The sequence below is a fragment of the Camelus ferus genome, chromosome X (assembly GCF_009834535.1).
Source record: "Camelus ferus isolate YT-003-E chromosome X, BCGSAC_Cfer_1.0, whole genome shotgun sequence".
Lineage (NCBI taxonomy): Eukaryota > Metazoa > Chordata > Mammalia > Artiodactyla > Camelidae > Camelus > Camelus ferus.
This window is the reverse complement of record NC_045732.1, coordinates 66,162,970-66,235,058: the sequence shown is the minus strand read 5'-3', so window position 1 is coordinate 66,235,058 and position 72,089 is coordinate 66,162,970. Positions and strand designations below refer to the sequence as shown.

General features: G+C 38.3%; 1 protein-coding gene and 1 long non-coding RNA gene across 5 annotated transcripts; one reads left to right on the top strand and one right to left on the bottom strand.

The window, feature by feature from the left end:
- Positions 1-7,681: 7,681 nt before the first annotated feature.
- Positions 7,682-11,153, bottom strand: TCEAL2 (transcription elongation factor A like 2). 3 transcript variants are annotated; one of them, XM_032476084.1, is made up of 3 exons: positions 11,037-11,153; positions 10,065-10,137; positions 7,682-9,744 (listed from the first exon to the last, which is right to left on the bottom strand). In XM_032476084.1, the coding sequence occupies exons 1-3, from the start codon at positions 11,063-11,065 to the stop codon at positions 9,085-9,087; spliced, it is 762 nt and encodes a 253-aa protein (XP_032331975.1). In that variant the 5' UTR covers positions 11,066-11,153; the 3' UTR covers positions 7,682-9,084. The 3 variants fall into 3 exon arrangements, with proteins under 3 accessions (XP_032331975.1, XP_032331977.1, XP_032331976.1); XM_032476085.1 differs by lacking the exon at positions 11,037-11,153 and adding an exon at positions 10,681-10,839 and having other exon boundaries at positions 7,683-9,744; XM_032476086.1 differs by lacking the exons at positions 10,065-10,137; positions 11,037-11,153 and adding an exon at positions 10,681-10,839.
- Positions 11,154-17,480: 6,327 nt separating this feature from the next.
- On the top strand, positions 17,481-45,531 carry LOC106730836. Of its 2 annotated transcripts, none has more exons than XR_004318300.1 (4): positions 17,481-17,628; positions 18,750-18,889; positions 26,680-26,825; positions 43,407-45,531. It is a non-coding gene; the product is annotated as an uncharacterized LOC106730836 (long non-coding RNA). The 2 variants fall into 2 exon arrangements; XR_004318299.1 differs by having other exon boundaries at positions 17,481-17,726.
- Positions 45,532-72,089: the final 26,558 nt, after the last annotated feature.

The window sequence follows — 72,089 nt, the reverse complement described above, 5'->3', positions numbered from 1 at the left end:
TTTCTTGGTATGTTGACTTTAGATGCAAGTGGATGTCTGCTGCACTGTAGCCCTGCTCAGGAATGACTCAGAAAGCAGCGGAAGATAAACGACACCAGTGGGTACAATTTTGTTTGGTCCTTTTTGTATGAACACATCATGGCTGTAGATATGGATCTACTCTGGCTCATGTGCAATGATTAAAAGATTGGTCAGGGAATTGGAGAGAATTAAATTGGAAAATTAATGATGTGGAAGTCTGAGGAATAGGTTTATAGATAGCCACTCATAAAGGGCACAGATGGTACAGATATTTATGTCTCAAGATAAAATCATTTACTATTGTACAACCAATTACTACACACTTAACAGCTTAACAAAACATTTATTAGCTCACATTTATGTAGGTCAGAAGTCTGGCACAGCATGGTTGTGTTCTCCGCTCAGGGTCTCACGAGGTTAACATCAAGATGTCAGACTGAGTTCTCATCTGGAAACTCTGGGGGAAAATCTACTTCCAAGATCATTTAGGTTGTTTTCAGAATTTAGTTCCTTGCAGCCTTAGGATTGTGGTCGTACACTTTTTCCTGGCTGCCAACTAGGCTATTTTCAGTTTGGAGAGGCTACTTGCATTCTTTACCATGAGGCTCACTCCATCTGCAAGTCATCGATAGCACATTGACCCTTTCTCATACTTCTACTCTCTGAATTCTCTGTCTCTGACTTGAGACCCCTCATTTAAAGGGGTGGTGTTATTAGGTAAGGCCCACCTGGATAATCTTCCCATGTTAAGGTCAATTGATTAGAGAACCTAATTACATTTGCAAGATGACTTCACAGAAATACGTGGATTGGTGCCTGACTGAATAACTGGAAGAAGGTATGTATACACCATCAGCTGGTAATTTGGTAGGCCATCTTTAGATTCTGCCTACCACACTCTGCCTTCTGGTCCCCAAAGATTCATGTCCTTCCCAAACGCAAAACATATTCACCTTCTCCCAAGGTTCCCAAGGATCGCATCCCATTACATTGTTAGCTGAAAAGTCATCTCATCATTGAAATCTTTTAAACCAGATATGGATGAGGATCTTGGACATAACCATTAAGTGCAGTTCCTGAGGATATTCCTGTCCTGTGTGGACCTATGAAACTAAAGACACAAATTTTCTGCCCACAAAACTCCCAACATATGATGATGGAATAGACACAGGATAACAGTTACAGACAAACAGGGGGTAAATGGAAGCTAAAAAGGAGTCACTAGTCCAAAACAGCTCAACTTCCATTATTAGGTTTCAAGACCTGAGAATAATTCTCTGTAGCTCTCAGTTTCACCCTCTGTGCTCATGGCTTTGTCTTCTGGACTCTTAGCTCTGTATTCTGAGCTCTTGATTCTGTCCTCTGATTCAGCCTTCCTTTTTCATTAAAGGTAGCTTATGTTCCCAGTTAAGTAGTTTTATCAGGCTGCTCCCCACCAGGAGAGTTTTGGGGGTCTAATGTTCTCCTTTCATTTTGTACTGTTCTGTCACTTTCATTCCAAGCTGACAATGTTTCTGTTGATATAATTTTCTTAAGAACCTTGTTAGTCTTGAATAAATTGCACTGGGTTTTACTCCATTGGACAAAATCTACACACACAGTTATTTATGAGATCATTTTTATCTATCTTTGGCTCCTGCTGAGAGGGCTGAGTGTGGATGCACTTGGCCCGTAAAGGATGTGCATATTCCTTGCTGCATGGTGTCCTCCATCACCAAGCCAGTAGTGGCACAGTAAATCCTTCTCATACTTCATATCTCTGACTTCGTTGTCTCTGACCTCTAAGCCCTTAAGTATCCTAGAAACTGTTGGGTTTTGTTGAATGCACAAGTCATAATTTTTTGTCTCTCAAAAATGAGCTTTATGGGACTGAGTACTCTGACTTTATGTTTTGGAGGTTTCAGCAAAACATCATACTAGCCACATCCTCAGCTATTTCTTTATGTCATACTTTCAGGAGGCATTTCTTAATTTTAGTGTATTTTGCCATTTGAGTAGGGTGGAAATCATCAAGCCCTATTTCCTTTTTAACAGATATTCCCTCAATTTGTCTCTCTCCTGCCACATTTTGATATAAATAATAAGAAAAAACCAGGCCATACCTCAGCACTTTTCTTAGAAATCTCCTCAGCCAAGTATCTGAGTTTATCACTTACAAGTTCTGCTTTCCACTGAACTATATGAGATAACTTCACTCATCATTCTGCTACTACATATGAGGATCTTCCTCCTGCAGTTTCCAATAACATGTTCCTCACATCGTTCTGGACCTGTGCTAGCAGGGTCTTTGAGGTGTATATGCTTACTTACAGTTGGTTCAAAGCAATAATGTTCCTCAAAATTTCCCCAGCCTCCACCTACTGCCCAGTTCCCAAGCCACTTGCACATTTTTAGGTATTTGGTTCTTTCAATGCCAAAATCTGTGTTAGTTTTCTATTACTAGATAACAAATTACTTCAAATTTAGTGGCTGAAAACAACACTCATTTATTACCTGACAGTGTCTGACAGCTGGGATGGGGGAGAAAGGGAGCCCTGTATTTTGGCCACAGAAGCCTGGAATCCATCTCACTGAGCTTGGAAAGTGGGGAGGAAGTAATCTTGGTTCAAATATTACAGATTTCAGCTTTCTTACTATTTGTAGATTTTCTTGAAAGGATGTTTCTTCATGCTGTTTGTTCTTAGGACCATTTCCAAAGATCTTTAATGGCTGATTTTGATTTTTAAAATATAATTTTTACCACTTTCATTGGGGACCAGGTCAGTGGGGCTCTTCATGCTGCCATGCCAGAAGTCAATATTCCATTTTTTCTTCATAGTGTTTCATTCCCACTTTCTCTCTCCTCTTCTTTCGGGACTTTGATTATACAGTTGACCCTTGAACAATGCAGTGGTTAGCGGCACCAACCCCCTGCACAGTTGGAAAAATCCATGGATACCTTCTGACTCCCCAAAACTTAACTACTAATAACTACTATTAATGGGAGCCTTAATGATAACATAAACAGTCAATTAAAACATATTTTTTGTGTTATATGTGTTATATACTGTACTCTTGCAATAAAGTAAGCTAGAGAAAAGAAAACGTTATTAAGAAAATCATAAGTAAAAGAAAACACATTTACAGTACTGTATTGTATTTATTGATACAGTAAGATTACATAGTCTGTCAATGCCTACATCAATATTGCCTTATATGTACAAAACACTGTCACTGTTATATGTATTATTAACACTAGACATCAAAAACGAAAAGATTGTGTGAAAAAGAAATTCATACTTATTTACAGGTATAGCGATTCATGAACTGATAACGAGGTAGCAATATGACTGCTTTACGGCAGCCTAGTATAGTCAATACCATTGCGTCACTAATGAATGAATCGTTATGAAATTGTTATAGCATACAGTATTACAGTTATACTCATAATACAGCACTGGAAACATTGTTACACACACACACACACACACACACAGACACACACACACACAAACTACTTACCTGTGATGATGATGGCCTGATGTGCAGTTTCTCCAATTATGAGAGAGAGAGAGAGAGAGAGAGGCATACTGTATGGTAATGTAATTCTTTGAAAGCAAAGTTACAAAACAGTAAGAAAACTAACACATTATTAATTTATATTAAATATCACTCACTTTATGCCTATGTAAGAATAAGTTACCCACTTTAATACAAGTCTTGCACACGATGTTCTACACCTATATTTTTGTATATTTATTGAAAAAAAATCTGTATATAAGTGGACCCATGCTGTTCAAACCGTGTTACATGTTCATGGATCAACTGTACATACATTAGATTTTTTCCCACCATATCCCATTAGTTTCTCACAATCTTTTCTGTATAGTCTATCCTTTTGCCTCTCTCTGCCTCAGTCTAGAGATTAGCACCAGTTCAGAGCCTTTAGGTAATAACTCCCAGAAGGTCTTGCTATTTCTATTTCTCTTTCTCTTGTGCACAGTCACTCTGAAAAGTGTCTGCACTGGAAAAGATTTCAAGGAAGATTCATAGTATACACCAGTGACTGCAGGGTCCTACCTTAGAGGTACCCTGCCTTCCCCTCAGCTGGGTAAGAAGCTGAAAACCTCCACTACAGCAACCTGAATTAGGAAAAAGCAGATCTAGACTTTTTTTTTCTGCCTGAATATGTCAGACAGCATCCTACAGGCTGCACAATTAGTTCATTTTCAGGAATGCTCTGATTAGCTATCACCACAGGTCCTGTGGGTCAAACATGCTCTAATTACCATTTCATCCCTGTGGCTCTGTGGTAGTTGCATGCACCTTATCTCATATGATTAAGCACTGTCACCCGACCTCCACCACTCTGGAATCCCTTCATTCACATTAAGATCAAGAAGCCCAATTCCACTGCAGAATTCTCCACCATCATCTTCAGCCTACAGAGCACAGGCCCACAGAAATCTTCAAGGGTGCTGGTGACCTTCTCCCCAATGCCTTTGAACATGTCTGCACAAATGCCCATATCCCATATATCAGGGGTCCACTCCTTCCCTATTAGTGTCCTTACCTTATTGTAAAACCCATAGCAGGTAGAGCATTTAATTGGCAGTGGAACTCAGTGACACTATGAGGAAACAAGCTTGGTCATCAGCTTTATCTGTTCTAAGATGAGGGACTCCTTTAAATACACCATGCAGGATTTCTGGTGCTCTACATGCATTTTCTGTTGTTTTTTCATAGCTTTCAATTTCGTTTTTCCTATGCATACTTTTTAGGAACCTCAGATGAACATGGGAAACTCCACAACCCTCTGGACAATTATTTTGGACACAGTGCTATTAAATGACACAACAGCTTGATTCCCCAAACTTTGGTTTCCACCTGTACTTCATTCCATGCCACCAGTGGTGTTAATCTGAGTTAGTGTGATACTACTACATGCATGCTATGTACCAGGGAACCTCTCCCAACACCTTCTCCCCACTCTCCTGACCTCCACGGTAAAGAGGTAATTATTTTCCCTCCTCAAATTAGCAACACAGTTCTTGGGATAACTTCTGGTATCTATTACTGTATCTGAGAAGTACATGACAGGAAATAGGGAGCTTATTTGCATTAGAAAATTTGAGAGGAGTTTTGTTTAAAGGACAGTACACAAAGATGTGGGGAAAGCACTGGAGAATCACAAAGGATAGTGCAATACTCCATGGTTAGTGTAGGTAGGATTATCTAGGCCTGAGGGACAAAGGGAAAGAGGGGTTACTGTAAGCTGGAGATACAGAGCCTAAATGGAAAGGGCAACCTTCTAGGAAACTCTGGAGAAATGACTCACTCAGAATCTGGTGACACTACAGGGAACAAGCTGGGAAGGAAATTTCCTGACCACATTGTCCTTTATTGACTCTCAAAGGACAAGGGAGCCCTTTGATGTAGTTGATACAGGTTAGATTCCCTGGAATACAGAGCAGGGTGGAAGAGGATAGAAAGTGAATCCAGATGGGGAGATGGAGAGATATCTAGCAAATGGATGAGGGCCATGTTAATAGTAATCACTGGGAATTGTGCCTGAAGCGGGCAAGGGTACCCCTATTCAACTTTTTTCATATTGTAAGGAGGAGCATAAAAGGCCTATTGTTCCTAGAGGGTTAATTCTAGCAGGACCAGGATTTGCCTAAGCTATTCTACTAAAATAAGAAATGCACCTGTGAGTCACTGAACCATGGTAAAGGCATGAAATATATGAGTGTTGTTTTAGGACTATGGGTCTGAGGAGTTTGGGGTGCTTTGTACCAGCTTGTCAGCTTCGTTTATTAGTAACAGAAAGGTTGATCATTTGAACCTGGTCTTGGTGAACCTCCCCACCAAGAGCTGTGCTGTTATAGCCAGCAACATAGTAAGAATATGCCTATGTAACCATCACTGTACGAGAATCCTGGGCTTTCCGGTCCTAAGGTATTCTGTGCACACATCAGTGGTTCCTGCTCCAAAAGAAGCAGCATATGTTTCCGGAGCTCTTATAGAGAAGGAGGACAACTGAAGCTTGCGCTTGGCCACTCCAGATCCTGAGCTATGAGACAGCTCTTAGCTGTGAGGCATATTCTCAATGTTGTTGCTATATTGCATCCCTTTTACCCCCTGCACCAAACTATGAATTTGCAAGCATTGACATTTGGGGTTCCATGAGTCTTATTTAGCAAAGGAACTGTTTAGCTGTCATAGTTATCACAGCATCTGGAGAAGGAAATACACCATACTATGAGATGCCTTCCATTTGCCTTTGTTTATAGTCATGTTCTGCTCTATAAGCACTTTCAGGTTCTCCTCAGTAGATATATTAATCCTTGCCTTTATGGATTCTTACTCCCAAACTTTATACCTTACAAAGGCCTTCAACTCCCCCTGCCCCCACCAAATAGACATTGCAACTCTTTTCTTCTGCTTATCTTATGGTGGTTTACATTTAATACAACTGTAATCAGAATGAATTCATAAGTCAGTGGACATTAGCCTTTACTGTGAATCAGAATCACCCAGGAAGCTAGTTAAAAACAGAGTTCTAGCGCTCCACTCAGAGGATCCGTGGTGGGGGTCAGGAGTTCACATTTTCAACAAAATCCTCTGGTGATTTTAACATGTGTCAGATTTGTACACTTTAAAAATATGCATGCATTAATAAAATGAGATAAGGTTGAACCTGTGGTACAAACCACTCTACATGGTGTTTCATTTGGAACTACAAGTAAACCATGCTAGAGAAGTAGAGTCTACAGTTATTTATGTAGACCAGGAATGATCTGGGGCAAGAACGCCTAACTCAGTTATTATTATTACCAATTTATTAAGAACCTATTACTTTACAGGCATTGTGCTAGGTGTTAGTGGTACCAGGATAAAAAGGACAGATTGTGCTTTGAGAAGCAGAGTCCAAAGCAGTGTTTCTCAATTTTTAAAAAATTTAGCTCACAATCAGAAATTTATTTTTCATCACAACTCGGGGTGTACAGACATACATAGATACATAGCAGAAATACAAACTTCAGAAAACAATACTCACTCTACCCACCTGCAATACAATCTGATATTTACTGTTTGGCTCTAACCAATGCTATTCTACCCTACATCATTAAAAAGTTGTAGGCATTGACTCACTGAATTTGTTTCAGGTTCTGCTAATGTCAAGGATGTGGAATTGCAGTTTGACAAACACAGGACTATTTAATAATCTATGGGGTGTATCTTATGCAGCATATATACTTATCCTTCTAGGCACGTATTTCATGTGATGGTGGGGGTGGGAGGCTAAGGGGAGTCTCCTTATAAGCCAGTGCTTTGCAAACTTTAAAGTGCCCAGGAATCACCTGAAGATCTTGTTTAAATGAAGATTCTAATTCAGTAGGTCTGGATGGGGACCTGAGATTCTGCACTTCTATCTCTCAGATGATGCTGATGTCGCTGGCCCATGGACCACTGTTTGAGTAGCAATGATCTTAAGGGGGTGGAGGGATAAATTGGGAGTTTGGGATTAGCAGATACTAACTACTATATATAAAATAGATAAACTGCAAGGTCCCACTGTATAGTACAGGGAACTATATTTGATACCTATATTGTAGGTATACAGTAATAACCTATAATGAAAAAACATAAAAAGGAATATGTATATATGTATAAATAAATCACTACACTGTACACCAGAAATTAACACAACATTGTAAATCAACTATATGTCAATAAAAAATTTTTAAAAAGGTAGCTTAAAAAAACATAAGTGTAGGTAGATGTGCTAACCTTTTAATGCAGGACCTGGCAGGAGTCTCCTAGGACATAATTTCCTCTAAGGAAAGAGGAATCAAGCAGACAAGGCACTGACAGATGAGAAAAGCAGTTTGTGCCACTCAAATTTTATCCCAGATTTTCATATCTGAATCTGGTGGAAAGATGGCTGTATGCAAAAACATTTGGAAAGCAACAAACACAAAACGGATTGTTTTGCGAAAAAAATCTGAAATCCATTAGGGGCTGAAGTATCAATGAGGTGTTACTGAGTTGGGTAAGTATAACTCTAAAGTGAGGAAAAGGGCTTTATCCTCACTTCTATAGGTGTCATGGGGTGGGGCAGGTTTGGGGCACTGAGGACTTCAGGTAAATCAACTGGGCTTTGTCACTTTGAGGAAATCAGTCCACCAGCAGCAGTGAGGGCCTGGATAGGGTGCAGGACTCATAAGTAGGGGCACAGTGCCCAGCAGACAGGGAAATACCTAGGGGAGGGTGGTACCCACCTTTTGGCTTCCTGGACTTATTCCTGGGCACAGGTGAGATGTACCTCAACCCTCTTCCAAGTGTCTGATAGAGTCCTGGTCCTGCTAGTACAAGGAAAAAGGTAGAAGCCAGCCAAACACAGCTGACATACTCAGTAACTCATCTAATCCACTCGGCAACCCTATGAAACAATTATTATCCCCATTTCACAGATGACAAGACTGTCCTTTACGGCAATGGATCTGTTATAACTGCCAGGATGATTCCTCCAGATACGAGTTCCAGAAGTAATGTGAATTTTACATAACATTTTAAGTTCTGACAACAAGAATCATAAGTGTTGCCATTGCCTCCATAAACTCAGTAAACAATTCTTTGTATTGCTTTTTATATATTGTTTTCCTTTTTTATATTTTAGTATTTCTTTATAAGAAACGTAATCTGTGCTCTTTAGGGAAAAAAATAAACAGATGAGTAGAAAGAAAACAAAGAAAGTAAATCGCCCACAATCTCACAACTCAGAAAACCACTGTTAACCATTTAGTGAACAACATTTTCTATTTTTCCTGTGCACGGATGTACTATATAAATTTGTTGTTGTTTTTTTTACAAAAGTGGGCCAGTTCTGCAGGTAATATTATAAGCTGCTTTATTTTTCCAAGATTCATAACGTCTTTGCAAAGCATAAGGCTGAAAATCCCCTACTGATAGAGCACTCTAGTTGGGTCAAAGGTTGTTGTTGTTAACAAGAGTGACACCTAAATCAAAGTATCTGAAAAACGTGAAAGCACAGGGCCTGGCAAATGCCTGCCAAGGGCACTACACAAAAGGAATGTCTTCAAAGCCCCTTTGTGGGGCCCTGCAGCCACCCCTGAGTTCCCTTGGGCCCCGGGGGTAGAAAGGGTCCTGTAAACTTTTTTGCATCCACATAAACCCCCCCAATTTTTGTCTGGTTTTCTTCACCTCATCCTCCACCCTCGCCATCTCATCGAATTCTCTTATCATCTCCTCATTGCTCAAATGCATATCGTGTATGGCTTCCTTGTATTCCTTGAGACACTGAGCCAGCCCCTTGTTGGTTTTCCTTTTGGCCTTCCTGGGTACATCGTCCCCTGGTGGGCGCTTTCCTGCAGCCCTTGGTTCGCTGGCTGGCTTTCCTTCTTTTGCCTTTCCCTCGCTCTCTAGCTTTCCTTCTTTTGGTTTTCCCTCATTCTCTGGCTTTCCCTGGCTCACTGGCTTTCCTTCTCTTGGCTTTGCCTCACTCTCTGGCTTTTCCTTATCCTTTAGTACGTCCTTATCTTCTATCTTTCCCTTGTGATCAATCCTTCCTTTGTTTTCTAACTTTTCCTTGTCTTCCACAGTACAAGCTAGTCCTGGCTTTCCCGCATCCAGTGGTTGTTCTCTGTTTTCCATCTTTCCTGGGTTCTCATTTTCACTGCAGAGTTTTTCCATGTTGAGATGTCCCCTCCTTTTCATGTCCTGGGGGGGGGGGATGAGGGGAAGAGAAGACAAAAAGGAGACAAGGAAGACTGAAGGCTTGGGGGGTGGAATGCAGGTCGGAATAGCAGTTGCTTCTCGCTGCTTGTCAGGGCTCCCCTGACCTGGCCCGGCCCTCCTAGTGTGACTTCTGCCACCTTTTACCCCACCAGTCCTCCTGCACGTGAGCCAACCATCTCTCTGGCCGGCCCTGCTATTTTTCCTTACTTTTGTTCAGAGTGTGAGTACACTTCTGCCCAGGCCTGACCTTCATACTCCTTACCCCTCTGAGTCCCTGTCCAGTGCCCCCCTCTTTCACTGACCTGCGGGGATTCTGGACAGGTTCCTCCTTTTTTCGTAACCCAGCAGAGTACCTGGAACAACAGCCTCGCAGACCTGCAGACAGACAAGGGAAGAGGCTGGGGAGCTCAGTGGTTGCAATCTGGGCCCGCCTCATCAGACGTCCCCTCCCCCACCTCCCTTGACCCCGCACCTCAGTCGCCATATCTTTTCTCAGGCATCAGGCATCTGACCAGGATGCTTTCTAAACTGTTTTGGGTCTCTGTAGCCCCCTCACCTGCAGGCAACCCGCCCCAGTCCCACCCCTTTACACAGAAGTCATTATTTTCTCATAGGCACTGAGTGTGACAGGTGGGCTATTTTCAGAATTCGTCTGTTTCACTGTTGAACTACGGGGGCGCACCCCACCCCAGTTCAGGCTAGAAAATGGCTGTAGGGTGCAGGGGAGGGGCGTCCTAGGGGGCGGGACCGGTTGCTGGGTCCTCCCTCCCCACCTGCCCACGCCGCGCCCCGTGCCCCTCCTCACCCATCTCTGGACCCTTCCCTTCTCCCCGGGCCCCGCCCCGCTGCTTCTGGATCCTCCTCTCATCCTCCTCCCGCGCCGCCCGGGCCTCCAGCAGCGCCCACTTTCACACTGACCTGCGAGGCCCGGGCCAGGCCTGCGCCTCCTCGGGCTCGCCTAAGCCCGCTCGCCCCTCGCCCGCCACCCCGGGAGCTCGGGGAGCTGGTTCCACGCGGGCGATGCGAGCGGACGCGGCCGGGACCGGACCGCAGGGCTGGCGGGCGGGCGCGCGCGGGGGGCTGCTGCCCACGTCTGCGCCCGGCTGGTCACGTGAGCGCCACGTCACCCGAGCTCTGCTCCCCCCGCGCCGCCCCCTCACCCGCGTCCCCAAGGGATCGAACAGCTGCAGACAGACCTTGGGGGTCAGGGGTTGGAGAGGAGGGAGTTACTGACAGAGCAGGAGGGAGGAGGCTTCCTGATGCAGGTGCTTTACCTGGCACATCTCAGGTCCTTACGCAGCATCCCCCTGAGATGTCCATTATCACCGGTTGTGACAGCTGATCACAGCGGGGTACCCGACTTCGCCAAGAGCGCTCAGCAACCGAGCCCCACAACCCGCTTTCAAGACCAGCTCTGCCTGACTGCAGAGCCCAGGTGGTGATACCCTCCGGGAATTGAGCTACCACCTTGAGTAGTGGTGTTCTGGGCCTCCTGTTTTAGTCCACATGTTCTCTCTCCTTGCGTGATCTCTGTTCATTTCCCTCTAAACACAGATGATTCCCAAATCTACGTATCCAGGTTATTCCCTCCCCTGAGCCTCAGGCCCTTTTTGCCAAGTGTCTATTGGACACCACTTCCTGATTGATCCTCGAGGGACTTCAAAATCCATGTACCCCAACTGATTTCACCAACTTCCTTTTCGCTTTCTTTGTTCACTTCTCTCCACACCGGAAACTTGCATGCCAACATTTGACCTGTTCTCATCTAGGGAGAATGTCTGACAGCTAAAAAATAAAAATGGAAGAAAAAGGAAGCATTAGAATATATTTAAAAAGGAACCACAGATGCACAGATTCATCCCGTAACCCATGTTTCTCCCTCTTCCTTCTCTCCCCTTCCCTTCTCTGTCTTTTCTCTTTTCTCTCACATTTGTGAAACCATTAGCTGACCCAAGATTAGAAAACTATTAATATTGTAGCTTCTACAGTGTAGTCACACACACATTCACCCACAGGGTATATGTGTGTATGAGTGTTCATATGTGTTAATACAGGACACTATTTTGATTTGTAAAATACTACATCTTGTTTACACAATTATTAATTATGTGTGACACAACCAATTCTATTTCTGATGCATATGTTTCTTAATTTAGTAAAAAATTCATCTTTCTATGGTATTTTGTTCCACCAAAATATGTATTCTCATGAGCACATTAACACTACATAACAAGTAATTTTATCCTCAATGTTGAGTTTGTCAACTGAATTCACAATGCCATATATAACAAGGCTGGATGTGCCCGTTTCATCATTATGAACACCCAAAAATGTATTATTATTATTATTATTCCATGAATTTGATGAAAGTACTATCAAATCCCTGTTGGCATTAACTGATTTTCTGTTTTAATCATCTGATAGTGCTGATTTTAAACTATCATCAATAATTGCGAAGTTCTTTTCCTAACGGAACCAACATATTAAGAGCTATCACCCCTATTTTTGAACATGCACACAAAAACTTGGAATTCAAACTTTGAATAATTGAATTAGAAGAAAAGTAATTTGTTCTAAATTAGAAGTTCTATTCATAGAATGAGAAGTCAACACAAATTCTGCATCTGTCTGCATTTAACTGACATATTTTTCTTAAAATAACTACTACCTTCTGAAGTAGATGCAAATGTTTCTTCAGCAGGTTTGTAGATTTGGGTTTTCATGAGGTCAATAATATCACCACAGTCCCCTTGGTGCATAGTAAACATCAGCAAATGTTTTGTGTGAGTTAAATGTGTATCAGATACTTTCTTAAGCAAACACAGTTTGTTACCTAATTTTTAATACAATATGCACTTTTGTTTCTTGTTGAAAGATTGAAGAATCGTTTCCAACAGTAAAATATAGATATATGTTTACACTGTATAATACATGACAAAACCACTGTACCAAGGGTGGGCATGCTCCACAGCAGGACAGTTCAGCTTTTACTTCCCTCACATATTTCACATACACTTGCATGCATTTTGGCTGTCCTTGGCATGGTCATGGCCCAACTAGCTAATCACATATAACTAGCAGAGGTAGCAGCACCAAATGTTTTTTTCACCACCACTGAAGACAAAAACAAACTGGCTCTTTAGCTGCTCCTGCATGAGTTTACTTCATGTTAACAATGGGTACCTTGCATGTTGTCCTTGAAAGGGATGTGTTAATTATGTTGAATTAGGAAAGAGATTTTACAAATGTGATTAAGTTAAGAATTTTGAGATGAGAAGAATATCCTGGATTATCCGGGTGGGCCTTAAATATGATCACAGGTGTGTTTATGAGAGGGAGACAGGGAAATTCTACTACAGAAGAAGGCAACATGACAACTGAAGCAAGGTGCTAAGCTTCTGGTTTCAAAGATGGAGGCAGAAGCCATGAACCAAGGAATGCAGCTCTAGAAGCTGGAAAATGCAGGAAAATGGATTCTCCTGTAGAACTTCCAGAGGGAGCACAGCCCTGTCAATAAACTTTTTCTCAGCCCAGTAAAACTGATTTTGGGCTTTTGACTTCCACAGCTGTAAGAGAATACATGTGTATTGTTTTAAGTCTTCATATTTGTGGTTATTTGTTACTGCAGTATTAGGAAGCTAATACAAGAAAACAAAGTCTACTAAAATCATTCTGGCTTAATTTTGTAACAGGCAAGAACAACTCTGACTCCATATTGAACCTATTTTAGTTCTTACCTTTGTGTTGTTAGTTGCCTTTGCTTAGTCATGCTAGCTCAGCACATAAGCATGTTAATCATTGAAGGAATTTTGCTTGCAGCTTGGGGTGTAAGTGATATCCTCCTTTCAAAGAAACTCTACCTTCACAGAGGTGATAAGGAACAAGAACAAGAAAAATTAACATTTGTCTTATCTAGTTCTGCAGGAACATTGTGACCAGATCTGATTAACGTCAATGGGAGTCAACTGACCAAGAACAAAGAACTTTCCTAGCCTCCTTTGGACCATGGCCAGTGCCCAGCTACTTGTGGCTATTCCTCATCACCTGACCTCACCTCCTCCTGCTTGTCCCTTTCCTAGCATAAAACAAGCTTTAATTCTACCCCAAATTAAGATGAATTTTTAAAGAACATTAGTCCTCTGTCTTCTCACTTTGCTGGCTTTCTGAATAAAGTCACTTTTCCTTGCCCCAACACCTCGTCTCCTGACTTATTCACCTGTTGTGTGGCAAGTGGTATGAGCTATGAGCTTGGACTTGGTGACAATTTATTGCAAATATCAGTAACACTAATACGTTGTTTAAAAATGAAGATTTTTTTTTGACAGACCCTTCAGATAGTTAGATACATTCAGGAGAAAAATTTTATAAACTGAGCTTCTTGCATCTTCTCATACTTAGAAAAGCACTAAAATCATTAACTAAGATATCTGCTCCTTGCAAATAGCAGTAACCTTCTACCAAGATGTGTGTTTGACTGTATGTATCCCTTCTCTAAAATCACACATATACTGGTCTCCCCATTTACTTCTTTCTAAAAGATTGTCTCCCGGGTTGTAACTCAGGTTTAGTCAAATAAAATTTTCCGTTTCTTTCTTAGATTGCTTACTGATTAATTTTTTTGTTGACAGATATAATCCACTAACCTTATTCAGATTTTATATGCACTTTATATGCATTTTATATGCACTCATTTCTGTATGAGTGTGTGTATTTAGTTACATGACATTTTATTATATGTGCTTTCCCAGATGGTATTCCTTAAACTCTACATCTATCTGAGAGGTGTTATCCAAAAAAAGACCAGCACAGGAAAAACTAATTACCAAGACCCTATGGTATACCTGGTCCCCAATGTTCTATTGTAGCTTAAAATAACAAACATGTATTAAATCACCATTGTGGGGAGTCAGAAATCTGGATGTAGCTTAGCTGGGTGTCTCTGGCCCAGACTTTCACAGGGATGTAAATAAAATATATGCTGGACCCCAACGTACATAGCAGTACTATTTACAATAGCCAAGACATGAACATGGAAGCAACCTAAATGTCCATCCACAGATAATTGGATGAAGAAGATGTCTTACACACACACACACACACACACACACACACACAATGGAATACTACTCAGCCACAAGAAAGAATGAAACAATTCCATTTGCAGCAACATGGATGGACCTAGAGATAGTCATACTAAGTGAAGTAAGTCAGACAGAGAAAGACAAATATCATATGATATGACCTATATAGCATCTAAAAAATGACACAGGAGAACTTACAAAATAGAAACAGACTCAGAGACATACAGAAAGGAGAAGGGAGGGATAAATTAGGAGTTTGGGATTAGCATATACAAACTTCTTTATACAAAATAGATAAACAAGGTCCTACTATATAGCACAGGGAACTATATTCAATAGCTTGCAATAACCTATGATCAAAAATAATATGAAACATAATATGTATATATGTATAACTGAAAAAATAGAGTATAGGCTGGGGCTACAGTCTTCTTAAGGGTCAGTTGGGTGAGAACAAACTTCTAAGCTCACACTTCGGTCTGTTGGCAGACCTCACTGGTTGCTGGCCAGAGACATCAGATTCTTGACATGTGGGCAACACACAACATGGTGGCTAGCTTTCCTTAGGGTGAGCATAAGAGGGTACCTCAAATGAAGCCACAGCCTCTTTGTAACTAACCTCAGAAGTGACATCCCATTACGTCACAAGTATTCTATTCATTAGAAGCAACTATCCCCAGTCCACACTGAAGGATAAGTGATTACAAAAGGGCATGAATACAGAGTTGTGGATCATTGAGTGTCTTCTTGAAGGCTGCCTACCAAATCATTTGCCCATGTGTTATATATCACAGGAATTAGCCCCATATATGAAAATATTTACTCTAGCCTATTCAGACAAGCTTTGCTAATTTTTTTTACCATATACAACATTTTAAATTACAATACTATTTTAATTTAAAAATAAAACAATTCACTATAAAAATATAAGCAATATATTGGATAGTATCAATTTCTCAAGAAGATTGGAGCATTCAGAACACTATCAGCTACAGGACACAATGCAAAAAGCTTTACAGTAATTCCAGATTTAGCTACTGAGTAAGCATTTGCACAAAAGTTTCCCTGATTTACTTAACCATATTCTAACTTATGGTGGTCTGATCTGAATTATGGATTTAATAACATGTAACTTGAATAAATGATGAAACTAAAAAAGACACAATTTGGAGTTCCATTTACATTAGTTTTAAAAACATTAATATCTTACCCTTCAGATCATCTTTTCCAGAAGAAATACCTATTCTTCTGATTGAGCCCCTGCCTGCCATCTTAAAATTCAGTCAATTCACATGGTCTCCATACCCAGGTTTCTTGATCCCAGGGGCAGGATTTCATTTTCTCTATCATCATCATCATCATCATCATCATCATCATCATCATCATCATCACCACCACCACCACCACTAGGACTGGTTTTTGAGAATTGAGCATCCATGAGGGGGTGTAAAATGACCAGTCCATAAGTCCTGGTGGCCCATAATCTACATATATTAGGTCACTGAGTATATACAATGTTTCTCAAGCCTCTCATTATCATCCACTTCTTAGACACTTTTTCCCCCAATCATTGCCCCATCCACAGAATGTGAAATGTTTAATACAGAGATGTAGTGTATATCAGTTTATGTACCTTCATCTTTCTGAGGGCAACAAAACGTAGTACTATCTAAGATCTCTTCATCCCTAAGAATCAATTTTCAGTTCCTTGGCAGTGATGTTGCTTCTGTTAAGAATCCATGGTATATTGGCATATTGTGATAAGGGCAAAATCTGAACCCTCATTTTTGCCCCTAACTTCACGTGTGATGCTGGAATACTTGCTTAGCTTCTGTTAGGCTGCCCTTGGTCATCTGTAAAGGCGACCCATGATGCATTTCTTACAGAACTGTTGTGAGGTGCAAATGAGAAATCCTGTACAGGGTGTATAGCATGTAGTAGGACTTCAACAAATGTTAATCAAGGCACATCTTTCTCCTGTCTCCCAGAGAAATAACGGCTTTGACCTAAACCATATAGCATAACTGCCATAAAGACCACCAAAATGTAGCATCAGGAAGCAAAATGTGTAGAATGAAGTTTGGGGACCATTTCTATTTTGTAGGATGACTTTTATGCAGTATTTGTGGTAAGGGAAGATCATCAAACCATCTTTTGGTGCTCCTACATCATTCAGTTACATAATTATAGACCACGTCTTAATTTTCTGCCACTGATAACTAATTGCTTAGCATGGCCTGTGATTTGATATGTTCACGCTCTGAGGGCTAGCTTATCTGCAAGAATCCTAGGATACCTCCCTGAGTCTCTGGGTACTGATACTACTTCCCTACAGTCTCTTTAAAGCAAACAAAATTCCTGATAGCAGAGACACACTTTGTTTCACCAAACTAGGCAGAGTTCCGCCAGTTGCCAGGTCCCAGTCTAGATCTTCTAATTAGGATGCTTTCTCACGTAGTAGCCTGAAGACCGAAGATGTTTTGCTTTCAAGCGAAAAGCCAGAGGGTGGAGGGGTGTGCAGTAGTATTTCCGGTGGGTGGATGGGGGGACTAGTCTGCGCATCGCGGTTGCCATAGAAACCTTACGTCACTATGGCGACCGTGAAGACTTTTCTACCGAGACAGACGTGGTCTGACGAGAAGAGCAGGTCCCGCCTTCAGGTGTTTGGGACTCAACTGAGGGTGTAGGTTCCCGCCGTGGGGGCTGAACAGCCCTGAGGTGTGGGGAGACAAAGGGATCCAAGTCGTGTCTTTCCTGCTTTGGAAATCGGTGCCCCGGCTGTCTGGTGAGGCAGAGAGATGGGCCCTAGGGGACCCTCCCGGCCCCAGTGAGTGTGGTGTCTTGCTCCAGGGTGTCCTGGAGCTACTTTCCTTTTAAAAACAGGTGCGAGGGAGAATAAGGCAAAGTCTTGGGTAGTGACAGAGAGGGAGAGATCATGTGTGTATGTGTGTGTGCATGTCTGTTCTATTCAGTTCCTAGCACTGGTTAGGAGCCAAATTGTTTCTTTTTCGCAGCTTTTCTTGGCCAGCTTGGTTACCACGGTGGCTCAGTGACTGCTGTGGGATTTCGTGCAGATCATCCATTTTTGACTCCTGGCTGAGTCATTTGTTACTATGGTAGATATCAAATGTTGCTTTTCTAATTCCCTCATTCCTTCCAGATTTATTAGTTGGATTTGACTTCAGGGTAGAGCTTTCCCCTCTTTCTTATTTATGTATTTATTCATGTATATTTATATCAGTATGACTCACAGATTCCTACTTTGCTCAAAGGGTTATCTTTGCTACATCTGTTACTATCATTATGTATTTTGATGCTCAAATTGTCACAGAATTGGCCAATGTTAGCCCCTTCAATTTGGCTTCTATGTCCATTGACACCTCCCTAGAATTTTTTTTTTTATCATGTACTTTGCTCTCAGAGCCTGACAATCTCCCCATCTGTAGAAAGGAAGTAAATATACCCACCTCAGAGAACTGCTTTGAGGACTTGAAAAGAAAAAGTCCAAAAATTATAACCTACAATGCCTACAATATATGGCAACTAGTAGATCCTCATCAAATTGTATTTCTCCATTCCAGCTTTACCTCCTTAATTCTGTCAGTGTGATGCCTCTGATATTAACATAATAACATGACTTCCAGGGAGAACACTTGGACACGTGATGCAAGCAGGGATAAGCCCACATGTCCATGATGTGACAGCTTCGGTGTCACTGCAGTGTGTGGAGGGGGCGGTGTGATGGAGGTGGGAAAGGGGCAAAGCATCACTGCACAGCTTCCAGTGAACTGAGTGGGGACGGGCAGAACATCCTCACCCCTTCCCCTCTGTCTCATGTGCTTTCCCATCCTCTCACTTTTCTCTTTATCCCACGTGCTGTCTGATTCCCCTGTCTCTCCCTTTTAGTGGAACATCTGAGAAGGGTATAGACTCTGAGCCCCAGAAACAGGAGCTGATAGAGAAGAACCAAGTGTGATGTTGAGTCTGCTAGACAGGTTCCTGGAGCAGACGTGAAGAGCTCGGGCCCCATCATTGGGACACTTCAGGTAAGTCACTACCCTTTCCTCACCACCCAGGAGTATTGTGGAGTTTAAGTACAGTGTCATGTTGGAAAGCAGTTGGTGCTCTTAGGTCGGAGGGAAGGACCAGTGCACTTTGAAGCAATTACATTAACAAACACATCCCAGATATCATAGAAGTCTGCATGGCAGGCATGAAACTAATGCTAAGCAAATGTCAGCTGTTTAGGTCAGGAATTTTCTGACTATGGTCCATGGACTGCCTTATCAAAATCATCAGGTGATGCTTGTTAAGACTACAGATACCTAGGCTGACCCTAGGTTTTGCTGAATCAAAACCAGGGAGGTGGGATGGAAGGTGTCTACTTTTGAGTAATTTCTTCAGTTCATTATAGTACTCATCCAAGTTTGAAAAATACTGCTATAGATTTGCAACAATATATTCTTAAAATTTGGAATCCTTTGATGTCTAATTTTGTTGTCATTTGTTTCTGACAGCTTTAAATATGTGTCTGCTCCTGCGTGTCAAATAGGTTAACAATTCCTTGATTTAAGTAATATATATTCAGTGACATATATGTGAGGAGGCATTGAATGAGACACTGGGGACACAGCACAGAGAACAAGAAAGGCAGGGTCCCTGGAACTTTCATTCTAGCTTGGGAAGACTGGCAGTAAGGAGATAAATCAATAAATGGGGCAATTTCATATGGGGATTTGCACTTTGATGAAAATAAATACATAAAAAGAAAAGAAAATGATGGGGACAGGGATTATTATAGATGAGGCTGTCAGTGAAGCTCTTTCTCAGGAAGCAACATTAGAGCTGAATCCTGAACGACAAGAGGACACCTGGACTGGGCAGGCCTTTGGGTCATTCACCCTGTGATGTGCGTGACTCTGGTGGTTGCAGGAGTGGATGATGAGCTCGCCTGGGTGGGGCCTGGCAGATGAGGTGCAGGTGGCAGGAGATGAGGGTGGGCGGGGCAGACAGAAGCCACATGGTCCGGGCCGTGTCAGGAGTTTGGAGTTCATTCTGACGGCGGAGGATTAGTATGTGGGGATGACAGGCTCTGATTCACGTGCTCACAAGGTGACTCTGGCCGCTGTGTGGGGAGTGGACTGGACAGGGATGGGATAGCTGTGGGGATAACCCTTAGGAGAAGCTTGCAGAGTCCAGGGGAGGGACGAGAGTGGATTGGCCCTGAGCTGCAGCAGTGTGCAGAGGGCGGGGTGGCCTGGACAGCGGGTGTAGGAGGTAGGACAGGTGGGACCTGCAGTGGCTGTAGGGGGTGGGTGTGTGAGGATCAGACAGGATCTAGGATGACCCCTTGGCTTTATGTTTGGTCACGTGTAGAAATGGTGGTGTGTTTCTTGAAGTCAGTTGTTCCAAGTGCTTTTGAGAGGTTCTCAAGACTGTTAGGTCATTCAACAGTGGTTACAGTGAAAGTTAATGATTTAAAATATGTATCAGTTGATGAGAGTATTCAGTTTTTAGAGCATAAGCTTTATTAAAGAGATACGCAAACTGAAACTATCAAAATTATAAAAATATCTCAACTGATATTTCTTAAAAACATCTAACATTTATTGAGTTGTTACTGTATGTCTAGCAGTGTTCTAAGAGTTTTCATGTATTAATCAATTCTCAAAACAACAACCCATAAGGTATGTACGATTGTTTTTGCCATTTTACAGAAAAGGAAACTGAGGCACTGAGAGATTTTCACTCTTTCAAGATCACAGAGAGTGCAGTGTTCCAACATCTCCGCAGCTGAATTTTTAAAATAATGTGATTCTTGATCATTTATCATTGTAAAAACTAAAGCACAAGGCAATCTTTTTTAAAAACTTTTTTCTTTTAGGATTAGTACTATATAATCGTGGTTTTGCAGATGAGAAATTGAGTGACTGTAAGGTGAAGTAATAGTACTCAAATTCGCACAGTTTGTACATGGCAGGACTCTGTCTCCAGAGCCCTCACTTTGAACCAGTATACTTAGAAGAAGAGAAAGACATTTTTTTTTAACTTTCTCAGCCCATGGTAGTTGAGGTTAGGCTGAGGTCATATCCCTTCATGTAGAAATTATGCTTCAGGGGTCATTCTGTCATGTACTAGAGTTTTAAGAAAAGCAGAAAGAGATTAATTATAAAAACAATGCATTATGTGGATATTTCACAGTATCTTTATCTGTTATGGAGATTGGGGTATTTTCCAGTTTTTTTTGACTCATTGTTGAATAATAGAGTTATGAACTGTCTTGAGTGGACTTTTTTTTTCATTTCTTGGGCATATACCTAAGAGTGGCATTTCTGAGTTATAGGGTATGGGTATGTTCAGTTTAGTAGGTACTTCCAGTGAGTTTTTTCAAAGTTGTTCCAGTCTATTCCCCCACAGCAGTGTATGAGTCCCATTAGCTCCACATCCTTGCCAACACTTGGTATTTCCCTCCTTTTTCATTTTTATTCTCCTACTGCATGTGTGGCAGTTATCACATGTGATTTTAATTTTAATTTCCCTGAAGTGTCTTTTTTAATCTAAAGAATGTGTACCCTCTTTTTTTTTAACCTTCCCATTTATTTGCTTAAGAAACTATAACTTTGGTCCTGTGGAGTTTGCTTTCTGGATTTTGCTGATTGTATCCGTATTATGTTCCACCTGGCCCCCTCCTATTTCCTTTAAATTGTAAATAGATTTAGAGACTTGATCAGATTCAGGTTCTTTGGCAAGAGCACCTCACATGTGGTGGTGTACTTCCTGTAGTGTTTCACCTGGAGGCTCATCTTATCTGATTGTCTCTCCTTCTGTGTTGTTGAGATTGATCACTGGGTCTCAGGTATTGTCAGCCTGATCTATCTGTTTTCAATATTTCCATCTGCTTTTTACCTCATCTTTTTTGCAGCCTCTGAAAATCATTGCCTAGATCTGCATTTCATTAAAGGTTGCAGAAGGGAGATGTTTTAATTCTATACTTTCTTCTGAATTTAGTAGCCGGAATTCTTCTATGAAGAAACATTCCCTCATGAACTATGAGGTTACACTGAGGTATGGTACACACAGGAAGAGTAGAAGGAATATATGTATAATTCTTTAGCATTATTTCCACTTTTCAGAATAATGCATTCTTTCCCTGGGATCCACCAAAGGTGAGCAGTGAGTTTGTTTAAAGTGCCATAATGATCTCAAAGATGCTTATATGTTTGATGTGGTTTAACCTACCATAGTCATTAATCTTTTTGATATTCAGATTGTTCTCTTTGTCCAAAGGGAACCCCTTCAGGTTGGCTGGAGTCTTTTTGATGTGCTTTCTGATATGAGAGTTTGGTCGACTCACCTGGTACAATTCCTACTCAGACTTAAAATGAAGCCTGATTCCATGTAGTGGGAAGTGTTTTCAGAGGATTCAGTCTGAGGACTAGAGTTGAGCATTGCTACGGGACTGGTCATTGCTTCTTAACCTTTTCAGCACGTGGAGTCTGTAAATATGTATTATATTTTTGAGACAATGCACGTCATTGCATTGCATCATGGGCTGCTCCTCCATCTGCTTATAGGTAATTGTTTTTGTCCATTTTTGTTTTAACTTCCCATATTTTAAATATAAAAACAAATGTAATACATATATTAGTTTCCTTCCCCATTCATATGTAAAAGGTGGCACAGCCTTCACCAACACTGTCCAATAGAAATGTCTGCAGAGGTGAAAATGCTCTGTATCAACAAGTAGCTGTTGAGCACCCAAAATGTGGCCAGTATAAGTGAATAACTGAATTCTTAATTTCATTTAATTTTTAAAAATTAAATTTATATAGTTGCTTGCAGCTAGTGGCTACCATATTAGACAGGAGCAGCTCTGCATGTTTTTTTCTGCACCTTGCTTTTTTCACTTAATAATACATCCTGGTGATAACTCCACAACAATCTAGAGCGGGAGTCCTCATTGCTTTTTACGGCTGCATAGTACTCTCTGATGTCGCTGTACTTCAGATTACTCAACCAGCCCCCTACTGGTAGACATTTGACTTGTCGCTAATCTTCTGTTGTTACATATTGTTCTGCGAGGAATGGCCTTATGCTTATTATGCCTTTTTGTATTTTTGCATTGTTTTCTGGGGGATAAATTCTTAAAAGAGAAATTACTGGTTCTAATAGTAAATACTTATATAATTGTACTAGATAGTATCAAATCCCCCCTATAAGGCTAGTACCACCTTATATTACCACCAGCAATATATAAAAATGTCTGTGTCCTCACAGACTATCTAATTGGTGAGAAGAGGTATCTCATTATAGTTCTTTTTCTTTGCATTGCTTATCATGAGTTAGGTTGAGCATTTTTCTTGTGTTTAAAGACTGTTTTTTTACTCTGGCATTTACATCTTTTTGGTGAAATACCTGCTTGTATCTATTGTCCTCCTTTTTCCTCTCATGTTATTGGTTTTTACATTCACTTTTTCATAAGGTTTCTACACATGAGGGATATAACTCTTTGTGATCTAAATTATAAATATTTTCCCCAGTTTTTAGTTTTTCATTTTACTTTGCAGATGGATTTTTTTAGCCATTCAATTTTTTATGAAAAAATTCATATGTATTATTATTTTCCCTATTACTTCTGGATTTTGTCGTAGCTAAACACATTTTCACCACTACCAGGTTATAGAGAAATTTACCTAGGGGTGTACTTTAATAGGCAGGAGATAGAGGAGAGAATTATGGATCATACTGGGATGTTGGGCATAAGGGGAGTGCTGAGGAGAGCTGTCCATTCATGTGAGGAATCTACAAAAACTATTCCACTAAATCAGGAGAATTAGATGTTCAGATCAGGGTCCTGGTCCTGTGCTTGTATTTGAGAACATGATCTCTACTCTTTTCTGTCTCCTGTGGAACTGGGTTCAGGCCTGCTTACTTGTGGAGAAGATCCTACATGAAGCAGAAACTCCACGTCACCTCAGATGAACCACTCAGATGACTAAATGGTAGGGATCACCCTCCTAAGGATCCACCTCTGTGTCTGTCTAGACACAGAGCCAGTTCTGAAATCTTCCACGAGACCTAGCCAAGAAGTAAAGAGACAGTAAAACCTTAGTTCATGCTTATGAGAAGAACCCAGACTGAAATCACACAAGGGTTAGTGCATCCTTCACTCTCTATCTGAGAGTGAGATCCTGTCAGAAGGTAGTGGCTGGTTAGCAGTATGCAAAAGGACAGACATTTGGATTATAAGGTGTCTAAGTTTCCCAAGGTGACAAACCTTCCCTACTCAACTGCATCATTTCCTGTTTATACACTGGGTTTCCAGGACTTGGCGTGAAGCTTGGACTATACTTGCTTGGAATAGGTTCTGTTTCGGGTGGGCACTAACATACATCTTGCTCCCTGTGCACATTTCCAGTTATTCGGGTATAGAGATCAAGAGAGGAAAGGTGTGGGATGCAGATGTGGAATTGGATTCGCAGTGCCTGGAACACAGTAGACAGTACACAGTATTAAATAAAAGAGATGTGGATGCAGATTAGAGGCAGGAAACAAAATTAAGTATACATCCTCTCAGTCTTATATACATATGAATTTTTCAAAGAGAGTTGGGATTACACTATACTTATTATTTAGTTATCTACTTTAAAGAAATTGTTTGTTTCTATTTTTAAAAAAATAATGCCTTTTCTTTGGGGAAAAAAAAAATCCATAGAAAATGGAGAACGATGCCACCTGGTGGTTTATGGTAGAATTGCAGGTGTGAAGGACCTCTGAGGCTGGCAAAGGGTGAGGTAATGGAAGGGGGACGAGGGAAGTGCATGAATTCCGTGGTATAGGCCAAAGCTTTCTGTAATTTTCCACACACTGGCGGTGATCCTTAAATATTTGTGCCTATCCTGGGATTTTCAAGCCCTAAGGCCCAGTCCTATGTGAACTAAATGGAAAGCTGCATGAGTTGTATATGAATAATTCATATAAAGAGGTTTGAGGCAGACAAACATACAGAGAAGCAGTGTCAAATAAATTGTCCTGATGTGTTTCTTTTACTCATAAAACAGTACACTGTGAACATGTTTCCAAAGCAATGAATGTATAAACATCATATTTATAACCAGATCATAATTATTTTATGTTTTTAACATTTTGTACAATAAATGTTCCACATTTAAAACACTATAGAAATGCAGATTTATACAATTAAAGTATCCTCTCTCTCCCATCAACTCATACACATTGAATTATTATCAAAGAAATCTCTTTAATGTTATTTTCACACAACAGTATATGAACATGTTTCTAAATTAATAAATGTATCTCTACACTATCATTTTGTGGCTTTGTTTGTAGGTTTTCCTATTTTACAAAACTTTATCTCTTTATCTTATAAAACTTTTTCAGATTGCCAGTCAATATGTTTATTTTTTTAGCAATCATTAAACAATATGGAAATGTATGCTAAGAAACTGAAATTATTTTCTCTCTCCCTTCTGCCTCCATCTTCTTCTCATCATAATACAGGTATCATCTCTTAATTTATTGGTGTCTACTCTCCAGATTTTCCTTTGTATATAATGCACTGACTTATACTTAATGACACACATGTGCGTACACACCCATGTTGATGTGCATTCTTTTGCAGAAATGGGATCATAGTCTTTTATTTTATGATTTCTTTATTTCACTTAATATAATTCATATTCATTTAATTTGTTTATTTGACATGGAATGTTTCCTAGTTTTTATTAGAAATGTATACTGCTTTTTATGCACATTATCTCTTGGTATCATTGACATATCATTATTGTTTAAAAGTATTTTGCACATCAAGGATATAAACCTTATGTCTGAATATAAGTGGTAAATGATTTTCCCAACTTTTCACAAACATTTTGATTTTGAATTTTTGGTATTCACATGGTATTTTACATTTTATAGTGATTTTCATTATTTAAAGAGTGCTTCACTCAATTGTTTTAAAAAGAATAACTGAATAATAATGCCTTGAAGTAGGCTGAGTGTTAGTTCACAGGACAGAGGGGGAAAAGGCTTAGACTTTTGTGTCATTTCAGGTTTTCAGTCCTGGAGCAATCATTTATAAGGTTGTTTCCCTAGGTCAGGTTGCTTAACTTTTAACTTCTGTTCCTTTATCTGAGTAATAGAGATAATTAGTAGTCTTAAACATAATTGTTTGCATTAAATGAGATAAAATGTAAAACATCTTTCATATAGTAGCTGTGTACATATTAATACCCTATCATTCAGGTTCTCTTTCCAAAGGTAAAGCTTTTGTGCTGCTTCCTGGTTCTAGTTCAGTACCTCAGGAGTCAGTCCATCTGTGTGGCCCCCACACCCAGGCCTCTTGGCCCATGGGACAGGATTTCATCCCCACCATCATCTTCATGTCCGGTGGGAAGCATGACACAGCCCAGACTCCACATCAGGCAAGTTTTCCACCATCAGTCTTTAAACCCTGGAAATCCATCATCTAAACAGGAGGCTGCTGGTTGATATGTGTAGAAGGCAAAGGGTAGACATTTGACACTGGAAAATTTACTTACTCTTTTAATCTGAGCTTGGCCATCTGTGAAAGGTGCCTACTAAGGTGCCTACTTCCAGGCTTCTTGTAAGACGAAAAGGGAAAAACCTCAAAGAATGTCTGGCATGTAGTGGGACTCTGAGATATATTACTCCCAGCCCATCCTACCACCTCTGTCCCATAAAACAGAAGATTTGAAACAGCATCTGGAATTGTAGCAGCAAGAAGTGAATTTTGGTCCCATCTCATCGTTTCTTTTTTTCCACATGCTTTCCTGTCTCCTTATTTTCATTCTAGTTTGATGTGAGTGAAGCAATTTTTATTGAGCTCCAGGAAGAAGAAATAGTACAGAAGAGAAAGAAAAACGGGTCAGCTAGACAGAAGATGGGAGTCATCAAACGTGTCCCAGTAGCCAGACCCATCAACTGAGTGCAGGACCTTGGGTGAGTCCCTTCCCCCATGCTGGCCTCAACTCTAATATAGAAGGGCACTCAGTATAGAAACAGTGTTTAGGGGCAAGGGCTTTGGAATCAGAAGGACTGAGATTTGACACTGAGACCCATTACTTGCTGGTTGCATGGTCTTAAGCAAGCAGTTTATCTATTATGTGTTCTATGATCACTGTTGTCTTTTATTATTGTTTCTTATTATTACTTTTAAATTATTATTGTTTTTCCTACCACCCATCCAAAGAAGTGATAGGAGTGAAGATGATACTGCCTGGCATTACAATGTTCCACAGAACTGTGATTTTTTTATAATGGTTGAATAAAGTGATTGACACACACATTAAAGGAAGTCTATAGAAAACTCATGAGCAGACTCCAATATGTGAGATTATTTAATATGCTACAAGTATGGCATTTCCAATCAGATACATTGTTCAAGAGTTGAGGCTGTGTCAACTGGTCAAGGCTTCATTAAACATTTACATCTTGTCTTACACCTTGCCATTTAATCAGAACACTTTCTCCATGTGCTGGTACTCAAGACAATAGTTAAGATAAAAGCAAAACCAAAATAACAACAAAAAAAAGGATACTGAACTGTATATGGAGTAAAATAATAGTTATAAGAAATGTGTATATAATATATGTATATTACACTTGCATATGTGCATGCAGAGGAAAATAATGGAAGGCAATAGCTTAGTGTAAATTTCAGTGGTGATGGGATTGCTGGGTATTGATATTTTTCAACTGTGTACTTGATTAAAATATTAAACATGTGCTAAGTGAACTATACATTATGTTTATGATAAAAAAAACTGTATCCCCTAAAAGTGCTACTACTTATGAAGGATTTCAGATGAAAAGCATAAAACTATAAAATCAATTGAGATTAAGAAAAAACTTTACTCCTCCCTGGTTGTATCTCCTTCTTTCTGCCCTAGGGATGATTACTACCCAGAAAGGGATGATGATTATTCCCATGCATTGCTATATCCTTTTACCCCATATGAGAACTTCCCTAAACAAAATATTTTTCTGCGTGTTGTCACTATGCACAAATACATTAACTGTTCTTACCATCCAGCTTGCTAATTTAACATATAACATACGTGCACACACATGTACACACATATGTACGTGTGTGTGTGTGTATATATGTATGTTTATACATGTGTTTGTGTGTCTATCTCCTGGTCCTTACACTCAAGGGAGTGCTGTAAGGAGTTCAAGGGGCAAAATCCATCAAGATCCCAGGACGGTATATGACACGTCATCCACAACACCGGTGTTTGCTTCCTTCCTATCCTAACTTCTGATCTTTAACAGGGATGTTTATTAACCTCATTACTATGTTTGAGTGACTATTTAAGAATGTGAGAACAGGAAGGGAACAACACACTTAACTGTATTATGAAGGAATTTCAGTGCTGTCTCTGGGATATACAGTGTAACAGAGTTGGGCTGGGGAAAAATCCTTATCCTTTCTAGTGAATAATCGTGCTTTTCCTCTCCTTCGTTGCTGCCCTCTGTGTTCACATTAGGCATACACATGAGCTGAGAGTCTGGAACCCACTTAAAGTTCTAGGAAGAGGTGACTGGTCAGGGGTTGACAGGAAGGGACACTGTAGCAAGAATTAGGAGCTCTTTCTGGGTCCCAGAGCCTAAGCCATCCCAGGGTGAATTCCTTCTGCTATGACTTGCACTGTCACACGGGTCTTTACTCAGCATCCATCACTCTTTGCACCTCCAGTGACCCAGGGTCTACAGAGTTCACAGTTATGGTTTCACGCAGTCCAGGTCCTTGTGGAAGTTGTGGTCACCTCTGTAGATCCCCCTTAATTTACAAAGAGGAGGACATGATCAGAGACTCCCCAAAGAGGAGCTGGGCAGGACAGTGGGCAGGATTCATGGGGCTGGATGGGAGGGAGGGCACGGGGAGTCCATCCTGACTGGAGTGAAAAGTGGGGACTCCCAGGGGAGCATTCAGGGCTCAGAGGTGGGACACTCCAGGGGCATGAGGCCGTCCAGGTGTAGGACTGATTGGGGAAGGAACACATTCGCTTCCATGGGATGCTGCATAGTATCCCCTGGATACACTGAAATGGCACAAATGATGGGAAGAAGGAAAGTGCCCTGCTCGTATGTCTCTGGTCCACGGGGGCAGGTTCAGAACCAGGAGCACTGACAGTCGTGAAGCTGAGTTGATGCTCGGTTCCCTCAATCTCCCTCAAGGGGAAGGACTTACGACTAACGGATCCCCCAAGCCCTCTTTAGTTTCTCTCTGACTCCAGGCCCCAGGGGCTCCCATCAGTCAGTGAGGTTCTCCCTTCTGGAGTCACATTCTTAACCAGAACACTCTGTCCGCGTGTTCACTCTGTCCATGCTCTCGTTTGTTTCATCTCGGCATCATCCCAGAGATCACTCAGGTTTTTCTCTTGTGTTACCTCAACTCCTTTCATCAGCTTAGTGAGGTGTATCACACCGCACTGCTCTGACCAGTTTAGGCTTTAAAAAAAACATATTGTTCTTGTGCACTTATTTCTTCAGAGTTGAGATCTGACCCCTGCGCCAAACAAATCTGTGTTTTTTGACAAAATGCCTCCCCCTTATGCTAGGGTAACTCTGTGCTGTTGTACACACATGGGCTCAGTGTACTTAACTCAAATGTGCTATCATCCACACTTCTTGACCTGTCCAGTAGCATCTCTGCACAGGATTTCTCCTGGGATGTAGTGGTTTGTTTCTGGATTTCAACTATGTCATCTGCACACATTCTCTTATACACAGTTGGCCCTGTCACTTTGGACCCTTTTTGGAGAGCTTCAGTGGTTTACCATGTGGGCCACAGTGTCCCTTGCCTTGTCTCAAAATTCGTCTGTCTGCCAACTTACTGAAGGTAGAGATTAATGAAGATGCAGGGTCCAATTCTTGGCCTTTCCTGAGTCCCTTGACCTTGGAATAGAAGCATTTAATAACCAGGGAGTGAATATGACAGAATGCAGTTGGTTAAAACAGATTTGAAACATCTGAAAAGCACTGCATTCCAATAGAGATATTTTGTAAGAGAAGAGGGAAGTATGATACCAAAGTAAGTGAGTGTTCAATGGGAAGATATTCTGATCTTAACTGTCTGTTTAGAATCTAAGGCATATGTGTGCCCTTATCCTAGAATATCTGTCATTCATTCATTGCTTCATACCTACATGAGTAATAGGTAGCTCCAGCAGTGGTGAGTGCCTGCATGCCCAACTCTTTCCATTGTGTGGTCAATAAAGTTCCTTTGTCATCCACTTTTTGTAATAGGATGAAAATACTTCCCCTACATTCATTTAGAACCACATCATGTAGTGTAATACTTTTTGTTTCAACCATCCAACAGAATTTTAGAAATCTCAATAGGAGAAGGAAAGGCTACTATACTTATCCATATTTTTGCCCTTTCCATTTTTCTTTCTTCCTTACTGACATTCCAGGAGCATTTCTATTATTAGTTCCTGTCTGTCTTAAGAATTTCCTTTAGCCATTCTTCTAGTTTACATCTACTGGTGATAAATTATCTTCATTTTCTTTCATCTGACAATGTCTTTGTATACCCCTTCTTTCCTAAAGGATAACATAGCCGCCAGACACAGGATTTTAGGTTAACAGTTCTTTTCTTTTAACACTTGAAAAATGTTGCAGTATAATCACTGTATGGCACAGGGAAATATATACAAGATCTTATGGTAGCTCACAGAGAAAAAAATGTGACAATGAATATATGTATGTTCATGTATAACTGAAAAATTGTGCTCTACACTGGAATTTGACACAACATTATAAAATGATTATAGATCAATAAAAAATGTTTAAAAAATAAATAAATAAAACATACATCACCATAAAAAAAAGAAAAATGTTGCACCACTTCCTTCTATACTTCATAGTTTCTGATGAGAAATTTGCTGTTATTTGAATTGCTTTTCTCCTATAGGCAATGCATCATTTCTCTCTCCCTGCTTTCAAGGGCTTTGTTTGTTTGTTTGTTTGTATTTGATCTTCCAAAGTTCTATCATGATGTATGTTTTCATGGATTTCTTTGGGATAATTCTGTTTGGGTTTCACGCAGCTTCTTGAACCTCTAGATTTATGTCTTTTACTAAATTTGAAGTTTGTTAGCTATTATTCCTTCAAAAAAATTTTTCTACACACTTTTTCTCCTCTCCTTCCATGACATGAATATTACATCTTCTGTTATAGTCTCACAGGTCCCTGAGGCATTGTTCTATAATTTTTTCAGTCTATTTTTCTCTGTTGTTTAAATTGGGTTATTGCTGTTGTTCTGCCTTCATGTTTACCGATTCTTTCCTCTCCATTCTGCTGTTACATCCATCCATTGAGTTTCTACTTCAGTTATTGCATGTTTCAGTTCTAAAATTTCCAGTTCGTTCTTCTTTGTATCTTCCATTTCTTTGCTGAGACTTTTTTTCATTTGTTTCAAGCATATTTGTATTAACTCATTGAAACATTTTTATGATGACTACTTTAAAATTCCTGTTAGAAAATTCCAATACTTGTACTATCTTGATGTTGGTGTCTGTTGATTACCTTTTTTTCACTCAGTTAAGATTTTTTGATTTTTTGGGTAGAAGAGGGAGTTTTGATTATACCCACAGGATATTTTGGGTATTATGTTATAAAAGTCTGTGTCTCATTTAAATAATCTGTTTTAGTCTCTTGTGACAGCATGCCAGTAAGGGATGAAACTCATAATATCGTATAATAGCCATGGGGGAATGAAAGTCCAGGTTCCCCACTCAGCCTTCTCTGACTCAGGAGTTGGAGGGTAAGGTGGGAGGGGAATGGGTGACTCGTCACTACTTGGTAGAGGTGGGATTTCAGGCTCCCCGCCCCCAGGCCTCCACCTTCACTACCCTGGCTGAGAGAGGCAGCACACCTCCTAGCTGTTCCCCATGCCCATGTGGCTTCCACTAACACCGTGGTGGGGGTGGGGTGGAATGTGCTCATTACTGCCAGGTGAGGATAAAAATTCAGGTTCCCCACTCCCCCTCTACTAACATGGGAGATGGGACAGGTGTAGGGGTGGAAGGGAAGTGGCACCTTGTTACTGCCTGGTAGAAGAAGGATTTCACCCCACACCAGGCCTCCACCAACCACCCAGGTAGGAGTGGGAAGGCATCTTCTTACTGCCCTTTTTGTGACCCCTGTTAATGTTATGGAGGGCAGGAGGCCTCTTTATCATTGGATCATCATGAAAGTTCCACTGTCCCATTCAGCTTCTGGTGACACCAGCCCAGAAAGGGGAATGGTGCCTTCCCTTCCACCAGAGGAGGAGAAGGGTGCCTCATCATGACTGGGTGTGGGTGGGAGTTAGGCTCCCAGTGTGGTCTCCACTGACACCATGGTGGGGGCACTTATTTCCACCAGGTGGGGGTGAAAGTCCCTCTTTCCCATGGGGTCTTCTCTGATAAACCCCAAAGTATGGGTCGGGGTACCTGGTTAAAATCAAGTGAGCATGGAGTCCACATTTCCTGCTCAGTCTGCTGGCGTGGTGAGGGCGCAGCTGGGTTTCATTTTGTGATGTTAGGGCAACTGTCATCTAAAAGCTTTCTTTCTTGCTAGGTTTCCCCCTTTTCTGGTTCTTTGTCTGGACAAAGATTTTCTAAGATTTTCTTGGGGCTCTTTGTGTCTTTTCCTGTTGGCATTTTAGTGTCTCCTACTTCTCCAGCGCCCAGTCTGGGATAGGTGAGGCAGAAATAAAGCCAAGGGAATTCACTGCCTTGTTCCTTGGATCCCAAAGTCCCAAGCCAGTCTGCCTTTTTTCTTTCCACTTTTCAGAGGCTTCTTATGTTTCTTTCACCTGTAATATCCAGAATTTTTTAGCTGTACCTAGCCAAAGTAATAGGGAGAAGTATGTCTATTAAATCTTTCCCCCAAACAGAAGTCCTTTCCTTTTATTTTTTAATGTAAGTAAAAATGGGTATACAGTTGACTCTTAAACATTACAGATTTGTCCACTTATACATGGATGTTTTTCAGTAGTGAATACTACATGATCTGAAGTTGGTTGAACCAGAGACAGAATCACAGATATGGAGGAACCAAGGATATGGAGGAACTGAGTATGTGGAGGGCCAACTATAAGTTATATGTGGGTTTTTGACTGTGTGGACGGTCAGTGCCCCTCACCTCTGTGTTGTTCAGGGGCAAACTCTATTTGCATTCCCTCAGTTCTTATATTAAAAACTACCATGCTCTACACCTTTGTGTACATTGACTTTTTCTCTTAAGAATATACCCTGGAGGTCCCACCATAGCTTTATGTGGAGATATTCATAATTCTTCTTTAAGCTTACTTAGTATGACTATGGTTGTGCGCTAGTTGGTTCATCCAGAACATAATCAGTGAATATTTAGGTTGCTTCCCTTTTTCTTATACAAATAGTGTCTCAGTGAATATCTGTATTTGTATCTACAATCTTTTTGTGTCATTACCTATATGTCTTTAGTATACAGATATAATGTTTCTGGAAATGGGATTTCCTAGTCAAAGCATAAGAACACATGTAATTTTGCTAGGTGTAATCAAATTCCCCTTTATAGTGGTTGCATTACTTTCTTGTAGCTACTATAACAAATAACCACAAACCTGGTATCTATAAAAAATTAATTTTCACTGTTTTAGAGGTTAGAAGTCCAAAATTAGTTTCACTGGGCCAAACTCAAGCTGTCAGCACCATGATGTTCCTTCTGAAGGCTCTAGAGGAGAATCTGTTCCTTGCCTCTTGAAGCCGCTATTGGCTGCTGACATTCCTTGGCTTGTTCCTGCATCAGTCCAACCTCTGCACCCCTGGTCATATTGCCTTCTTTTGTGTCTGTATCAACTCTCCCTCTGCCTCTCTGTTATAACAGCACTCATGATTGCATTTAGGGCCCACCTGGATAATTGGGATACTCTCTGCATTTCAAGATCCTTAACTTCATTACATTTGCAAAGACTGATTTTTCCACAAATACAGTATGATTTATAGGTTCCAGAGATTAGGATCTGATATCTCTGGAAGCAAATACTAAACCTACTACAGTAATCATAAATTTTGCAGCCCCATGAACAGTATATGAAAAGACATTTTTTTAACATATTCATCAGATGAGTGTATTGATAAACTTTTGGATTTGCCAGTCTAATAGTTTAGAAATGGTATCTTACTGTAGTTTTAATTGCATCTCTCTTACTAAAAGCAAGTTTAAGCCTCTTTTTCATATGTTTAAAGATAGTTGTCATTTTTTCCATTAAATGTTTATATTTCTCCCATGTCTTTGATAGGGTTGTTTTTTAATGACTGTATTGATAAGTTTCAATGTAGAAGAAATATCAACACTTTGTTAGATATTATTACACATATTTTTCTTGTCTTTTTCATTGGCTAGCATGTTTTATGCCATGCCAAATTGTTATTTTTATGTAGTCAAATTTACTAATCTGTTTTCCTTAATGTGCCTGAATTTTGAGTCATAGTTAGGAAAGTTCTCCTTCCCATCATAGAGACTATAAAATGAAAATTTCATAGACAGCAATTGAATTTGAAGCAGAAGCAAATGAAATACATGCCTATTTATATGATGGATAAGCTTTGGTGCCATTTTTGTAGGATGTGATACCTGAGAATGGTGAGGAAGAGGAAGTAATCATCCTTTAAATACTTATTTTTAAACATTAAGGGGACATATTATTTCATTTAACAAGAAATCTGGCAGAAAGACAATTCCAGGATTGGTTTAATTTAGCTGTTCCAACAGTGTCATCAGGGACTCAGGTTCTTTCCATCTTCAATGTGTGCTGGTTTCTCTGGGTCTCAGGATCTCAAGATAGCTGCCATAGTTCCCGGCTTCACACTCAATCAACAATATCCAGAGGTTGAAAACGAGTGTTTGCCTGCCTCTTTTTCCCATGCCTTTTTTAAAATTGTGGCAAAATATACATGACAAATTGATCATTTTAATCATATTTAAATATATAGTCCAGTGGCATTTAGTGCATTCACATTGTTGTGCAACCATCACCACTTCCCATTGCCAGAATTTTTTATCATCCCAAACAATAACTCTGTACCCACTGAACAATAACTCCCCATTATCCCCTCCCCCCAGCTGCTGGTAACCACTATTCTACTTTTTGTCTATGAATTTGACTATTATATATATTTCATATATATGAAATAATACAATATCTATCATTTAGTGTATGGCATATTTCACTTAGCATAATGTCTTCAGGGTTCATCTGTGTTGTAGCATGTATCAGAATTTCATTCCATTTTAAGGTTGAATAATATTCCATTGTATGCATATACCCCAATTTGTTTATTTATTCATCTGTCAATAGACATTTGAGTTGTTTCCACCTATTGACTATTGTGAATAGTCTGCTAAGAGCATTGTTGTACAAATATATGTTAGAGTGCTGATTTTAATTTTTCTGGGTATATATCTAGAAGTATGATTGCTGGATCATATGAAGATTCTTTGTTTAATTTTTTTGGAAATCATCATTGTATTTTCTACAGCAGCTACACCATTTTATATTCCCACCAGCAAGGCACATAGTAACAATTTCTCCACATCCACACCAACACTTGTTAATTTTGGGGTTTTGTTTGTTTGTATTTTATTTATTAATTTTTAATTGAAATATAGTTGATTTATAATATTATATTAGCTTCAGTTGTACAACACAGTGATTCAATATTTATATAGATAATACTCCATTTAAATTTATTACAAAACAATGGCTATATTCCCTGTTCTGTGTGATCTCCTTGTTGCTTATCTATTTTATACATAGCAGTTTGTATCATTTAATCCCATACCCCTATCATGCCTTTCTCCCCTTCCCTCTCCCTACTGGTGATCACTAGTTTGTTTTCTGTATCTGTGAGTCTTTTTTGTTATATACATTTATTTATTTGTTTTATTTTTTAGATTCCACATATAAGTGATAACATAGATAATTTGTCTTCCCCTGTCTGGCTTATTTCACTTAGAACAATACCTTCAAGGTCCATCCATGTTGTCTCAAATGGCAAAATTTCATTCTTTCTTATGGCTGAGTAGTATTGCATTGCATATATGTATATGTATCTATATATCTGTATATCACATCTTCTTTATCCAGTCATTTGTTGATGGACACTTAGGCTGCTTACATATCTTGGCTATTGTAAATAATGTTGTTGTGAATATTGGGGTGCATGTATTTTTTCAGAGCAGTGTTTTCATTTTCTTCATAGGTATATCCACAAGTAGAATTGCTGGATCATATGGTAGTTCTATTTTTAGTTTTTTTTAGGAACCTCCATACTGTTTTCCATAGTGGCTGTACCAATTTACATTCCCATCAGCAGTGTACAAGGATTCCCTTTTCTCCACATCTTTGCCAGCATTTGTTATTTGTAAACTTTTTGATGATAGCCATTGTAGTTTTGAGTTGCATTTCTCTAATGATTAGTTATGTTGAGCATCTTTTCGTGTGCTTATTGGCTATTTATACACCTTCTTTGGAGAAATGTCTACTCAAGTCCTTTGCCCAGTTTTAAATCAAGTTGTTCATTTTGTTGTTGAGTTATAGGAATTCCTTATATGTTCTGGATATTAATCCTTTATCAGATATATATGATTTGCAAATATTTTATTCCATTTTGTGTGTTGCCTTTTCACTCTGTTGATGATGTTTTTTGAGGCACAAACGTTGTTAATATTGATGAAGTCCAATTAATTTATCTTTTCTTTTGTTTCCTGTGTGTTTGGTATCCTATCTAAGAAATTGTTGCCAAATCCAATATCAAGAAGCTTCTCCTCTATGTTTTCTTTTGAGAGTTTTATAGTTTTAGGTCTTACATTTAGGTCTTTGATTCATTTTGAGTTAATTTTTGTATATGGTGTAAGATAATTTCATTCTTTCATGTGTGGATATCAGTTTTGTCAGTGCCATTTATTGAAAATACTGTCCTTTGCTCATTGAATGGTCTTGCACCCTTGCTGAAAATCATTTGACCATATAAAGCTGAGGGTATATTTCTGAGTTGTCTATTATATTACATTGACCTATGTGTCTGTCTGTATGCTAATAGCACACTGTTTTGATTATTGTCTCTTTGAAATAAATTTGATATGAGAAATGTGTGCCCTCCAATTTTGTTCTTCTTTTTCAAGATTGTTTTGTCTACTCGGGGTCCCTTGAGAGTCTGTGTGAATTTTAGGATACGTTTTTAAAGTTTCTGCAAAAACATCATTGAGATTTTGATAGAGTTTACACTGAATCTGTAGATCACTTTGGGTGAACAATTTAACAATACTAAATCTTCTAATCTATGAATATCTTTCCACTTATTTATGTTATCTTTTATTTCCTTCAGTAATATTTTGTAGTTTTCAGTGTGCAAGTCTTTCGCATCCACAGTTAAGGTTATTCCTAGAGTATTTTATTCTTCTTAATGTAAATGTAGTTGTTTTCATACATTCCTTTTTGGATTATTTATTTTTAATGTATGAAAACAACTGATTTTTCAGGTTGACATTATATCCTGCAACTATGCTGAATAAATTTATTAGTCCTAATAGTTTTTGTGTGTGTGTGTAATCTTCAGGATTTTCTACATATCAGATCATGTCATCTGCAAACAGAGATAATTCAACTTATTCCTTTCCAATTTGGATACCGTTTTTTTTTACCTACCTAATTGCTCTGACTAGAGCTTCCAATACTGTGTTGCATAGAAGTGGTGAAAATGGGCATCTTTATTCCTGTTCTTGATCTTAGTGGAAAAGTTTGTTGTGGGTTTTCATATATGGAATTTATTATGTTGAGGTGGTTCCTTTTATTCCTAGTTTGTTGTGTTTATATCATGAAAGGGTGCTGAATTTTATCACATGCTTTTTTAACATGAATTGAGGATATTATGTGTTTTTCCCCCTTCATTCTGTTAATTGGTATAATACATTGTTTAGTTTTTCATTGTTGAACCACACATATTCCATGAATAAATCCCATTTTATCATGGTGTATAATCCTTCTATACACTTCTGAATTTGGTTTGCTAGTGGTTTTTTTTAGGATATTTATATCAATATAAGGGATATTGGCCTGAAATATTATTCTTTTCTTGCAGTGTCTTTGTCTGGTTTTGGTATCAGAGTAATACTGGTCTTACAAAATGAGTTAAAAACTATTCTCTCCTCTTCAATACTTTGAGAATTTTTGAATAGACTTTCTCTTTTATAGCAGTTTTAGGTTCCCAGCAAAACAGAGCAGAAAATTATGATTCCCATGTGACCCATCCCCCAACACACACACAGCCTCCCCCACTATCAAAATTACACACCAGAGTGACACATTTGTTACAATCGATGAACCTACATTGACACATCATTATCACCCAAAGTCCATAATTTACATTAGGGGTCACTCTTGGTGTTGTACAGTTTGTGGGTTTGGACAAGTGTATACTGACATATGTCCACAATTATAGTATCATACAGAAAAATTTCACTGCCCTAAAATTCTTCTGTGCCCTGCCTATTCATCCCTTCCTTCCCCTAACCACTGGCAACCACTGATATTTTTCCTGCCTCCATACCCATGGTCTTTCCAAAATGTCATATAGTTGGAATCATACAATATGTAGCCTTTTCTGATTGACTTCTTTAATTTAGTAATATGCATTTAAAGTTTGTCCATATCTTTTCAAGGCTTGATATGTCATTTCTCTTCAACGTTGAATAATAGTCCATTGTTTAAATGTACCACAGTTTATCCATTCACCTACTGAAGGACGTCTTGATTGCCTCCAAGTTTAGGCAATTATGAATAAAACTGCTATAAACATCCTTGTGCAGGTTTCTATGTGGATGTAAGTGTTCCACATATTTAGATAAATCCTAAGGGGTTAAACTACTAGATCATGAGGTAAGGGTATGTTTAACTTTCTAAGAAGCTGCCAAACTATCTTCCAAAGTGGCTGTACCATTTTGCACTTCCATAAGCAATGAATCAAAGTTCCTGCTGCTCCACATCCTCACCAATATTTGTTACTGTTAGTGTCTTGGATTTTTGCCATTGTAACAGGCGTTTGTAGTAGTATCTCATTGTTGTTTTAATCTAAAATTCCTGAATGATGTGATGTGATCATCTTTTCTATGGTTATTTGCCATCTGTATTTACTGTTTGGTGAGGTGTTTGCTCAGATCTTTTGCCCATTTTAAAATTTGAGTTGTTAATTCTCTTATTGTCGAATTTTAAGAGCTTTTTGTATATTTTGGATGCCAATCCTTTATCAGATATGTGTTTTTCAAATATTTGATCGTAGTCTGTAGCCCATCTTTTCATTTTCTTGGCAGTGTCATCTTTCGCTGAGCAAAACTGTTTAATTTCATTAATGTGCAGTAGTCAAGACACTGTGAAATAGATCAATGTAACAGAATAAAGAGCCCAGAAATAGACCCATACAAATATAGTCAACTGATCTTTGACCAGGAACAAAGGCACTACAATGGATAAAATGTATTTTCAACAAATAATGCTGGAACAACTGGATATCCACATGAAAAAAAAAAAAGAAATTGGACACAGACCTTACGCTCTTCATAAGAATAACTCAAAACAGTTTACATATACCTAAATGAGAAATGCAAAAGTACAAAACCCCAAAAAGATAACCTAGGAAACAATCTAGATGACTTTGGGTTTAGCAGTGATTTTTTAAATACAGCACCAGACATGATCCATGAAAATAATAATTGATTACCTGGACTAAATTAAAGTTAAAAATTTCTGTACTAGTTTTAATCTTCTTTGAATCTTTGTTAGAATTTACCATTGAAACTGCCTGATCCAAGACTTTTATTTCTTGGACAATTTCTGATTACTGATTCAATCTCCTTAATAGATTTAACTGTACTCAGATTTTCTACTTATTTATGATTCAATGGTAGGCTGTGTTTTTCTAGGAATTTGTTCATTTCATCCAAGTTCTCCAATTTGTAGGTGTACAATTATTCATTATATTCTCCTATATCCTTTATATTTCTGTAAAATCACTAGTAATATTCCCACTTTCATTCCATTTCATTTATTAATTCGTGTATTCTCTTTCTTCTCAGTTACTGTAGCTAAAGATTTGTCAATTTTATTGGTATTTTCTAAGAATCATTTTGGTTTCATTGATTTTTCTCTTTTGTTTTTCTCTTTTTATTTTTATTTATCTCCACTCTAAATGACACATATTATTTCCTTTCTTTTTTATTATTATTTTCTTCCTTTTGCTAGCTTTGGGTTTAGTTTGTTCTTCTTTTTTCTAGTTCCTTACATTGTAATGTTAGGTTGTTAATTTGAGATCTCTTTCCTGTAAGCATTGACAATTGTACATTTCCACCTCAACACTACTTTGATGTACCCCATAAGTTTTGGTTGTTGCATTGGTTATTCTTGATTATATTTGTCTCATGGTATTTTCTAAATTCCCTTGTGATTTCTTCTTTGCCCCATTGATTGCTCAAGAGCATGTTGTTTAATTTCTATACATTTGTGAACCTTCCAGTTTTTCTTCTGTTATTGATTTCCAGTTTTGTTATATTGTGATTTAAAAAGATAATGTGTATGATTTCAATCTTTTAAAATTTATTAAGACTAGTTTTGTAACCAACATATATGGTCTATTCTGGAGAATATTCCATGTGCAGCTGAGAACAATGTTATGCTGCTATTGTTGGTTGGGGTTTTCTATATATTTTTGTTAGGTCCAATTGGTTTATACTGGTGTCCTCCTCCCACCCACTTTGTGTTACTGATATCACCAATTACATCTTTATACATTGTGTACCCATTAAAATAGATTATTATTTTTTATGTATTTGTCTTTTAAAATTAAAAGTGGATTTATAAATCAAAATTTTAAAAATACTGATTTTTATATTTTCCCATGTATTTACCTTTACTGGAGATGTTTATAGTTTTATATTGCTACAGATTTCTTTTTAGTGTCCTTTCTTTTCAACTTAAAGGAATCCCTTTAGCCTTTCTTGTAGGGCAGGTCTAGTGCTAATGAATTTTCTCAGCTTGTTTATCTGAGAATGCCTTAATTTCACCCTAATTTTTGAAGGATTGTTTTCACAGGTATAGAATTCTTATTTGATAGATTGTTTCTTTCAGTACTTTAAATATATTATCCTACTACATTCTGGCCTCTAAAGTTTCAGCTGACAGTCTTATTGAGGATCCTTTGTATGTGATGAATTGATTTTCTCTTGCTACTTGAAAGATTCTGTCTTTTCCTATTGACAGTTTGGTTTTAATGGGTCTTGGTGTGGAACTGTTTGTGCTTGTTGTACTTGGGGTTTGTTGAGCCTCTTTTACTTGTACATTCACATATTTTGTCAAAAGTCATTATTTTTTCATACAATCTTTCTGCCACTTTCTGTCTGTCTTCTTCTGTGACTCTCATGATGTGTATCTTCGTCTTCTTGATGGCATCCCTTAAGTCCTTCAGGCTCTGTTCACTTTTCTTCATTATTTCTTCTTTCTGCTCCTCAGACTCCATACTTACTAACGTCCTATATTCAAATGCACTGATTCTTTCTTCTGCTTGATCAAATCTATGATTGAACCATTCTAATATACTTTTCAATTTCATTAAAGGATTTTTCAGGTCCAGAATTTGGTCCCTTTTAATAATCTCTGTCTTTGTTGATATTATCTTGTTCATACTTCTTTTTTTCTGATTTCCTTTAGTTCTTTGTCTGTTTTCCTTTAGTTCTTGAGCATATGTGACAGTTGCTTTAAAATCTTTGTCTGGAAAGTCCTATGTCAGAGCTTCTTCGGGTGGAGATGTTTCTATCAGTTTATTCTGTGCCTTTGAATAGAATTTATTTTCCTGTTTCTTTGTATACTTTGTCATTTTTGGTTGCAAAGTGAACATTTGAAATAACAACTACCCCTATCAGTCTTTGAAGACTTGTTCTCTACAAGGATAGTCCTTTACCAATGAGCTGAACTTGCTCTGTTTATAGGAATTAGCCCGAAGTGAAAGCTTAAGATCTTCTCAGGCTTTCTCTGCACATGCATGTTGCATGGGCCTGTGTGTGAATTTCTCGATTCGCTTTTATACATGGCTACTTTTAAATGTCTTAATTTATCAAAGAATCTCACCCCAGATTCTTCTTGGTACCTTAAATAGTCTATTGTTTGTCTCCACCTATAATCCTTGTCTCAGCTTTCTGTAGACCTATAGTCTCCTTGCAGCTTTAATAAGCACTGTCTGTTGCCTTTCCCACCTGTGCTCAAAGTTACGAAAAACAGAGCAGTCCTTCAGGCAGCACTCAGACAAGTTAGAATATTGGAAGTAAGGTCTACTCTACTTCCTCTGGTTTGAAGGAGGGACTGGGAGCTGGGCTGCTACCACCTCCAGATCAAAACTGCTGCCACACTGGGCAACTGGTAAGGAAAGGGTAAGTAAAAATGCCTCAAAACCTTTTGTTTCATTTTTAAAGTGGCCTTTTTCTGATTGGGTGTTCACTTAGTGGCTGTAGACCTTTGACTGTTCTCAGATCTCTTATAAAGTTATTTTATCAAGTCTCTAGTTACCTTTTATAATGTTTTTGTGGGTGAATGAGGACCTGGAGCTTCTTAGTCTGCCATTTTGCTGACATCACTTCTCTCATTTTTTAAAACGTATTTTCTTCTCTTCTCCTCTTATCTTCCATTTTTACACTGGAATAGCACCCACCCATTGAGCCCTAGAAAGAAGAAAGTACAAAATAACAGAAAGAAGGGTCTGCCATATAACACACTGAAATTAGGACACCTGTGTCCTAAATAACAGATCCATCTTTTCCTGTAGACCAGTGGTAGCCATTTTCCTTATGGTGGCCTCATCTGTAACACAGGAAACGTTTGTGTATCCCAATGGTTAGCAAAATGGGCTTTGATGTCAGAAAAAGTTAGATGTCAGCTGGGCAAATTTAATTACTGATTTCATGATCTTTATAGTGAACATTGAACCTCCAGAGATATGAAACCCATATGTAATATATAAGCATTATATGTGTCTACATGGAGAATATGACCAGAGTAAATGCAGAAATATCCTACATCATTTTAAAATCACTGAGTGGTAGGTTTCTGGTTATTTACATATTTGTTTCTGGGCTTGACAATGTTTTCCACAATTTCTAAGCTAGTAATAGATCATTTAATTAAAAGTAGAATTAACGCTCAGAGAAGGAGTGCTTGCTATAAATCTTTCATACGTAGATTTATAGAAAATAATATAACAGACTTCTATATTATCAAATTAAGAAATAAAATATCACGTATGCAGTTGAAACTCACTTTGAAGTCTTCTCTGATTATATTAGCCTCCTTCTTCCCCAGAGGTAATTACTATCAAGATTTTGGGTTTTTCATACTTAGGACTTTTCTTTATAGTTTATTACAAATGCATATATATAGTTTTATTACATATGTTTATATCCCTAAGTGAAATATGGTATTGTTTTCTTGCATGGTTATATCTATAGGTGCTGGCTACCTGATGGAAAGGAGGAAGGAAGAAACATAAGGAGAACAAATACACATTCACATCTCAACACTGTGACCTGCCATATATGCCTTCCTTGCCATGTGTATTCTCTTGCAGAGCTACTAAAATGGACACAGCCTTTTTTTTTTTTTTTTTTTTTTTTTTTTAGTTTATGTGCTGTAGGGAGCACTAACACATTCTGCAGATACTATTTTCAACCTTTTTTTCCCTGATGTCTTCAAAGGCTTAGTTTCCCAAGTGCCATCTAGCTCAATAATTTCTCAGTATATCCTTAATATAAAATATCTTCCCATTTGTCCAGGCCTCATTTACTGGCTTTCATTCACAATTACTCATGTAGGCCTATGTATCCAGAACCTAATCTGTAGCATCCTGGTGAAAGTTAGTTCTTCTGTGTCCAGATTATTACCCATATTCATTGATTGGCTTAAGGATGCATCCTATTTTGAACTTGATCTGATTTTATATTGCAAGTACTGGTCATGCATATATTTTCCTTTCCTTTTATTGTTTTTAATTGCACAAGGAAGGTAATTCAGTGGTGTTTTAATATGCCTGATTGCTTCTGAATGACCTGTGACTAAACTTTAACCCTGAATCCCGCCGCTTAAGGGTTATCCCCTCTGGATGCTGTGGAGCTGAGCTCTGGGCCATCTCATGCAGGCCCTCACCCTCTCCCTCCCCTGTGGCATTAACTGCTTGGCTAACTGGGAGGTTAAGCTGATGAGCCTACTTTTAATTTAAGGAGATTTATTTGGGAGAGTACAGAAAGAAAAATGTTGTGAAACTGCTTTTATCTAAAATCCAGGAAAGTGGAGACCATCTGTTGAATGTAAGGTTTATTTGAGAGACATGCTTGCCCTTCCCCTAGGCATTTATATTTTCCCTGAAGCTGCTAAATGGGGACTGTCATGTGGATAGATTCATGAATTAGTTTCATAATCACCTTATTACCTAATTCCCTTGGTTTAGGGATGTTCTTCAGCTGACACTGACTCACTTGCCTATGGAACACCTGGGGATATTTATTTTTTCTCTTTATCCTTTTCATTTCAAAACTCAGGTGCTTTTGTTGTAGATAAAAGTGGGAAATGCAGGAAAGGTAAACAAAAAAAACTTAGAAACCCTTAAAAGTCTATTACTCATGGATAAACACTTTTAATAGTTGAATATAATGTTTTTCAGAAAACAAGACCTACCTGTATGTTGTCTACAAGAAACCCACTTTAAATACAAAGATTCATATAGATTAAATGTAAATGGATAAAGAATATTCTAACATGCTAACACTAACCAAAAGAAAGCAGGAGTAGCTATTTTCATTTCAGACAGAGCATACTTCAAAGCAAGGTAAGTTATCAGAGATAAGTAAAGGCATTACACAATGATCAGAGAGGTCAATTCTGCAATACATAACAATCCTTCACGTTTATGTGCTTAACAACAAAGTGTGAGGCAAAAAATGTGAGGCAAAAACCAATAGAATTGTGAAGGGAAGATTGATCACATGATCATATCAATACATTTGACAAAAGCATTTAATAAAATGTATCACCCATTCATGATTTAAAAAAAAAACCTCGCAGTAAACTAGTAATAGAGGAGAAATTCCTCACATCGATATTGAACATCTACAAAACCCGACAGCTGGCATCATATTAATGATGAGAAACTTAAAGTTTCCCCACTAAAATTAGGTACAAAGTAAGGACGTCCTCTCTCACAACGCCTTTTCAGCATCATACTAAAAGTTCTAGCTAAATAAAAAGAAGAGGAAATAAAAGTATACAGATTAGGAAGGAAGAAATATAATGGTCTTTGTTCACAAATGACATTATCATCTATGTAGAAAATCCAAAAGAATTAACAACAACAAAAAATACCCCTTTGGAACAAATAAACAGTTACAGCAAGGTTGCAGTATACAAGGTTAATATGCCACTTTCCTATATACCAGCAAAAAAAAGTAGAGTTTGAAGTTGAAAACACAATGCCATTTACATTAGCATCCCCCAAAGTGAAGTACTTAGTTATAAATCTAACAAAATATCTATAAGATCTACATGAGGAAAACTATAAAACTCTGATGAGTGAAATCAAAGAAGAACTAAATAAATAGAGATATTCCAGTTCATGGACAGGAAGACTCAATATTGTCAAGGTGTCAGTTCTTCCCAACTTGGTCTGTGGGTTCCATGCAGTACTCCTAAAATCCCAGCAAGTTATTTTGTGGATGTTGAAAAATTGATCCTAAAATTTACAGGGAGAGGCAAAAGACCCAAAATAGCCAACACAATATTGAAGAAGAACAAAGTTGGAAGACTGACACTACCCAACTTCAAGACTTATTATAAAGCTATAGTAATCAAGACAGTGTGGTTTTGGCAGAAGAACAAATAGATCAGTGGAACAGAATAAAGAGCATATAAATAGACCCATATAAATATAGTAAACTGATCTTCAACAAAGGAGCAAAGGCAATATAATGGAGTGAAGATACCACAAATGGGGCTGAAACAACTGGGCATCCACATGCAAAAAAAAAATGAATCTAGACACACACTTTACACTCTTCACAAAAAATAACTCAAAACACAGACCTAAATGTGAAACATAAAACTATAAAACTTCTGGAAGATATAAGAGAAAATCTAGACACCCTTGGTTATGGCAATGATTTTAAGATATAATAGCAAAGACACAATCCATGAAAGAAATAATTGATAAGCTAGAATTTATGAAAATTAGAAAATTCTGCTCTGTGAAGGACAGTGTCAATAGAAAGAGAATACAAGTTAAAGACTGGGAGAAAATATTGCAAAAGACATCTGATAAAGGACAGTCATCCAAAATTTATAAAGAATTCTTAAAACTCAACAATAAGAAAATGAACAACCTAATTTTAAAAAATGAGACAAAGACCTTAACAGACAACTCATCAAAGAAGATATACAGATGGCAAATAAGCATAGGTAAAGATGCTCCACATCATATGTCATCAGAGAAGTACAAATTAAAACAACAGTGAAATACCACTACACATTTATTAGAATGGCTAAAATTCAGAACACTGGCAACACCAATTGCTAGGGAGGATTTGGTGCAAAAGGAGCTCTCATTTATTGCTGATGGGAATGCAGATTGGTTACAGCCACTTTGGAAGACAGGTTGGTGGTTTCTTACAAAACTAAACATACTCTTACCACACAGTCCAGTAATCACACTCCTTGGTGTTTACCCAAAAGAGTTCAAAATTTATGCCCACACAAAAACATGCACACAGATGTTTATAGCAGCTTTGTTTATAATTGCTTAAACTTGGAAGCAATAAGATATCCTTCATTAGGTGAATGGATAAATAAACTGTGGTACATTCATACACTGGAATATTATTCAGTGTTAAAAAGAAATAATCTATCAAACCTTGGAAAGACATGGACAAACTTTAAATGCATATTACTAAGTGAAAGAAGCCAACCAGAAAAAGGCTACAATACCTTTTTGAATTAGTGTTTTCATATGCTTTGGATAAATACGCAGAAGTGGGATAGCTGGATCATATGGTAGTTTTATTTCTAATTTATTGAAGAATCTCCATACTGTTTTCCATAGTGGCTGCACCGGTTTACATTCCAACATACACCAACAGTGTATAAGGGTTACTTTTTCTGTACATCTTTGCCAACACTTGTTATTTCTTACCTTTTTTATAATAGCCATTCTAATAGTGTTCATCGCAGCATTGTTTACAATAGCCAAGATACAGAAACAACGTAAGCGCCCATCAATGGATGAATGGATAAAGAATATGTAACACACACACACACACACACACACACGAATACTACATAGCCATAAAAAAGTGAAATCTTGCCATTTGTGACAATATGGATAGACCTTGAGGATAAGTGAAATAAGTCATATGATAAAAGACAAATACTGTATGATTTCACCCATATTTGGAATAAAACAAACAAATGAAAAAAACAAACCAGCAAAGGTAGAGAGGGGGTGAAATATGTAAAGGGGATCAACCGTATGGTGACAGTTGGAAACTAAGTTTTTGGTGGTGAGAACCGTGTGGTGTACACAGCAGTAGAAATATAATGTTGTGCATGAAACTTATATAATGTTATAAACCAATGTTACCTCAATAAAAAAATAAATTAAAAAAGAAAAAGTTACATATTGTATGATTCCAACTATATGACATTCTGAAAAGAGCAAAACTATGGAAACAGTGAAAAAAAGATCAGTGGTTGCTAGGATTTTCAAGGAGAGGAGGAGGAGGAATAGGCAGAGCATAGAGCACTTTTACAGCAGTGAATGGGCCCTAAGGTAGACTGTGGACTTTGCCTGGTTATGATGTGTCCATGCAGGTTCATCCATTGTAACAAATATATCACTCTGCTGGAGGATGTTGATAATGGGGGAGGCTACGCATGTATGGGGATGGGGGTATATGGGAAATCTCTGTACCTCCCAGTTATTTTTGCTGTGATTGTACAACCATTCTAAAAAAAGTAGTCTTAATGTTTTTTTAAAAAGTTAATGTCAAGTAGCCATGTCATCTCAGATCTTACCTTTTGAGTTTCCCCTCTTACCCTCCTGTTTCTAACGTAGAGTTAATGAGATCCCTCCAATGGAACAGTATGGGGTTTAACAATATATATTCAGTTATTAGTGAATGGAAGGATCAATACTTGTGTGTCAAAGAAATAGTAAGTTCTTAGATTTTTGCCTCTCACGGAGGCAGCAGATGGCTGATGCCCTCGTGTGATGTAGCTGGATGATGCATGATTTTTTTCGAAGACCCCTGCACTGGTGACTACGGAGTGGGTCTCAAATTTCCCTATAAATACATTAACATACCAAACAGTCCAGGAGCAGCAGTTAGGCAAACACCACACTTTGCTGCCCTGGTGCCATCTCTCACTGAGCTCATCAGGTGAGTCAAAGGCAAGCCTGTCTTCCCAGCGTGGGGAACTGGATTAGGATCTGCTCAGAGGCACGTTGTTGGGCAGCTCTTATGAGCTTCTGAGCCTCCCAAGAACCTAGAGATCCTCCTGACTCCAAAACTTTGAACTCAAGGCACATCAGAGAGATATTTGTTTCCTTTATAAAGATACCTGCCCTCTCATTAGGACAAACTATGAGAAATGACTTTTCACAGTGCCTGTCTTAGCCCCAAGGCTCAGCCAGCCTCTACTGCTGTGTCACAACTTTTAAAGGGCCCTTGAAATCCCACTAGGTGTCATATACTCTGGGCAGGCTTTCTCATTCACTCCTCAGGATGCTCTGTGACACAGGTATCACGAGTCCCACATCATAGATGCCCAAGTCAGGCTGACAGAGCCTCAGTCACCTCTCTAGATAAGTGGCAGGGTGGGATGAGGTTCCATCCTTCACCCTCCCTGGAGGACACAGAGCAGCCTCCCTTTCAGAAGGTGGGCTTCCAGGGCTGGAGAAGTGGTCAGATCACATTCCTTACTATTGTGGCCCTATGAGGCCACAACCCCTCTGGTGATGAAGATGACAGATGAGATGAAATCCCACCCCTTCTTTCAAGAGATCTGGGTGTCTGGGCCACATCCATTGGCTGATCCCTGAAGAAGGGAGTGAGGCTCAGGCAGAAGCTCAGGTGATCTTGAGGGAAGGAAAGTGATATGTAAGGAAGTGTTTTAAGTAATTGTACTTTCTATTTCATCTCCTTTCATTCCAACAGCTCTTCAAGTTACCCATCATTATAACCAACATTCATACCAGGGTACTGACTTCAGGGAAGTTTATGTAAATCAGAGGACACTTTTTGTTGCTCCTTAATCAGCAGCTCACTTTAGAATTACTCTGAAGTTTTTTCCATTTTGTCTTGATGCTCTGAATGTTCTAATCTTCCTTCAGGCTGGCAATACATGCTCCTTACATTTTCCCCGCTTTTTAATAGGACTTGCATTGTTTTTAAGCCACATTATTGAAATTTAAAATACTTTCCTAAATGGAAAAAAAAACAAAGAATTATGTTATTTTTTTGAAGTATAATTGATTTACAATGTTTTAGTTTCTGGTGTACAGCAAAGTGATTCAGTTACACATATAGATATATAATACACTCTTTTTCATATTATTTTACATTATAAAGAGTCATGTTAAAACAGAGGAGAAAACATTTGTAAACTATACTTCATACTGGGTTAATATCCATGATTTGTGAAGCATACTCAGTAACAAAATGATTGGCAACTTAATTTCAACAAAGAATTCATATAAATATATACATATATATATAAATATATATACATATATATGTAATAAACATGTTAAAATATGCATAACCCACTAGTGTATTATTCAGGGTTCTCTAGATAAACTGAAACAGTGAGCTATGTATTTACATATAAAAGGAGAGTCATTACAAGTAATTGGCTCATGCAGTTATGGAGGCTGAGAGGTACCACGGTTCTTTTGTTTGCAAGCTGGAGACCCAGGAAAGCTGGTGGTGTAATTCAGTCTGAGTCCAAAGGCCTGAAAACCCAGGAAGCGGATGGTTTAAATCCCAGTGTGAGGGCCAGAAGAATAGGCAGTGTGTCAGGAAGCAAAAGGGGGAGAATTCCTCCTCCCTTTGCTTTTGTTCTATTCAAGCTTTCAACAAACTGGATGAGCATCCCCTCCATGGAGGGGGGGACAATCTATTGAGCACACCAATTCAAATACTAATTTCATCCAGCAACACCCTTGCAGACACACCCAGAATCATGTTTAATCTGGGCATCCTGGCCAGTTGAGTTGGCACATAAAATTAACCATCACAACTAGAACTAACAAGATGAAAATATAAACCTTAAGAAGAACAGTAAGTGGAGAGGCAAGATGCAAAAGATGAATCATGTGATTCCTCTTTTGGAAAAGACACGTGTTTGTGCAGGTGTTTATGTTTGTGTACCCTCACCTACATAGACACGTCTGGGAGGGAAACACCTATCTATGACAATAGATCTTTTTTGGGTCAGGGGGTGGGGGTCAGACCTGTAAGAGAGATGATAAAGTGTACTTTAACATATTGTTTGGAATGTATTCAGGAAAAAGCATTTTCATACAAATTTGAAAAGAAAATACCGCGAACAGACTGACAAAGGTAATGTGAACGTGTATTTATTACTTTGGAAAAAGCATTCATTGTATTCAGTTTTCTGGGGAAATGAAGTAAATTTAAAAATAGAATTGACTCTGTGTGTGTGTGTTTCTAGGTCTCCTCTAGCTCTATAACCCCCAATACTCACATGGTTACAAGTGCAGTTTTCTCTTCAGTTCAGACCAGGGCTGGACATCCTATCTCAGGTTTATATATACCAGAAAATGATGGACACAGATGGATTACTCACAGTAAATGCCAATTTCTAGAAAATACTGGCTGATATCACTAAGTAGAGATCAAAACCTCAATCTTTCTCTTCCTCTTGCTGGCCCAGTCCCCTGGTCTGAGCCTCTCATAGCTTGCAATTCTGGGTATGACCACCAGATGGCGTTTATCCTACATTTCTGTTTTAAGGAAAAGGAGTGTATTTTCCAAAAATGTCCTATCATATGAAATAATTTACTATGATACCAGTTCCTTTGGAAAATTCATTTATATATTAAAACAGTTCCACCTGCTTTTGACTACAAATCTACATTGTGTTCATTGATCCCTCATCAGTGTAGGTTGAAGTGTTTACACTGTAGAAGGTCCCTCCCAGAGAGCACCACATTCACTTTCCATTACCCGACTCCTGTACAGGCTTCCCAGACCTTGTCTTACCCCTTGCTGGTTATCCCCCGTCCATGATACTGGACACAGCTGTCCAGACACTGCTCATATATCCCATCCTCTCTCAGTCACCTAATCCCTGTCCAGCGCTGCCTTCCATCCACCAGCCGCCCACTGCCCAGGCACAAATGCCACCTGGTGTTTCACTGCATGCAGGCCCTAGAATGTATGTTTTTACAGTCTTCTTTTACACTGATGAGTTTTTTCAGACAAAATTAGAATCATTCTGTGCATAGGTTCAAAGGCTGACTTTTATGGGAGAATATTGTAATGTTTTGCTCCTTAAATAGACGTCTTTCTAGAGAAGTTTGATGATAACGGGAAGTTGGTGCCACCTCGTGACAGAAGCCTGAACTGCAGCTTGAACTTTCCAGAATTGGACGGTGGCTGTGGCCAAAACTTACCAGAACGCTTTCTGGAAGTCTGGGTGGAAAGGAGAGCATTGCTAATGTACAAGGATACTGATGAGCTCCAGGCAGAAAATGCAGCCTCTTACTATGCTGAAGAGAAAGTTGTGTGTTAGAATAACAAAAAGATTTTTATTTTAATCCTTTGAGACCTATGGACAAAAGCTAGAGACCTACATAAGCAAAAATGGATCCGTGCTGTTTATGATCTGCGTGAGCCACTTTTGCACTTATTATGACCATCTTTCCACATATATACTTTTATATCATAACATTTCATATCATAAAATAAATTATTTTACGACAACATTTCAGTTATTTTTTACATCAACCAGGCATTTCATCATATGGATGCCTCAAAATTTATTTAACCAATATCCTAGTGATGAAAATTTAGTTCCCTTAGCATATTTTCTATTACGAACAATAGTATACTTAACACTCTTGCTCATACATATGCAGATATCTTTGTATGCATTTCTATGAAAGTTCCTGAAATTGTCCTTTCAAAACTATTCCATCTAAAAACTTTTATATTAACACGTCACATTCAAAATTTGGTTACTAACTTATATCCTTTACAATGCAGTATTTCAGTGCCTGTTTTACTTATGTTGGAGATAATTTGAATCATTGCTAATCTAACAGACAACTAATCATCTCTCATCATTTGTGTCCCTTTATAACTCACTTTTAATCCCTACCTTATGTGACATAATCAATTCTCACAACTTCATGCTATTTGGAATTCAGAATGTTTCCGATATAACCTGTTATCAACTTTGTGTAGATGGCGTATTTTCACTGACTGTACACTGGTAAAGGCCAAAGTTCAGGCCACTTTCAGGTGGATATTTGCACTGAAGAGCTGAACTTGTCTTCTTTAATCTCAGCAAGCTATCTTGAGCAAATTCTAGTATTGTTATAAGACAACTTGATGAGTGTCTGAGTGTGTGTGTGTGTGTGTGTGTGTGTGTGTGTGTGTGAGAGAGAGAGAGAGAGTCTATGAGAGTGTTCTGACAACTACATTTCCCTCTGCTCCCCTGCCCCTTCATGGCTTTGCTTCCCACTTGGTCATTTCTTCAGAATTAAAATCTAACCAATCACTCCCCCCCAAACAGAGCTGCATTTGTTGCCAAATCCCCCTCCCTTATGCTTGGGCAACTGTGCTGTGGCAGACACATGGGTTTGGCATATTTAAATGTGCTTTTTGCTGTTGTCCACACTACCTCATCTGTTTAGCTGTGTTCAGTAGAATCTCTGCACAGGATTTCCCCGGGGACTTGATGGATTGTTTCTGGATTTCCATCATGTTGTCTGCACATGTTCCCTCATACATAGTTAGCTCTATCACTTGGGGTTGTTTTTGGAGTGCCTCAGTGGCTTATCAGGTGGGCCCATGATGCCCTTTTCTTTTGCCTCTAATTCATCTCTTTGGCAATTTACTGGAGGTAGGGATTAGTGAAAAGGCAGGGATGATTCCTGGGCTGCCCTGAGTCCTTTGACCTTGGACCAGAGGCATTCTAATACTTAACGAGTGGATCTGACAAAATGTAACTAGTGGTGGTAGCACAGTTTGGAACATTTGGAAGGCATTGCATGACAATAGAGATACTTTTAAGTGAAGAATAAAGAGTATTGAGGTCAAAGTACCTAAGTGTCCAAGGGAATTGTTAAGGGTTGAATTGTGTCCCCCCAAAATATGTTGAAATCCTAACCACCAATACCTGAGAATATGACCTTGTTTGGAAATAGGGTCATTGCAGATGTAATTAGTTAAATTAAGATGAAGCCATACCGGAGCATGGTAGGCCCTGTGGCAAGGAAGCAATGCTCAGAAACTCTCCACCAGGTTTCATTTACAATAAATGCCCTTTACCATGTTTGGGAAGCTCATCTCTATTCCTAGTTTGTTGAGATTTTTTACCATGTAAGGTTGTTGGTTGTTGTCAAATGCTTTTTCTGCAACCTTTGAGATAATCATTTGTTTTTTCTTTTCTTTTATAAATAAAATGTATTATATTAATTAATTTTTAGATGTTAAGCAAAACTTGCCTTTCTGGGATATTTTCCTAGACTCAATTTGCTGATATTTTATTAAGGAATTTAATGTCTATGTTCATGTGGGATATGGGTCTGTAGATTAATTTTCTTTTGCCACCTTGGTTCAGCTTTTATATCAATACTGCTATCATTTTCTGAAACAATTTGTAAATGATTTGGTATTATTATTTTTTCTTTAAACATTGATTTAATTCTCTGGTGAAGCCATCTAGGCCCAGACTTTCCTTTGTTGGAAGATTGGTAATTACTAATTCATTTTCATTACCTGTTGTTGGCCTGTACAGACTCTCTATTTCTTATTGAGCTCATTTTGATAATTTGTGTCTTTTCTAAGAATTTGTCCATTTTATCTAGGTTGTCAAATCTGTCGACATAAAGTAGTTCATAGTATTCCTTTAAAATCCTTTCACTCTCTATGGAGTTGATAATAATATCTTCCTTTCATGATTCATTTTTGTCATTTGTATCTTTTTTCCATGGTCAGTGTAGCTAATAGTTTAGCATTTTTGCATATATTTTTCAAAACACCAACTTTGATTTCATTGATTTTCTCTATTGTTTTTCTAATGTCCGTTTAATTGATTTCTGCTGTATTCTTTCTTGTGTTGCACTGGGTTTAGTTTGCTCTTCTATCAAGTTGTTTTTTTTTTTCCAGGTGGAAGTTTAGGTTATTGGTTTGAGACTCTTCTTTTCTGATATAGGTGTTTAAATGTATAAACTAATCTCTGAGCATTGCCTTGGTTGCATTCCAAAACTTTGATGTACTACGATTGAGTATTCATTTCAAAATATTTTCTAATTTCCTTTTCTGCCTTCACCTATTGTTATTTAGAAGTGTGTTAATTTCTGAATGTTTTGAAATTTCACAAATTTGTTTCTCTCTTGATATTTAAATTAATTTTCTTTGGTCAGAGATAATACATGGCATGGTTTTCATCCTTTTAAAATTATTGAGACATCTTGTGGCTTAGTATATTGTCAATCTTAGAGAATGTCCCAACTGCACTTGAAAAGAATGTGTATTCTGCATTTGTGGAGTGAAGCATTTTATACACACAGACGCATGCGCACACACACACACACACACGCTTGTCATATTGGTTGATAATGCTGTTTGATTCTTCTGTATTTTTGTTAATTTTCTGTTTAGTTGCTCTACCAGTGACAATAGAGTTTTGAAGTTTACATCTATTCCTTTTTTCAATTCTGTCCGTTTTTGTTTCATGTATTTTGGGGCTCTACTTTTGGTACATATACATCTATAATTGTTTTATCTTCCTGAGGTATTGGCCCTTTTATCATTGTGAAATATTCTCTAATATCCTAGTGATATTTCTTATCTTAAAGTCTATTTTTTCTAAAATTAATTAATTCAGTCCAATATCTTTATAGTTACAGTTTGCTAGGCATATCTTTTAAGAATCTGTTACTTTCAAATTATTTGTGTCTTTGAATCTAAGGTGTATCTCTTTAAGACAGCATATAGTTGAATCTTGCTTTGTTATCCTGTGTGTCATCTGCTCCCTTTTGATTAATGTAATTATTGATATGTTTAGATTTTTATTTCTCATTTTGGATGTTTTCTATGTGTCTCCTTTCTTTTTTTCATCTGTTTTTACTGGGCTCCTTTCTTTAGGTTAAAATTATTTTGAGTACCCATTTTAATTCTTTTGTTGATTTTATGTTTTTATGAGAGTTTTTTGAGTTTTCTTGTTAGTGGTTGCTCTAGGGATTACAACATGCATCTTAATTTATCATAATCTATTTCAGAGTAATGCTAATTCAATTTTAGACAAAGATAATTTGCTCAAATAAAACTCCATTCCATCTCTCCCTCCTCTGTGCTGTTGTTACTGAGTCCAAGCTTGTACCATTTGCTGCAGGACAGGCCAATAAATTGAGACAAAGTGTTGGGGCAAGAAAAAGCGACTTTATTCAGAAAGCCAGCAAACTGAGAAAATAGCAGACTAATGTCCTGAAGAACCATCCTAATTTGGGGTAGAATTCAAGCTTCTTTTATTCTAGGGGAGGAGGAAATAGGGGGAAGTAAGGTCAGGAGATGAGGTATATCCACAAGCCCCTCGCACTGGGCTAGAGTCTTAGGGAGGTTATGCAAGTTCTTTGTTCTTGGTCAGTTGACTCTGATTGACATTAATCTGGTCTGATGTTCCTGCAGAACTCGATAAGCCAAATGTTTTTCTTGCTCATGTTTCCTTATCACTGCAGGAGAGGTTGAGTTTCTTCAAAAGGGGGCTATTACGTATACCCCAAGCTGTAGGCGAAATTCCTTTAGTGAATAACATGTCCACATGCAGGGCTAAGCAGAGGCTTATAACTCAGAAGTTAAAGCAGCAACAGAGATAGATACAATATGGAGTCAGAGTTCTTCTTCCCTGTTACACTGTTATTGTCATATACTATATATGTTATAAATCCAACAATACAGAGTTACAATTATAACTTTGTAACATCTTATGCCTTTTAAAGAATTTAAGAAAATAAATGAGAAAATATAGTGATAAATTCACTTAAATGAACTCATATATTTACAATTTCTGTTGCCATGCATTTCTTCCTGAGGAGTCAGTTACTGTCTGTGTCATTTCCTTGCAGCCTGAAGGACTTCCTGTAGTATTTCTTGTAATACAGGTATGCACAACAAATTCTGAGTCTTTCTTTTTTGGGGAATGTCTTTATTTAACCTTAGCTTTTAAAGGATAATTTGGCTGGATATAGAAATCTTAGTTGACAGGATTTTTCTCCAGCATCATTGCCTCTGACCACATTATTTCCGATAAGAAATTGGCCACTAATCATCCTGTTGATGCTCTGTATGTGCTGAGTCATTTTTCTTTTGCTGTTTTCAAAGTTTTCTCTTTGTCATTGGTTTTCAGTAGTTTAACTGTGATGTGTCTAGTTGTAGATCTTTCTGTAATTATTCTGCTTGAGGTTGGTTGAGCTTCTTATTACTGTAAAGTTTTTCATCAAAATTTGGGAAGTTTTTAGGCATTATTCCTTCAAATATATTTCTGCCCCCACTCCTCCCCTACTGAAACTCCCATTGCTTAGTAAACTTGATGATGTTCCATAGTTCTCTGAGACTATTCATTTTTTTCTGTCAGTCTTTTTCTCTCTGTTCTTCAGAGTGGATTACTTCTCATGATATATCTTCATATTCACCCTTTTTTGATATTATTATTGTTGTTGTTTTTGCCATTTTAAATATGTTATTGAGCCTCTAGTGAAATTTTCATTTCATTTATTATACCTTATAACTTCAAAGAACCAAATGGAAATTTGGTTATTTTATTTCTTTCTCTTTACTGGACATCCCTATTTGTTGATTAATTGTTGCCACACTTTTGTGTAATTATTTTTAAGTGGTTTCTTTAGTTTTTGAATGTACTTATAATCATTGCTTTGAAGGCTTTATCTGCTAACTCCAGTATATGGGCACACTCAAAGACAGTTTCTTTTGACTTTTTTCCATGAGAATGTGTCACACATTATTATTTCTTTGCATGTCTTGTAATATTTTGTTGAAAACTGAAAATTTTTGATAATATACTTTTGAAACTCTGGCAGTTATTTCTTTCATTGTTTGTTTACTAGCAAACCTAGGCTCACAGATACTGAGAACAAATTAGTGGTTACCAGTGGGGAGAGGGTAGGGGGAGTGGAAAGATAAGAGAAGGGGATTAAGAGGTACAAACTACTAAGTGTAAAATAAATAAGATACAAGTTTGTAATAAGATGCCAATTATATGAAGTTCAAAATCAGGCAATACTAACCTATGGTATTAGATGTCAGGACAGTGGTCACCAGTTTAACATGGACCAGTAGTGACTGGGGAGGGAGAGCTCATAAGTGGCTTCTGGATTTGAATATAGTATTCTGTTTGTGATCTGGTTGCTGATTACACAGATGTGTTCACTTTATAAAATTTCCTTTAACTGTACTCCTATGATTTGTGTACTTTTCTATATATATGTGACACATTAACAAATTTTTCCAAAAAAAGTCTGTAAAATAAAGAACGTCTGAATGAATGGAAATCTATATCATGTTTAGAATACATTATTGAGGAGGCATTATTTTGTGCTGGAACACTTTAGAAACTTCAGCTCAAATAGGTAAAATGTTGAGTAAAATGCATTCTTAATTTAAGTTCCTAATACTTAATTTAAATTCCTGTGATACTTAAAGCATATGAGCTAAAAGAATGGGTGGGTGTGAATTCTAGAAACATCTAAGAAGGAAAACCATATGTAGCAATACATTCTTGTGAGATGTTATTGCTTACTTCCTTTCCCTTTTTCTCATTTCCTACCTCTTTTCCAATAGAAAGCTTCAGTGGGGTGTTGTGGCAGGGCTAGAAGTAGAAATGCTTGCAGTCAGTGAGTCATCCTATTGTCTTTAACTCATTGGATAAATTTAGTGTCGCTGGATGGCATGGAAAAATCTTGGAGGATACTCTTCCATCTCAAGAACTGTAGGTAGCTCCAAGTGGGTCTAGAGAGGCTGAGCAACCAGTCTTGACAATGATTCACCAACCTGGAGTGTGGAACTGAAAGAATCAGATCATGTGACCCAAAGATATTATGCCAGCCAGGATGATGTTTATCTCTAAACTATGTGGCAAGACAATCAATAACTGCAGGGAAAGGTACAAGATTCATTGCTAGATAAGCTCAACAGTATTGACTCAGATCAGATAGCCTATTAGCTTCACAAGAATGAGTCCAGATTGTTTTAGTTCATTTGAAAGACTTCTCTGATCGCTTTGGCCCCTACAATTTGGAATCAATTGTACTTCCCTTGGTTTTCCCACAGCATTTCATTTGTTGCTATAGAGGATAGGGCATGTTTCCTACTGTGTGGCTAAGGATCCATTTCCATTGCATGTGACTATGTGTGTGCACCAGAGTGGGCTTGTGTCCTGCATGTCTCTCTGTGTGTGTGTGTGTGTGTGTATGTGTGTGTGTGTGAGTGAGAGAGAGAGAAATATGTGAATGAATAAATGTTTTAGATTATATCCTTTGATGGCTTAAGTGGAAAGATAAACCAAGCCAATCAGGTTAAAAATTCTTATACAGATAAAATTTCGGTACAATTTTTATTAATAAGCATTTCTATCCATATTTTTTCAGTACACTGATGGTAATGCACATAAATTTGTCATTAAGCTGTTTTATTCCTATAGAATATAAGGTGTGAGAGATGGGTTTGGCACAACATATTCTGATGATTGAGAGCAAAATAGGTGTTGCCCTGTTTTACAGATGAAGACAGCAACGGAGAGACTTACCCAAATTCCCAGAGCTAGTGATGGTTCAGGCACTAGCACCCAGCTCTGCTGACTCAACTGCAATGCTCTAACCAGAAGCTCAATTATTATGCTTGATTCTTTCACAGGAACTTCTCATCAAGAGAACATTTGTCTTCCAGGGGCTCAAAATTATTTATAGACATGAAGTTCATGAACTTTTTGATGTCAACCAAAAGCACAACGCAAATCAGACAAGAAAAAAAATGATTAAATGGTAGAGTTATTAAGCAGAGTATCAGGAAAAAAACCACAAAAGTGTTTTCTGCTTTGGGTCCTGGCACTCTTGGCTACTAATTAATCTAGCCACTCTGAGCTTCAAACTGAGGTTGGTGGATCAGATAACCTCTAAGACAATTATATTTCTTACAATCATAAAGCAGATGAAAGAGTTGATTACTAAGAAGCTTTTGTCATATATAAGATAAGCGAAAAGTTCCTGGTGCTAATAGAGAGGGAATTTCTTCACTACACGTTTGAGGAGATTTTAGGTTGTCCTTGTCAACTCTCTTACATATGGCTTCAGCATTAGTCACAGGCATTCAATCATCTAAATACAATATATGTAATTGTGTACTAGTCATCCTTCTAGTCCTAATGTTATGCCAATGAAAATTCAATTAACTATCAAGCTAAGAAGAAAAAAAGATAATTTTATTGAAGTCAAATGAAGGATTGTAACCCATGAAGCAGAGTCTCAGGAATCTCTGATACCTGTTCCACCTCTTAGAAGTTGAAGTCACAGTTGTATACATTTTCAAAAAAAGGATCGTACATCAAAATGACATGCTGATACTTTACATAAGGTTCACCAAGGATGCATATTCTAGGTAAGCACGTACAAAGTGAGTCACCATGACCCCTTACAGAGCTGGGAAAGAATGCTAATCTTGTAAGAAGTTACAATGCTACAGTCATAAGGAAAAAATATATAATCTTTACAGTCGAGAAGGTACTCTCATCTTTGAGGAGTTCTGGTTAATGTGTAATACAGATGCACACTCCACATTAGGGAGGGAAGGGGGGGGCCAAACAAGCACAGAGAGAGAATTTTATCTTTAATTTTTCTTGCCCTGCCTTAAAATATAAATTTTATTTCATTGGTTCGAAGCAGGATGTGAAGTGAGTGGTTACATGAAGTCAGTTGAATGCCCTATGTGGTAAATACTGTATTGGGCACCCTAAACTGGTTGTTTCTTTAGCTACCCCAAATAATTCACTAATCTAAGAAAAAAAAAGAATCATTGCTCATATTAAACAAATAAATAAATAGGTACAGAGAGGCTAAGGGCATTTTTAAGGTAACAGGATTAATAAGAGGCATAATATGAATTCTAATTCACGTTTGACACTCAAGCCTAGACTGTCCCTCTACCACACTGCCTCTTAGAGTGCATGCAACTGAAGTAATTGCACAACTGCTTTTCCTCAAGACATTCATTCTACTGTGAAATACAGCAAAAGCACTTTGTGTATACTTATTCCATCACACAGAATATTAAAAATACACATCCTTAATAGTTGGGCTCTAATAAAATTAATTTAATTTTAACTGATTCATAGAGGATATTATTTTTTTACTTTGGGGGTGGTAATTAGATTTGTTTGTTTGTTTGTTTGTTTGTTTGTTTTTAGAGGAGGTACTGGGGATTGAACCCAGGACCTTGTTGTGCATGCTAAACATACGCTCTACCACTTGAGCTATACCCCCCCCCAGAGGATGTTCTTAAGTGAAGTATTTTTTTCTTTTACTATAACTATGTACAGTTGAAGAATTATTAATGAATGCTGGGGGCAGGGAGGGTATAGCTCAGTGGTAGAGCATATACCTAGCATGCACAAGGTCCTGAGTTCAACCCCCAGTACCTCCATTAAATAAGCAAGCAAACAAACAAACAAACCTAATTACCCCCACCAAAAAATATTAAAAAGAAAAAAATTAATGAACGTTAATACAGTGTGGTGCCAGAGCTTTGATTCATGTTCAGATATCTTTTCCACTGTTTTGATATTTGCATTGGTGATGCAAAAGGAATGGTGAGTAAACCTGGAAATCAAGTTGCCAGTAAGTTTAGCAATTTGTGTAAAACTGGAAAAGATCCCTTGAAAAACGAAACTATCTAAATAGATCCAAGATGAAACAGAAATTCTGAACAATCATATTTATTAAAGAAATTGAACCTGTAATTAAAAATTTATCCAAAAAGAAACCTCCAGAACCAGACAGGTTCACTGGTGAATTCTTCCAAACATTTCAAAGAGAAATGATACAAATCATACACAAATTATTTAAGATAACAGAAAAGATAAAATGCTTCTCAACTTGTTTTGTGAGTCCGGAATATTCTTTTTGGAGAGCATTTTGCAGTTTTTCTAGCCCCATATTTTCAACACTATAACTGATGGGAAACACCCCAAGCAGTACAGTAAATCCACCCATATAATGCTTCCTGGGGGATGGTTGGAAAGTCTAATAAAAACAGATTGTTAAGTAAGTGAATATTTACTGATCACTTACAAAGTATCAGCTATCCTATCTAGTGTTTTGAAATATTATCCCGTTTACTCTTCACTATAGGCATACGGAGTAAGTATCATTCTCATCATCACTTTAGAAATGATAATATGGGGGCTTGGAACAAAAGGAGGTCTTATTAAATATCATGCTACTGTCAACTGAAAAAAAATGCACAACCTAAAAGTAGAGAATTATGTTTTATTTGGAGGACTTTCTGAGAACTCAAGCCTGGGAAGCAGCCTCTCAGATAGCGCTGAGGGACTGCTCTGAGGAGGTAAGGGAGCAGCCAGGATATATAGAGGGTTTCACAAGAAAAACCAGGTAGTTGGAACATCAAAAGATGACTGTTAATTAAAGAAAACCAGACATCTCAAGTAAATGAATTGAACACTTTTGTATCTGTGGGAAGATGCAAGAGTCTGAACTTAACTAAATCATTCCTTTGGTATGTACCTTAGCTATCTAGGGCCAGTATCCTGTTTTTCTCCATCTTGAATCCCTTCAGGGTGCACAGTTCGGGGAGGCTGCAGTGGCTGATGGCTTGATGGCTGCAGCATCCTTTGTTTACTGATGTAGCAGGTGACATACTTCCACACAACAACTAGTTGTGCCTAGGTTTAAACTCTAGTTTATCAGATTCTAAATCCCACAACCCTGGCCACAAGGTTATAGTGATTATGACTGTGTTATAGCTGAGGCCAGCACAGGAAAAGTGACTGATCCAAGGTCCTGTGGTCAGTGATGGGTCTGCTTGGGGCTCTTGGGGCCCAAGTATCCTGGCTTCAATCTGCCCAGCAGACCCTTTATTAGGTGTTTTACCCATCGAATGTCTCTTCTATCTACAAAGTTCAATGGGAATCTGCTTTTCTCACATTCAGCCTACAAGGTACAGAAACAAGAAAGGACACAACATGAGATCTATCCTCTTAACACATCCAAAAGAAGATTTTTCTTTTAAAGAAACAAGGAAAGGATTGCACATAGGATTAAAAAAAAAAAAAAGCATGATGTTTTTCCTCCATTATTTCAATCAGAGAATATATCCTAGAAGACAAAAATGGCACCAAAGCTCATATGTTATCCAAAACTGTGTGTTTGAGTTTGTGATGCTACATTCTAGGTGCCATCTATGACAGCAATGCCCTTTGTTCTGTGTCCGATTCATCTCTTTCATGAAAGGGAGGAGGCAGAGTGGGGAAAGTACAAGCATTTGTTGAAATCCTATTATATAGCACTCATGATTCCTCAATTTTTTTAACATTTTCTCCTCACAACGTATCTATGAAGCATGTAACCACATTTGCATTTTACAGATGATGAAGCTCAAGCTCTGAAAGGGTCACATCGTCCAGGGTCAAACATCTGTGGGTAACTGGATTGTGTCTCTGTCTCCTGTCACTCCACAGGGCACGCAGGACCCACAGTTTCAGACAATGAGCTTTCTGGTTTAAGGACTATTAATCATAAATACCACCTGGGTGACAAAGGTTATGGTGGAGATGGAATCTTTGCTTAATCTTAACAGCTTATTCATACTACTTATTATTTTTCCCATTATTCGGATCGGATTATAGCAGTTAGGAGATGGTTAAGTAAATCAGGGAACCAGCCTTGTAAATGCCTGTGCAGTAAAGCTGGAATTATCTAAAGTTTTCCCATTGTGTTCTGAAGTCTCCAGGGCTCTGAATGCTCTAATTTGGGCAATCGATAATGGCTCAGTTTCTATTACAATGATTTGTATTGTTTTAAAATCAACAAACTAATGAAAAAATTAAATACTTTCTGTTTGGCAAAATATGTAACAGTTGACTGAAAATCCAAGAGAAAGTATCTGCAGAAAAAGCAGGGTTTATATCAATAGTTTATGAAGCATGCTTGCTATTAAACAGGGAGAGATGGGCAGATGATAAGAACAGAGTATTCATTTAAGGAATCATCAACATTCATGACCAATAAATATCTGAAAGTATTCCAAAACAAATTAGCTAATGAAATGCAAATTAAAATTCTGAGAATATGTATGAGATGCCAATATGGAAAAAGAATATGTGGCTGTGAATACATATTTGTATATATGTAAATACAAATTAATACATCATTTACAGAGAACCACAAACATTCTTGGAGAACATGTACCAAATCTACAGACAATAGACAACTTTAGGTCAGGGATGGAAATTAGGCAGGTGGAGGATACAGGATAATTTTATTTTATAAATATTCATTTCTATATTGTTTAAAATATTGTAATTAGGAAAATTATTGAGATAAAAATTCAAAACAAGAAAATACTTTAAAGAAATGTACTCATGATGTTATTGCTTTAGAAATATATTGAAAGTAGATTTTATGGGGAAAAAAAGTAAATTTAGCAAATTTATTTGAAAACAGGTATTTAAGTGCGATTATTTATCCTTGTCTATTTCTATGGTGGAGATTGATCGGTGAATCTGTGTGTCTGTGCATTTGTGTATGTTTCTATGTCTCAAACTCTTTCACCCCAAATATTAACATGCCCATATATACAGCCTCCTCATCAGGGCTGTAGTTCATGTCTGGAGTTTAAGCATCAAATATCTTAGAAAGTTATGGATTTACAGGGATTGCTGCCAATGCGTGGAAAATTCCAGAAAACTCTGCTGATGTCATCAAGCACAGACCCCCTTCTCTCACTCCCACACCCCTTGCTGGACTCCTGGTCTAAGACTTTCAGAGCTGAGATTCTGGCATCATTTGATGTATGGGCTCCATTTTCTACATGTTTTCTCCTCCATCTTCTACATGTCTTTCCTCCAATGAAAAGGCATATTTGGAAAGAGAAACAGAATGATATTTCTGAACCCCAAATTTCAAATAGTACTTTCAGTAGAGTTCCCAATTCTTTTTGAACAAGTGCTGACATGTTACTTTCTCTGATGGGATCTCACTCGCAGACAGAGTGGGATGCAGAGTGATGCATAAGGCAACTTTTGGAATGCTTTAATTCTTGCTGGTCCTCAATGGCAGTAACAAGAAGTTTTAGATACACTGTCCTTTAGATCTTTGCTGGGTCATGAGTCAAAGTGGGAGATTTCTGGACTGGTTTTCTGTCTAATCTCAAGAAGAGTGACTCATCCCACTTAGTCTTCCTATTATTCTCTGTGTCTGAATCATAACCCTTGAAATAGTGTGGAGTTTCTTTTTAATATACCACCTCTTCTAGTTGTGGAGCTCTGGATACAGAAAGATGCATAGATGAGCATATGTGAGAACAGAAATGAGAAAGCTCTTATTGGAGCAACAGCATATTCACTCACCAACCCCTCTGGGTGAGGAATATGACAGAGGAGATGAAATCTTGCCCCTTCTGCCTAGAGACCTGGGTGTCCGGTCACGTCTGTCGTATACTCCCCCCGCCCCCCCCCCCGCCCGGAATCCTCACACACTCATAAGTACAGCTTTCTCTTCAGTTAAGAGCAGGGCTGGACATCCAATCTCAGGTTCAAACATCTCAGAAAATGACGGACACAGAGAGGCTGCTCAGAGTAGGTGCAAAATTCCAGAAAATACTGGCTGATATACCACTAAGCCAAGATCCCAACCTCCTCCTCTTCCTACCCCTTGCTGAGGACCCTGGTCGGAGCCTCTCAGAACTGTAATCCTGGATCTGGCCACCAGATGGCATCCATACCCATTTTTCTTTTTAAGGAAAAAGGAACAAGTGTTTAAGCAAAGAGTAACAAGTGTTATGAAACGGTTTATTTACTATGACACGAATTCTTTTCAGAAAATTCATATGTATATTAAAGCAGTTTCATTTTCTGTTGACCCCAAGTCTACTTCGCGTTCACTGATGTATCTCTTCCCTCATCAGTGTAGGTTGACGCGTCCACACCGTAGAGGGGGTCCCTCCCAGGAAGTAGGGCATTCACCCTCCATTACTCCACCCCTGTACCACCTCCCTGACATTCTCACACCTGCTGTCTGTCATCCCCTGTGCAGGACACTGGACACAGCTGCCCAGACCCCTCTCCAGTGCCCCCTCTCTCAGTCACCACCAGCCTGCCCTGCGCTGCCCTTCTCTTGTCTACTGCCAAGGTGCTACCGTTACCTGGTGTTTCATTGCATGCAGGTCCCAGAGTATATGTTTTTACAGTCTTTTTTTACACTGTCAGTTTTTTTCCGACAGAATTAGACTCCTTCTATACATTGGTTCAGAGGCTGGTTTTTAATGGTGGGTACTGTATATTTTTTCTTCTTGAATAAATTCTTTGCAGAGAATATTTTGAATTGAGGTATGTTGGTGCCACCTGGTGACAGAAGTCTAAACTGCAGCTTGAACAGGAAGGCAGGAGGGAGCCCCTGTGGCCAAAACCCACCAGTCAGAGCTTTCTGGAAGTCTGGGTGGAAAGACGGGAGTTGGGTGGGGGACACACTGCCAGTGTGCTGGGCTACTGACAGCTTCCAGACAGAAAGTGCAGCCTGTTATTATTGCTGACGAGAAAGCTTTAAGAGCAAAAAGATCATTTATTTTTATCCTTTCAGACCTATGGATACCTATGTAAGCAAAAAATGAATCTCTGCCACTTATAATCTTTGTAAACTGCACTTGCATTTATTATCACCATCTTTCCATGAAAACACATTTTAAAAATACATTTCTATGATAACATTTTAAATTACTTTACAACAAAATTTCAGTTTTTTAAAAAAAATGTCGATGTAGTGGTTCATCATTAAGGATACCCTCCAATGTTTTCACTGGCACCATACTCCTAAAAATTTAGTTCCATTACCATATTTCTATTACAAACAAAGATACATGTCTTCTCACTATGTCTTCACATGGTGGAAGGAGCAAAGGAGCTCTCTAGGGTTCCTTTTATATGTCCACTAGTCCCATTCATGAGAGCTATAACTCATGATCTAATCTCCTCCCCAAGGCCTTACCTCTTAATACCATCATGTTGGGGATTAGGATTTTGACATATGAATTTTGAGGGGGACATACACATTCAGTCTATAGCTGAAGGGTTAATATATTACCTATGTTTTGCCATCATAATTGTCCAAATTGCTCGGCTTCAAAGATGTTGCATAGAGAGCAGGGAAACCACAAGGTGAGCTTGGAATATCTTGTGTTCTCTGTATAGGTACGATTTGAATTAAAGCAAAGTTCATGCTTTGGCTAAGGGTAGATTCAGATATTTATGATAGAAAGATCAAATGAACAGTGGTATAATCTTACATAAACAAATCTACAAGCAGGTCATCCAGGAATGTTCCATTGGTTCCATGAAGTGGCTGTGATCCAGGCTCCCTGCATTCACTGTTAGGAGGCAATTTTTCATGGAATTTCGACATATCTTATGACAGATTTTATCTAGAAATATCTTTTCAAGGTTGTTTTCAGAGCAAACAGCCTTAGACGATTGTCTGCCATCTAGTCAGAGGACAGATTTGATTCCTGGACAAGGTAGCAAAGATAATGCCTCTGCTGGGCAAAGATTGGTCAGATTTGCCAGCAGTCTCTTCATAAAATTGGCGTATTCCTTAGCAGTGATGCAGATACACTGGATATACAGTATCAACCTGGTCGCTCTGCATCCTCCCCATGGGACTTAAAGGGCAAAACAATGGGAACATGAAGCTCATGCTCCCTGCTGTATCAGAAGTGAAAAATGACAGTTGTCTTGTCTCCTTGTCTTCTTACCTAATATATGAAAGTGTGCTTGGCCAGTGTAGCAGCTACAGTAGCTTCTGCTGTACAGGAATTGCTTGACCACTTGAAACTCACTACATTGTCACACATGGTGAGTGGCCCCCATCTTCGTGATTGAAATGATCTCATCCACTCATAAGGATGGAGGAAAGGGAGAAAAAGAGGCAGTGGCACATGACACCAAGGGGCTACCTTGAAGCTGACACACAGTGTTTCTGCTTATAAACAACAACTCCAAATTATCTGTATAAATATGCAAACAGGACACACCAAACTCTTCAAAGTAGTTATCTCTTGAAAGTGAGAATATGGGAGTGGGGTGTGTTTTCTCACTATCTGCATTTTGCATTCTCTCTGTAAATTGAAATGTTTACAGCACACAGGCATAGTGTTACCTTCGTACACTGCAAAAGCATTGGAGCTTACACCTTTTAAAAGTATTAAGGAAACCTGAGGGAAGGTAAATGACATCATTGTAAGAATGAATTTCCCAAGCCATTTTTGTACATACATGTGTCCCTAAGTCTCTACCAGTATGCAGTGGGTGGTAATAGATAATTTCATATTCATTTCAAGTTTTTCTTTTCTGGGTTAGAATTACCTAAGGGAAAAACTAAAGGAAGAAAAAGTGAGAAGCCGACAGTAACCTCAGCCCTGGCCTTGGCGGTTAAGATTGGGTGAAGTGGGCGGGGATGTAGCAGAGTCCTTCCATTAGAAGAAAAGTTGCAGGAACTGATAGGGACCCAGGGACTGAAATCGAGGCTTCAATACCATTTTCTGTTTCCTCCTCTCCTCCTTTCCCTCCAATAAGAACTTTCTCTTTTCTGTTTTCACATTAGTCTCTGGTTCCAAGAAACAAGAATCACTTCATAAGAATTTTCTTTATTCTTAATTTACTCTACTGCACGGACACACACACACACACACACACACACACACATGCTTAATGTGCCATGGACAATTTTACACAAATTGATTTAATTTTGTTAACTAATGTGGATGAAATTTGATTTATTTTCAGTCCTGAATTTTTCTCTCTCAAGAAGCAGATTCATTTGTTCAAACCTTTTATATCCCTTTTTAGACTTTAATATTTTCATGAATACACATTTTGCTCCATGGTTTTCATCTGATTTGTATTTAGAGTTGAAGCTGTTAAACTCTGTGAAGCAATGTTTTATTGGACTGCATCTGTTATTTCTGTTCACACCCCTTGCCCTCAGGGTTTTCTAGGTATGTGGTAGGTTCAGCTTGAAAATACTCTTTTGTGCCATCATTTTTGAAATTCCTTTTCTTGCCTAGATGCGTTGGTTAATATTCCAGAGTAATCACAATCAATATTGGGTGCAGAGGGCTTCCTTACCTTGCTCCTAATGTCACAGACACTGTTTGTGACCACTGATGTTGGGGCTGCCTTTTCCTTTTAGAACCCATTCATTGAGTTGGAGAATTACTTTAAAGGTATTTAATTATCATAAAATATTGAATATTAGCAAATAGATTTTTCACAACTGCTGAGATAAACGTACGTTGTTTTCTCTGACTTATTAAATGTTGGATTTATATTCTTAGGAAGAATCTAAAGCCATTGCCAAGTACCTCAACCACAAGGGAGCTGCATATCAACAGATTCCAAAAACCATGTTCAAAAACAAAATAAGTTTCCATAATAAGTTCTGTAGTCAACTTGAGTAATATTGTTTTTTCCTTTTTGTGATTTACTGCCTGTGACTTGCCTAACAAACCAAAAACCAACTTAGTATCATACAGAATGCTTGTCATTTCTATTTCCTGGGCCTGTAGCATGACATTTTTGTAAGCCTAAGCTTATTCTCTGATGAACTAGATTTAATATATCTTTTTGAAGCTTACAGAGATGAACTTTATCCTTGTTTAGGGACTGGAGTCAAGCAGGCACTTTTCCTCCAAGTCTCACTTCATCAACTTCTGAAGGAGCATTATCTGTGCCACTGCAGCAATTTTATGAGATCTCCGGAGGATTACCATATAGATAGGAATTGAGAATGGCCACAAGGAAGACTGATCTTCACGAACAATCAGGTAAGTATCCCCGACTTGCCCATGTGGGCGTTTCATTGGCAACATTCTTTTTAACATCAGTGCAGCAGCTTTAGGGCTGAGTCCGCACTTTTGAGAAGAGGCCCAGGCAGTCTCACTCCTGAGATGTAAACAAAGCTCTGAGAATGCACTGAGCTGAGGCCCTTGGGAAGTTGAGCACGGGAGTGTTATGCCGGCTTTGCTCCATCTCTAGCCAGCTGGAGGCCATGAAAAGAAGTTCTTCTCACAGTCCAGACAACTCCACTCAGGATAAAATCTGGGGATTTGAATCTTAAAATTCAGTAGCAGTGAGAAGTCCCTTTGTGTGTCACAGATGAATGATTTGTTGATGGCAGAGTAATGTATGTGCAGTCTTGAGTTTCTGCCCTCTCTCTAAGACATTCTTATGTTATTTAAGAAATGAACACCAAAGTGTGACAGCCACATTTCTGGCTAGATATCATTATCTTTATTGATTTACCCTTGGAACAATCGCTCTTCCTTACAGCATTCAAACTTCAACATCACAAACAGCTGCCATTGGTGCTGCCCTAAACACGGCCAAATATCTCACCCTGCCCCCAAATCCAGCACACTGGCAGGGTTGCAGACACTGCTGTCTTGTTTGGGCTGTGACACACCACACCAGGCTGAAGTCACTGGCCCCTTCACGCAAACACCCTTGTCACCTCCCTTAGACTTCAGCATTCTGCTCCTGGTCATCTCTACTCCCACATGGCCAACTGCTCTGCTCGGTCTCCCCTAATTCTTTTTTTTAATTAAAATAAGTTTTTATTTTGAAATAATATATTCACAAGAAGTTGCAAAAATAATATAGGGAAGTACTGTGTACCCTGTGTCCTTCTCCCAGTTTGTCCCAATGGTAACATCTAACTAAATATAGTACAATACAAAACCGGGAAACTGATATCAGTACAATAAACAGAATTTATTCAGATCATCACCACTTTTATATGCAGTTATTTGTATTTGTGTGTATAATTCTGTGCAGTTTAACCACACGTGTAGATTCATGTAACCACCACCACAATCGTGATACAGAACTGTTCTATCACTACAAAGATCTCCCATGCTTTCCCTTTATAGCCACACTCATTGCCCTCTCCTCACACTCCATCTTTTTTTTACTTAATAAAATATTTTCTTTTATATTTTTATACTACAGTGATTCAGTATTTTTGCAGTTTCTGCTCCATTATAGGTTATTACAAGATAATGGCTATAATTCCTTGTGCTGTACGATATATCCTTGTTGCTTATCTATTTTTATGTATAGTAGTTTGTATCTGTTAATTCCATACCCCTAATTTGTCCCTCCCACCTTCCCTCTCCCTTTTGGTATTCACAAGTTTGTTTTCTATATCTGTGAGTCTGTTTCTGTTTTGCATATACATTCATTTGTATTATTTTTTAGATTCCATGTATAAGTGATATCATACATACAGTATTTGTCTTTCTCTGTCAGACTTATTTCACTTAGCATAATGCCCTCAAGGTCCATCCATGTTGTCATGGCAGGATTTCATTCTTTCTCATGGCTGAATAACATATATACACACACACATACATATTTATCTCTATGTACCTCACATCTTCTTTACCCATTCACTGATGAACACTTAGGTTGTTACCATATCTTAGCTATTGTGAATAATGATGTAATGAAAATGTGAGTGCAGATATCTCTTTGATATCATGTTCTCATTTCTTTTAATATATACTAGAAATAGGATTGCTGCATCATACGGTAGTTCTGTTTTTAAATTTTTGAGAAACTTTTATACTGTTTTCCATAGTGGCTGAACCAGTTTACATTCCCACCAACAGTGTACAAGGATTCCCTTTTCTCACATCCTTGCCAACATTTGTTACTGCTTGTCTTTTTGATGATAGCCATTCTAATAGGTGTAAGGTGATATTTCATTGTGGTTTTTATTTCCATTTCCCTGATGATTAGTGATGTTGAACATGACGTGTTTTAAAAATGAATGAATATGAACTGTAAATGACTAGAATCAAATTAAAATGAAAAGGTTAGAATATTAATATTAGAATACAGTGAACTTGGAGAGGACATTTGTTCTTAGAATATTTGATTTAGATATTTTTGTGCTGTTTTGGGATCCTTGATTACGTATTTAAATAAATTTCTTAATATAGGTCCTGTTGAAAATATTTGGGGGTATATTTATCATGTTAATCTTGTTTTCCTTGGCTTGATGCTGATAATTTTTTTATTTACTGCAGTAAAGCTGTTTTCTTTATTTTATCTTTTTCCATAAGACACAACATTAGAGCATGATTGTTCACTTAGTCCCTCCTCCATTCATCTACTCTCCATGCTCACTTAATCCCTTCTCTGATTCTCCCACCAGGTTAACATTAATCTGATTAAATTAATCAGATGTGTTAATTTTCCCTTCTGGTCTTCAGTGTCAAGCTCCATTTTTCCTTTCTCCTTCTCAGATTTCATCTGTATCAATCATCCCTGCACTCCCAGTCTTCATTCCACAGCACAATCATGGTGTATTTTTAAGTTAATGTACTAATACTTCTATTTTATTTCTGAGTTTGCAAATGGACAACAGCCAAAAACATACCACGATTGTCCCAATGGATTCAATATGTTAAATTGTCTTCTCATATGACACACTAATGCATGAGAACAGTATACTAAAGTAACAATGGGAAAACACTTATATGATATTAAATATATGGTATTAAATATATTCCAATGGAAATTAAACTATATTTCAATGA

What these genes read in the sequence shown, in the direction of transcription:
- TCEAL2 (XM_032476084.1), bottom strand. Translation starts at nt 11,065, where the DNA reads ATGCTGCGTAAGGACCTGAGATGTGCCAG. An exon ending in AAGGACCTGAGATGTGCCAG is followed by an intron (nt 10,138 to 11,036) that starts GTAAAGCACCTG and finishes GTCTGTCTGCAG; the next exon opens with GTCTGCGAGGCTGTTGTTCC. An exon ending in CCTGTCCAGAATCCCCGCAG is followed by an intron (nt 9,745 to 10,064) that starts GTCAGTGAAAGA and finishes CCCCCCCCCCAG; the next exon opens with GACATGAAAAGGAGGGGACA.